General features: G+C 43.1%; 2 protein-coding genes across 2 annotated transcripts in view; both read right to left on the minus strand.

Moving 5' to 3' along the window:
* Positions 1 to 3,611: 3,611 nt before the first annotated feature.
* On the minus strand, positions 3,612 to 30,721 carry PSMB2 (proteasome 20S subunit beta 2). The gene is made up of 6 exons (XM_037498949.2): positions 30,523 to 30,721; positions 26,376 to 26,498; positions 22,835 to 22,905; positions 8,181 to 8,343; positions 6,743 to 6,792; positions 3,612 to 4,286 (listed from the first exon to the last, which is right to left on the minus strand). Exons 1-6 carry the CDS (start codon positions 30,611 to 30,613, stop codon positions 4,179 to 4,181), a joined length of 606 nt encoding a protein of 201 aa, XP_037354846.1. The 5' UTR covers positions 30,614 to 30,721; the 3' UTR covers positions 3,612 to 4,178.
* A 39,391-nt stretch (positions 30,722 to 70,112) lies between these two features.
* Positions 70,113 to 72,089, minus strand: part of CUNH1orf216 (chromosome unknown C1orf216 homolog) — a 5,480-nt gene continuing 3,503 nt past the window's right edge. The window contains exon 2 of the mRNA XM_037498790.2: positions 70,113 to 72,089. This exon is cut by the window's right edge and continues 963 nt beyond it. The gene's annotated coding sequence lies outside the window, so the exon portion shown is untranslated.

The following is a 72,089-nucleotide window of genomic DNA, read 5'->3' on the forward strand; positions in this document are numbered from 1 at the left end:
ATAGCTTTTTTTACAAAGCAAGTACCTGTAAATTAAATTTAGTATTTAGACTAAATGTACAGTATTTAAACTGGCTAATAATCATGATTTTTAGGGTTTATATTCATTTAAAGGCAACTTTCCTGTTTTGTTTTAAAGAATCATATTAGTCCAGGAGGAATAAGGGCAGTCTTTGACAATCTTCCCTCCCTCAAACCACATGAAATAAGGTGAGTCAGGCTGAGTTGCAGGCCTTTCTCTTCTTAAACACATAACTATACACAGGAGCTAAGTGACTTGCACACATGCAGAAAGAATCCCCAGAAAGTACCTCCTTCTGCTTGGACACTGATGCTGCTTCAAAGGGCTACCGCAAGGATACAGACAGTGAAAGAACTCTGGGCTTCTGGCATTAACCAGGATTCAGGCAGAGAAGGCTCAGCCACTTAGCTCAGCTGGTGACACTGAGCTTCTGAAGCTATTTCAGTGCCCTCTTCCATCTCTTAAGAGATTACTTGTCAGTTTTCCCAAACTCTTCACTTCAGGGCCCAGCTTCCTTACCCTGAGGCAAAACAGCTGCTCTCTTCTCCAACCAATCTCCCTCTTACCCCAAAACTGGGAAAGAATAAATTTGTGTGTGTGTATTAACCACCTGAAAGCAGATGGGAACCAAGAGGAGGACCATTCTGAACAGCATCTGGGAATGTGAAAGAATCAGTGAATTTTCAGCATTTTTCAAACTTCAGGATATCAATTTAGGACAAAGCTGGCATTAAAAATAAAATCTAAGAAAACAGACCAGAAAATATCAGAGTGCCCTGGATTATGACTCAATCACTATACCCATATCTGAGTTCTATGCAGCAATGCTACTTTTTTTTACAGTGGAGAGGGATGTGTGTGGTCATAAAAGTATGCTGAGGCCACATACATTTAGTTGAATAGTAGGCTGTAGAAGGCACAGAAGAGGGAAAGGACACAGGGAGTGAAGAAGGGAAAGAAGTAAATGGCTAAAATGTAAAATGAAAAAACTGGGCTTATTCTATAAGTAATGGATAACCATCATAAAAATTTAAGTAAGGAGAGGAATGGACAAATTTGGCTTTTAGAGTACCAAAAATGGGAGAGGGAAAGACTAAACAGAGAGAGAAGTTAGGAGGCTGTTAAAATAGCCTAAATGATAAGGGGATAAATCAGAATAACAAGGAAATTTTCTTTACGAGATTTAGGAAGTAAAAACTCTAGACCTTGTGCCTCTCTGAAGGTAGGAGGGGAGAAAAGGCTTCAGAAAAGATGCCCCCAGCTAAATGCAATCTGGTTGTCCTGGGTTGTAGCCTAGAATGGAAAAGGCACATTACTGGAGAAACTGGCTAAATGTGAATAAAGGTTGGAGTTTTAGTTAATATTATCTCTGCAACTTTTCTGTAAAACCAAATTTATTCCAAAACAAGTTTATTAAAAATAAATGATGCCTAATTTTCTGGCTTGGGCATTTGAGAGCCAGATGGCTCTAATTCTCTAAGATGGAATGCTGCAGAGGTTTGAAAGAGGGCAGGTGGTATAGGTCAGCTGTAGACATGCTAAATTTGATACCAGAGGCTGGAGGGTAAGATGCCTAGGTATAAATTGATGTGGTGCTCAGGAAAGAGATCACGATTGGAGAAGAGTAAGCTGATGGGCTTGCCTGAGACTTCCCTGGGGATACTTAACATACAAAGGCAGAGACAATTCATTCATGATGAGGCATGAATGCAAAGTAGTAAGTTTACCAATGACTACACACTTACTGCATACTTACTATATGCCAGGCCCTGTTCTAAATGCTTTGTTACCTAATGGAATCCCTATATTACAAACCCCATAAAATAGTAAAATTTTGATCATTTTACAGTTGGGACAACCATTAAGCAAGCAACAGAATCACTTTTAGAGCTTTAAAAACAGATGCCTTAGAGACTGAGAAGTCTAAATAATACTAATGGTTGAATCAGTTGTGTTATGTGAATCACTGTCCCCTCCTCCTATTTATTCAATGATAAACTACCTTCTTTTGGTACAAAGCATTTACATTTGGTATATTAAGTATGTGACATTCTTATTAATATTAATATTCTGATCTGTAGGTAGTAATTTAGACAGTATTTCACCATAAGCCAAAAACTTATGTGTTATGAAGAACAGCACAAAACTGAACAAAGCAGGACTTACTTTAAGACCAAACAATGCTTGAAATATGGATTCAAGAGCAACAGTGGCACCAATTAGTAATGTTAAAAATGCAAAATCTCAGGCCACACCCCCCCAAACATGAACAAACTATATAAGTAGGACTCACTCATCTATTTCAATGAGTCCATCAAAGGAATGGTCTGAGGACTAAAGTTTGCAGATTACTGCTCCAAAGAAACGTCAATCCAGTAGTCTTTCCTAGTAATGCAGAATTACTGGAAAGCTATAAAAAAATTCCTATGTCTAGAGTTACAAACCTACTTAAGTGAAATATGGGAGCGCAACTTAATCTACACTAAAAAAGAACTACTGTGGCACTAACAATAATAGTAATAATATCCACTCCCAAAAAGCTAGATTAGGAGGTAAAACATATCTGGTTAACTGCCTATAGTGTAATTATTTTATGGAATATTATGCAACTCTCAACATAAGGTAGCTATATATGTACTGATATGAATAATCTCTAGCAGAGTGTTACTAGAAATAAGCAATAAGCAGAACACTTAAAAATATTTGGGGGGGGCCTCCCCTGGTGGCGCAGAGGTTGAGCGCTGGGCTGCGAAGCTGCCCACAGCCTCTGCAGCACCGGTTCGATCCCCGGCTGCCGGTGGGGGTCCCACATAGAGCTACAGACCTCTCCTGCTGTGCCCGCTGCTCCCCTCAGCAGTGTATTTCACCAGTCTGTCTGTTCTGTTCCCGCTCTGGCTCTGGTGAATTCTCTCACCCTCCTGTGCTTCTGACTGTACCCAGTGCTTGTATAAATAAATAAATCTTAAAAAAATAAACCTTAAATTATTAAAAAAAAAAAATTGGGGGGGGCTGTCTCTGGTGAGTCCTCTCACCCCCACATCTCTGGCTTGTACCCCAGCTCTTGTATGCATAAATAAATCTTTAAAAAAAAATATTTGGGCTGGGGCCTTACTGGTGGCATAGCAGTTAAGTCTCACTGCTATCACCACAATGACAGCCTGAGTTCAATCTAGGGAGTTAACCCACATGGTGCAGCAGACCTCTCCTGTCTCACCCATTGCTCCCCTTAGCAGTATATAAATAAATAAATCTGCTTGTTTTGCTCCCCACTCTGTCTTGGTGAATCCTCTCACCCCCCGCACCTCTGGTCTACACCCCAGTTATTCTATGCATAAATAAATCTTTAAAAAAACTTTTGATTAAATAAGGGACCAGGAAAATGAATAACTATAAGAAAGTGAAAATCAAAATCAACAAAAACTATGAACCAGAGACACTTTTTGGGGGGTGGGGGGCGGGAGGGGAGGGATTGGGGTCAGAATGGGGGGATTGCAATTGTATGGGGAATATAAAAATAAAATTTATTAATTAAAAAAAAAAAAAGCTTTTGAAAAGGGGATGTGTGTGTATTTAGGTGGATGTGCATGCTTTACATAGGAATAGCATATCGCTTAAAGGATAGAGAAGAAATTAGTAGCTGAAGTGTCCTCTGGGAAAGGAAACAGGTGGTCAAATTATAGAGACAGAAGAAACATTTTTTACTATTCATCTGTACTGTTTACATTTTTTCCTAAGTACCTGTCACCTATTCTAATTAATTAAAAATATTTAAGTGTAGAGGCAGTAAGAATCACTGTTTTAGTGTGAATGAAACATTAGTAAGCAAGCCATATGAAGAGCTAAATTGAAAGGATACTGGGCCCTGAAATAGAATGAGAGGCTGCCAGCTGCTAAAGGGCAACTAGGGCATTCATGAAGGGAAGGAGACAGGAGGGAAGGTAGTCCCGGCAAAAAGTCCATTGCAAATAATTCCTTCCTGCATTTCCCCTCTGAGGGGATGTTAGCTAAACTGAGACTCAAACCAGAGAGCTCAATTTAACCATATTCAGATTTATTCTTAATTAACCATCTATGAAGAGTGCACGTCAAAAGAGTAGAAAAAAATAAAGAAGCCCATCAAAAATAGTTCCCTGGCAAGTGGGAGGGAGGGTATGATGTTAGGAGCCTTGTTTAGGGAAGGAAATGTTGTCCAGATCATGGATGCCATTTTTGTCAATGATTCGAACACTGAAGTTTGGCAGATTCAGGATGAAGCGTTTCTGGAGCTGTAGAGAGACAAGAAAAAAATCAGTCAACAAATGCTTACTGAGCACTATGGGCCAGGCACCATTCTAGGAAATTGGGTGTATGAGCAAGTAAAAATCCTTGCTTGTACAAAGACTATATTCTACTGGGGGAAGAGGGAACTATAACACAAAGGAAGCCAAACTACAACTGGAGACTAACTGGAAGGTAATGAGTATGAACTAGGAGATGCAGCTGGGACTTGTCTCTGTACAGTTAGCTGATGAGACAATTTAGTGCTTTATTTTTATTCCCCATAGTCTGTCACCAATCCATCCAGAAAACAGATTTCTCTTTTCATGTATCTCAAGGTAATAAGCCAATAAAGGAGTGATTAACTATTAAGAATAAGTTTTGGATCAAAGCAATGTACCCTTAAAAGTTTGCTCCCATCAACCACTCACATTATAAGGAGTGGACATGTGTGTATTGGTGGAGGGGTGGTGAGAAGGATGTCAGCAGAACTGCTCTTGGAGCCACCCTGCCCCCGTTTCCAATCCAAGCTGCCCTGTCATTAAAGAAACATCTCTGTACTCTCCTAAGACTCTCAGCTTGAGGGCCTCCCCAGTGGCGCAGCAGTTGAGCGCTGGGCTGCAAAGCTACCCACAGCCTCTGCAGCGCCAGTTCGATCCCCGGCCACTGGTGAGGGTCTCACATGGCATGCAGACCTTTCCTGACGCACCCGCTGCTCCCCTCAGCAGTGTCCTCCTTCTGCCTGTTCTGCTCCCCACTCTGGCTCTGGTGAATTCTCTCACCCTCCCGTGTTTCTGACTGTACCCAGTGCTTGTATAAATAAATAAATAAATCTTTAAAAAAAAAAAAAAACAAACAAAAAAAACACTCTCAAGCTTGAGAAGACGTTCCAGAGGTGCCAAAGTCTACATGCACGGAAGCAGAGAAAAGACACAAAGCTCTCCACCTGCTCCCTTAGAATCATATCCCAGAAGTGTCCACCTCCCCAAGTCTTAGTCTTCCTTCTATTGATATTTCCCATTTCCTTTACAGCTAAGGACTGTGCAGCAATACCACATTCTATTTCTAGAGTCCTCTCTGGCTGACGACTCTTATGCCCAGAAACAAGCTTCAGGATCAATAAAACGTGACAATAAAGAAATACAGGTTTCTCAAATGATCATCTTTAGGATTGATAGAGAATAAAGTCTCAAAGTATTTGATATTCCAGTGTCTTCTTCATGGTAGTTCCTTACAAATACCAGACTAAAATAAAATAGTCTTTCAGTTGAGTGATCAAGAAAAACAGGGAATTTAGGGCCTCCCTGGTGGTACAGGGGTTAAAGTCTCAGCGCTATCAAGCTATCGCCAGCCACTGCAGCATGAGCTCCATCCCCAGCCAGGGAGCTGACCCACATGGTGCAGCAGACCTCTCCTGCCTCCCCCGCTGCTTCCCTCAGCAGTGTATTTCAGTAGATCTGCCTGTTCTGCACCCCACTCTGTCTCTGATGAATTCCCTCACCCCCTGCACCTCTGGCCTACACCCCAGTTCTTGTATGCATAAATAAATATATATATATATTAAATGTGAGTTTATTCCCCAGTCTGTGTTTTGGAAAGGGGATTTATAAGCAAGGAGAAGAAAGGGGCACTATGGATTGAAAATGACAGGCTTGTGTAAGAGGCAAACTGCTAATACTTCTGATGCTCCCACTAATCTCATCTTCCCACTCTCTCACTAGATCACAAATTCATCCTATGGCCACAAGAACAGCAAAGGAATGAAAAGCCTAAGTGAGTTACTTTCATTTCCTCTTCGTCCTTCATTCGTAACCCAAAGCCTTACTTGGTCCATGTTCCTGAACTTATAAATTAAAAGCTATTCTCCCCTTCTGCCCAAAGCTTTCTAGTGGCTTTTGAAGACCTCCTGAATTCTCAGAGGAGGCTTTCTCTCCAGGGCTCATGCACTCTTAAAGGAGAAGACAATATGGTAACTCCAGGTGGCCCCAAAACAGAGCAAGTATAAAGTCTAACTCTTAAAGGATAGCCCAAGTTTATCACTTACAGCCGATCACCTGGGACAGTTGATTAAAATGTTCCCAGGCACAATCCCAGTTCAAATGAATCAGATGAGGGATTGGGGAGGGGTGAGGATGCTGGGGGACATGAATCTACTTTTTTTGTGAACAAGTTCCCCAGATGATTCTTATGCACACTAAAATTTGAGAACCACTAGTCTGGACAAATGAAAAAGAAAAGTAATTAAACTGTAAAATTGACATTGATGAGGAGGTGACCCATGAGAGGAAAAAAATAAGCCTGTTACCCACCAAAGTCTATCCCTAGTAGCAACTTCACATCTGGTTAGAGGGTATTTATTACACCTTCTGGCAAGGATCAGAAAAAATGCAACCAAGGAAATGGAACAATATTGGCAAACAGAGAGACAAAACATTCCTTTCAAGATCCCATGGGAGGTACTCACCTCCTCTAGACATTTCCTTAGAAGTTCCACTGCTCTCTCACGTGTGATAGCTGGAAGAGAACAGAGGCCAAGGACTCAAGGTGTTATCAGTAAGTCCCATCCCCACTGAAACTTTTAAGTTTCAAACCTTTTCCGATCATCGTGCCATGAATGGAAAAAGCAAAAAAACAAAAACAAAACAAAACAAAAAAACCCAAAACCACAAAATACAACAACAAACTCCTAGCCTTTTAGCTTGAAACTTATTCCATATGCAGTTGAGGGTGCCCCAGACCCAATGCTCCAGCAGCCATAAGCCATTGCAAATTGATTTGCTACAGAGAAGGGTAAGCATAACGGAATTCTGCCTCCCATGGCCAGGGCCTGCCTCTTTTTTTATAGCCCACCCTCCCACCCCCCTTTAAGACTAGGGCTTAAATCAGTTCCATCTGCCCTAGCCAGCTGCAAATCAGGGAAAAGGAGGACAGGGCCAGAGTTTTAGCTTCACTTTCCCAGCTGGATCTCGATTTAACAATGGAAAAAGAATTCACTGACTGGGACTGAGCTCCATAAAATAGGAGCCAAAAGAACTGTCCATGGGCATGGCAAACTGGGATGACATATAATGCAGTTAGGTTTCAGGGATGGTTGGTGTTTATTTTGGTGGGCAAATCAGCTGTATTACTGACAGATGCCAAATCCAGAAACAGTCACTAGGAGGCCAGGCTAATTCTTTTCAGGATGTGGCCTGGAGCTCTGGCATTGCTGAGGTTGAGGAAGAGGGCAGCACCAAAAAAGGAATGAATAAGTCAGTTTCTCACCATACTGGCAGGGAAAAATGGAATGTAAGGAGAAGAGTTATCTGTGCTGCATCTATAGCCTGTTAAAGTTAAAAATTCCAAGTGCCTATTGCTCCAGTGGCTAAAGTTAAGGTTGACCTTATGTCTGAAGCTTTGCCAAGCTCAGTTTATGGACAAGTAGAAAGCCAGCTTTTGTTTTGCAGAAGGAGCAGCCATTAGGGGATAAGAACCAAAGGAAGAACCCAGACTTGCGACCTTTAAAAGCTTTGATGTTTAAAAGAAATTCCCAGTTGTTATGTTGGGGACACGTTCATCCTTACCAGCTCAAAACAAACACACAAACCACTTAGTTTACTTGCTCATTCTCTACAGATGATATGCCAATAAACATCTAGGCAGAGCAAAATGAGTAAAAACCTGAACTTTTATAACTGAAGAACTATAGTTTACTCACCACTCTAAACATTCCCCACCTTAAAACAAAACGAAGCCCAGCTCTAAAAGAGGGAATTATATCAACTTTTCAATACCCCTATCAATCCACATTCCAGAGGGTAACTGAATGTGCTTCTTAGGATCCACCCAAGGGGTAGTGCAAACTGGAAGCAGCTGAAGATGGGGATCTGCTACTGCTCCCTACTGAAAGCATTGGAACATACTTGGTGTGTAGTATCGGTCCAGGATACTGAGAGTCAGGAAAGCACCATAGCCATGAGCCGCAAAAGGTGCCTTGGCCAAGGCTGCTAGGTAGTCCATATAGTAGAGTGCTGGGCCCTCATGCTCATCGTAGCCAGCCAGGAGGAGGTTGACATGATACGGGGTCTGAAAGGAAAGACACGGCAAAGAGATGGTCAAAGCAGTAACAGCAACATCTCTTCGCATGGCAAATGAGACCATTATAACTTTTGGTTAGTAAAATAGCAGCAGCTGAGTAAACCACAATGAAAGTAAAAAATTTAGAGACATCTAAAGGGCCTAGAGTGTGGTAAGAGGTAAAGGGAGGTAAGCTTGTTTTCTATGAACAGAACATTTGGAGCACTTTTAGGTATATGAAAAATCTGCTTTCTTCTTAAAGCCCATGGACCAGAACCTGACAAAGCATTTGAAAGGCAAATCATGCGTGCTCTTGTATCTTTCCTAATTGCTGAAACCAACAAATAACAATTGTGAGCATGTCAGCCCACAAACTAATAAAAGCAGCCACATTAATCCAAACTACATCACCCAAAATGAATAGGCTCAGTCTGGGCACCTGGACCAAAATCTCAAATGGTAAACTATATGCACCACTATGAAAGAAACAACTTGGCGTGGGGAATATCACATATTTAAGTCAAATCACTGAACTTTTAATGCAGACAGTAATAATGAAGTCTATAAATATGCAAAGAAAGAGAGCTAGGTAACATTAGAAGTATAGATTTAGATGAAATGCTAACATTTTTCTAATATAATAAGGCTCCCCAAGATAACTAGAAGTAATTTTTATCAACGAGATAATAAAAACATAATTATAAATTGGATTTATAGGTGTCCTTTCTTATTGTTATCTGTAAGTATAAAAATGCAGGTTTCTACAGAGAACCTTGACTAAGTCTACCTTGCTCTTCATCTCTAAATGGATTTTTTCCCCCTATAGCTGCTAAGCCATTTACTGTGATAAATTCAGACTTTTCATGCCCCCAGGCATTAGTGGTGAGACTCCCTTTTTCATGGCTTCCTTTTTCTCTGCAAAATGTGTTTTTCCTCTTGCATCACCTCAGTGGGTCATGAGCAGACCCTATCCATGGTTATGGACTAAACTTATGTATTTGATGAAATACACATTAAATGAAATCAAATACATTTATGCACTTTATTATGAAACATACATAAAGTAGTAACAGCTAAGGGTCCTAAGAGTGACATCTTACATTTTTTTGAGCACTGATTAACAAGGGCATTTGGCAGCCTAAAGAAAACAATGTTAGAAGAACAAATGAAAATATTATATACTTAGAATTCCAAGCCAGCTGGGCTTAAGTAGGAAAGGTTCCTAACACCCCCTGAAGATTACAGAATAGCCCTAACCTGAAAACAAGTTTCTGCCTTGAGGATAAGATGTTGGATAGTCTCAGAGTAGTATGAATTGACCAGCAGTAGTCAAGACTTCTGAGAAAATAATTACCTGCCTATCACATTTCCCAGTGGGTAGTGTGCTACACTTTGCCAGGCTCTGGAATTCTCTACTGCATTCTGTCACCATGTTCTTAGTAAGTCTGACCTTAGGCAAGACACTTAACCCCTATGAGCTTCTGTTTCCTTATGTGTAAAACTGGGTTAATTAATCCTTCCCCTTTCTATCTTCTAGGGAGTATGGTGAGAAAAAATAATAGAGATGAGGCATCTCAAACTCCCATTTTTTTCTTCCTTTAAATTCCCAATATATTAGCTAAATTGCAGTCTCCTTTGGTAGCTCACCACTTTAAACAACCAAAAAACCCTTTAAATTAGCCAAAAAGTATCTAATAGCATTTTTTTAAAGTGTGAAAACAGTACTGCAAAATCAGACACACACAGAATAGAATATTTTGTGTTCTTATAAAATTAGAACAGGAACAGAAAAGGAAGAGAAATATAGCAAGGAGATTCTAATCATTTCCCTCACCAATAAATACAATCTCTTACCCGTCATAAAATAATTTCATCTTTCTGGTAAGAGGAAAATTCTCTTCCTCATTCACTGGTCAGAACACCCATTGCATGGTTAGCTAAAACAACTCTGCCAACTTTCAATTGTATACTAAGGATCCACTCAGACACCCAAAGAGACTCTAACCAGCAGAATTCAGATATGCTGTCTCCAATGAGGATCTTGCCCACGGTTTAAAACTGTGTTTTAAACAATGTGATATTAAAAGTCATTATCAAAAGATTTTTTCATGAAACTATGGTAACAACACAAAAGTAAATTGTATTGCTTAATTGGTCTATATAATATCATGTATTTATGCTTAAGCATCTGACACACATGCTCATCAAAGTTGGTATTCAGAAGCTACAACACGTGGTATAGAAGATAACTCACAAATTATTGTGTGACTTTGAATTACCAACTTTTGCATGTGTGAGATGCTTAAGCATAAATAAATGGTGTTATCTAGACTAATTAAATCAATACATCTGTGTAACAACTTGCAGTTTCTGAAATTCTTCTGACAATGCTCCATGAAAGAGCTCTGGCTCACACCAGTTTTTTAAAATTTCAAATAAAGTCTTGTGTATTGTCACTCTCTTGTTCCGCTAAGAATCATGGCATTCAAAGTGACAAAGCCTTGGTTATGGGTTTCTTGATTATTACATTCCTATCATATTCTTGATTCATTTAGTTTTTCTGGAATGAGACAAATTCCAAGCCATTCAATTTTATGCTATTCTTACAGCGTACATGTGTGACTGGTGGTGGTATGTCTAGAGAAATACTTAGTATATGTAAGCCCACTATTCAAACATTATACCAATTATAAGGTCCATAAAGGCAAGATTATGCCTGGCTTCTTCAGTGATATACAAGCACACAGTATATGCTCAGTAAATATTTGCTGAACGAATAATAATCATACCAGAAAGGATTATACATCTTTTTACATATGTGACTAATGTCTGATATTATAAGAAATATCACCAAATAAATATCAGAAAGTCTTAGGTTCTACTTAACTGGGTTAAGTTCAAAAATATTGCCAGCATCTCTCTGAATGTTCATATATCATTACTATTTGCTAGGTTCCTGAGTCCCTCTCTTTCTACCTCTTGAGACATGAGTTGCTAAGTAAGGAAAAATTTAGGATACAAGTCAGGCATTTAGAATTGAATGAAAGGAGAACAATAGCATTCAGGAAAAAATAGCTAGCTGGGTTATACTGCAGTTAGACCTGAGTTTTGAAATCAGGCTCTATCACAACATATGTAGATTTAGGAAAGCTAGTCACTTAATCTGATTTGTAGTATTCTCATTAAAAAAATGAGAATAAGACCTAGTACAAAAGGGCTGCAGTGAAGATTCAGAGACAATACACATAAATGATAAAAGCACAGTGTGTAAAATATATGAAAGGTTCAATAAATGCTAAAATTAACTGGGAAACAACCACCTACAAAGGTCAGTTTCCTCCTCTCTCCTTCCCAGGCCTTTTCAGGGGCCCTATGGTGTTCACTGTCACAAACACTCACAAGCACTGACAGAACATACCTGCTTCACATTCAATCCACTCTAACTTACCTTGAGATTAACAAAGGCCTGGCAATATAGAGATCTATATCCTTTAAGACTGAAAAAACATAACCCAACCCAACATCCAGATTTGGAGAGTAAATTATCATTTAAGCTGTTTAAATATTGTTAAATCCTGCATGCTATTTCCACTCTTACAAATGTTTATCCTAAGAGCCAAGCTTCACTTTCTAAACAGTTCCCTCTTTCCCATAATCAGCATTACATGTGAGAACTTGCCAGTTACTCTGCAGAAATGAATATACTTATCAATTATGACATAATTGCCAGGAATCTTCTTTTATAAATTAATCTTATTCTGTACATGATATAATCTAGTCTGGTTGTCTCCACTATTCTAAGTGTTTAGCTAGGAAGTCTAGGTAATTAAACAATGTTAATGAGGTCCATGGGGAAGAACTGTATCATATATGCCTGGGCATTTTCCAGAGCACAGGGTAGAAATGAATGTTTAATTGTGAACTAGACTAAGTATTCAAATTATATATATATATATATAAAATCCAAACATTTTGCTGAGATATTCTCTGCCCAATGGCCTTGAGGATCACCATAAACAGTTTACTGCATAAATACCAACCAATATGCTTAGTTTTCAGGTTGTATCTAACTGATATACAAAAAAAACTTTAAATGAACCTTTTTGGAAACTCAAAATGAATTTTAGCCTCTGAAAAAAAGGTACAACCAAAAGTTTCAAGTGGGGGAAAAAAAAAGCAAACCAGAAGTGGTACTATTTTTTCTTCCCTTTAACAAATATATGAAATGAGCTTATTTTTAAAATGGGTTGCTTAAAGTCATTTTGATATTTCCTCATCTATACAGGTTTAAATAAATAAATGGAAAGTGCTCAATGCAATGCCTGTACATCATCATTTTTAGGACCTGACTATATTATTATTAAAAGAGCTGACTGAAGAACACAATATAAAAAAGATATGCCACAGGGAGTCATTAAATTATCCACCTTACTTTGGTTGCTAAAAGGGGTAAAATTTAAGCCAGGGTAATTACCCAACAAGGACATCTCTTACATACTTCTCCCTCCTGGAATGAAATGGACTTCCTAAGTACCTCCAAGCCATGAAGAACTGGACTCAGTGCCCTGGGACCTTTGCGAGTGTACATGGTGCACAAACACACTTTCCTCGAGCTAGGTGGAACGTCGCTCTCCCTCCAACTCTTGTGCATATAACTCCTTGTATATTCCCTCTCTCATGAAAAAGAAACACTGTAGTAAGAGTGTGAAATTCCATAAATTTTACAGCTTAAGAGAACAGTTGTGATAAATACACTGAAACAACAAAATCAGCGACAAGAGTCTGGGCGGTGACAAGCAGCGGTGTGACATCTGGCGGAAGCCAAAGTCACAGCAAGGGGGAGAGAGGTGGGCGCGAGGAAGCATCCTGCCGAGCGTGGACACAGAAAAAAAAGAGGAACTGACAGTCTTCCTTTGGAGCCAGGCCAGCCTTTGCCACCTCTAATTGAATAGGACGATGTCGCTATGAGTGAGGGGCCTTGGAGAACGGTGCAATTTCTTTTGCAATGTGCTGCACCTTGGACTGTTAATGGTGTGTGAGCATACTTCCAACACCACTGGTGGGCCACTAACTTGCAAGATGCAGAAACATCACTGTCCAGTGATGACAATGTTTTAGTAGACTTCTAAATGCACTAAACAGAGATTGGGCATTGAAGGGAATGGAGTTGCTATTTCATTTAATCCAGCAGATTGCCAAAGCTGCCTAAAATTTCATCTTTACCTCTGATGGTATTTCACAAAAAAGCAGTTTATGAAATTAGAAAGTATCCAAGAGTTCAATTAGTTTAGTTTATCCAATGTCACTTTTGTAAATGTGAGATAACTCAAAGAGGGGATAATGACTTGTCCTAAACCACACAGCTCCCCAATTACAAGTCTTCTGTGCTTTTCAAGGAAACCATACTGCCTCCACAAAATGGAAATTAGTGTGAAAATATGATTCAATATGTAAATGTCAGTTTCAGCCTCAAATATTTCAGAATGTACTATTTTGCATACTGGCATCTATTGTTCTAGTTCATGTATCATATCTTATATGACCACCAATATATTAAGTTCTAAAGGGAAGGTTTCATGTCAGACCATAAGACTGACTCCTCTAAAGGGTCTAAAATATGTATGCCAAGTAATAGGTATTCAATGAATACTTGTGATGTTAGATGCCAACATCTTAACTGCTCTGCCAATGCTCAATTCAACTTCATAAATAAAATGGATCAATTATTATTTTCGTATATGGTGCTGTGAATTCTAAGTCTGGAGCTATTTTCAAATAACCAACAAAATTTACTATTTATCTTCCTTGGGTGGATCTGGTTGTAAAACTTTAAAATTTATTTTTTTATTAAAGATTTATTTATTTATGCATTAAAGAGCTGGGGTACAGGCCAGAGATGCAGGAGGGGGCAGGAGGGAGGATTCACCAGAGACATAGCGGGGAGCAGATCAGGCAGACGGACTGAAATACACTGCTGAGGGGAGCAGTGGGAGAGACAGGAGAGATCTGCTTCACCATGTGGGTTTCTCTCTGGCCGGCCGGGGATTGAACTCACGCTGCAGAGGCTGCAGATTGCCTCAGTTAAGTGTGGTGCTTAACCCCTTGTGCCACCAGGAAGGCCCAAAACTTTAAAATTTAAATGTTAATTTTGCCATTTTAATTCAAGAAGGACTTTGTACCTATATTGGAATTGCAATGTTCACTATTTCAACCACTTAAAATCTCAAAGATTGCAGAAACTTCCAACTGTCCTCGTCACCTTAGTACCTTTCCAGCTCTTTAAAAAATGGTTTTATGGATAGGGGTAGGGAAGAACTACCTACCTTTAATCCCTAAGCAATACAGAATCATTTGTACTCTGACCTTGTCTTTGACCTAATCCTTTTTAAGAAAAGCCATTGGGGACCTCTCAGGTGGCATAAGGGGTTAAGATGCAACTTACCAAGCTATCTGCAACCTCTGCAGCACGAGTTCCATCCCCACCCAGGAAGCTACCCACATGGTGCAGCAGACCTCTCCTGACTCGCCCGCTGCTCCCCTCAGCAGTATATTTCAGTCAGTCTGCCTGTTCTGCTCCCCACTCTGTCGCTGATGAATCCTCTCACCCCCCCAACCCCATACCTGTGGCCTGTACCCCAGTTCTTGTATGCATATATAAATAAATCTTAAAAAAAAAAAGGAAAATCTATCGATCTCTTTTTCTTAAAACAATGGTAACTATGCCATAAGTATAAATGTACAGAATTTAAAAAGGCTTCAACTAAAACCTGGAAGAGTTCTCTGTAACTCTAATACAGGATAATTATGAAATGGGAGATAGTCCATTCAGATAGTCCCCTATCTGAATGTGGGGGATACTGCTTGCCTAAAAATGTGAATAATGCAAAGTGCTCATCTGTGTTAAAGTTCCTGGAAGAAGACCTAGTAAGTAGTACTTAGCTGATAAAAGTCAACTGAATCTGAATTTTAGGAACAAAAAAAATTAAATATTGAGTATATTTAAATTTTTTAGAAAATGAGATTTTAAAGTTCCTCCCCAATAATTCCAAATTTCTGTGAATTTACTTTTCTAAAGTCATCACTAACCCCAAGTTTGAATAGTTTTCCTAAAAGTTGTAATCTTATCGTAATTAGAAGTTTAGAAATTTAATGAGTTGAAATGCAACATGGCACAGCTGCCTTATTATACCAACTAGTTAACACAGTATTTGTTTTCTACATTAATTTTACTTGCTAATCAAAAATACTGCTTTCTCCCAAATAACATCAAAATAAAATTGCTGATTGTGCAATGGTAAAACCAACAACACCAAGTCTGCAATGAAGCCACTTGAATTATTTTTTTCATGAGTTGGCAGTTACCTGGGAAAATGTAAGCTTCCACATACCTTTAAATCAGTTCTCAAAAAATTCACATGTAGAAATCATGCTTTGCGCACAAGGCATATATTAAGTGGCACATGCCTAACATGCCCATGAATATCTATGAACCTTGAAATCAGAACCAATTCATCTCCCTAAGCCATGTAGGTTACTCCCTGGCCAGCTCAGGATCAAACTCATGCTGCCAAGGCTGCAGATCGCTTCACAGTGCGGTGCTTTAACCCCTTGCGCCACCAGGGAGGCCCTAATCAAAATAGATTTTAAAAATTAGGGATATGGGTCTCCCTGGTGGCACAGAGGTTAAGTCTCAGCACTATCAAGCTATCGCCAGCCACTGAGGTATGAGATTAATCCCAGGCCAGGGAGATAACCCATATGGCACAGCAGAACTCTCCTGTCTCGCCTGCTGCTCCAATCAGCAGTGTATTTCAGTACATCTGCCTGTTCTGCTCCCCACTGTCTCTGGTGAATCCTCTCACCACCCCTTGCACCCGTACCTCTGGCCTACACCCCAGCTCTTGTATGCATAAATAAAATAAACCTTACAAAAAAAAAAAAAAATTAGGGCTAGGAACCTCAGAAAACTATTTGCTACAAACATCACTAGAAAACCAGTAGCCTAACTTAATATACTCTCTCACACAGCTGCTCAGTCTGCACTTCAGTTTTCCCTTTAGTTTCATCTTTGCCTTAATGACAACTGGTCCTTCAAGGCTCAAGTGAGGCTTTGTTCCCAGAGCCTATTTATCTGTATGGCTATTGTAGCACCTGTCACTCTGCAGTGCATCTGACTGTTTACTTCTCTCCTTCTCTACCTGAAGGCACACACTGAAGTTTGTACATTTCCTGGGCCCAAAGGCCAACACAGGATATAGATTTGCTGAATGAATGAACACTAGCACCTGTAGAGCTTCCCAGCTATAGGAAACCATATCTACCAGGAGGCATCAGAAAAGGAAATGTAAATTTTGGCAGGCATTTCAGTTTGTAAAGATTCAAAGATTTTTATTTCTTCTCCTTTCCCTTTTTCTTTCCCATCTATTGTCTACACTCAAAAATAACAGTAAATCTGAACTTTTTTACTTTTTAAAAAACATGTAACACTTTCCTGCCTGTTTATCCTTTTTTATTATCTAAAAGCTTTTTTGTGACATAACACAAACATTAAAAAGTGCACAGAATGTACATGTACAGCTTAATGAGTAAGGTGAATATATATGTAACTTACTTCTCAGGTCAAGAAATAGAATAATCAATTCACCCTTCGAAGACTATCCACGTCCTTCATTTCAGATAACTGTTTTTAGGAAAAAATAACAACCTCAGCAAGTTTTTAGACTAAAGAAAACCTCAAAGAGTTTTCAGGGTCAGTCCCTGAATTCATATACCTGCATGATCCTAGTCCAGGACAGATAAACAGAGGTGCCAAGATGCCAGGATATACATGCATTTTTATCTATGAAGGAACATGCACAGATAACTGGTTTAAAGCAATCTTTTAAAAGGTAGGGTAATGTAAGAATGGGGGGGCTGCAATTGTATAGGGAATATAAAAATAAAATTTATTATTAAAAAAAAAAAAGGTAGGGTAATGTATACTTCTAATGGTAAACATTTTCAAAATAAAAACATGTTTTAGTACTAAGCACACACTGTACTCTGCTGCTCCTAGCTCAAACCAAACCACATAATTTTCAAGATATGTTCCAAATCAATATAAATCTAGACCAATTACCTATAATGCTTCACCCCCATTGAGGATAGGAAAGATGCTTTAAGTGAAAAGTTGCCATGATGGAGTTGCACAATCTGTGCCACCCAACAGGCTCATTCCATTCAACCAGAACAGGGGTTCTCTCTGCTCACAGCAGGCATCCAACAGGGTAGCACATACATGCTCTCCGAGTGAGAAAGCAACACCTTCTCACATACAACCCCCTGGAGAGAGATGGGGAAGGGGATGGGGGGGAGGACTTTACACCTGCAAACTCCTAACTCTATCAGCACTAGGGTTGGGAAAAACAGCACATATTTTTTAAAAAGAAAAAAAAAAAAGTCTTCTGATAAAGCTAGTATCTTTTAAAGAAGGCTCTGAAGTAATTTTTCTCTTGAGAGATTAGTAAAAATAGTGACTCAACATCCAAGTCTTTGTCTTCCTAACAAACTTAGTCCAGCCCTAATGACTGTACAAGCAAACTGCTTAAAAGGGCAGCTGTCAGAATTCTTATTCTTTTTAGTAAAAAAAAAACACTATCAACACAAAATGGTGTCATATTTATGCATCTTAACTTCAAGGCACATCTGTCCCCCAGGCCTTTTAATAATCCACTGACCACTAAAAATAGAACAGTGATTATCTCCAAAGAGGCAGATATGAGCCACCCCTGATTCAGAGAGATTCCCGTGAGATGTGAACTGGGATACCCATTTAGCAGTATCACTGAGTATCCATTTAAGTGTAGCCATATATTTTCAGTTTTTATCTTATGTTCTATTAAGGATAGAAGACAAAAATAATTAAGACATATAACTCTTGGCCCATAGTGAAAATCTATAGTTTACTCACTAGCTAACTGAGGTTAGAAGGGGACGAAAACTACCCTCCAGGTCTAAAAGAACTGCTGCTTGCATTGAAACTCCAGGAGTTTCATGATGAACATCTTAAATTTTTATTTTCTCAATTTTCCTATCACCAAAAGTAAGACAGCTCTGTCTGTCAAGATGCCCAGGCTGTGTGGCAGCGGTGTCAAAGGCTGCCATTTGCTCCAAGGCACTGCCATCTGTGGCAGCACAACATTTTGTCTCCGGAAAATAAACACATCTGCCTTTGCCAGTGTCCTCCCACTGTGTCGCCCATCTGGAGCAGGTGAGCTGTTAAGGCAAGCCTGGGCATGGGTGAGACGGGGCCAAGCAGAGGAGATAAGGCCTCAAGGGAGATGGCACATGGAGGAAGAAGGCAATGCTGTGTCATGTCACATCCTGCTAGCCACATTTGCCAAAAAGCATGTGAAATTACTCTTGTTAGTGATATTTTAATCACATGTAACAAAAGGTTGGTCGTGTTTAGGGGAAAAGACCTGCAAAGTCAAGATTTCACCTGGGCCATCTGTTCTCAAGGTCACATGACCGCACTGATACTTACAAAGACGTGCCAGCCACCAAAGGCATGAGGACAGTAACTCTCGTGGTCAGAACAGAAGGCTCAAAGCAACAAGATTCCCCCAGGACAGGAGCACACTATATCAGCCAACTATTAACTAAACCAAACACACTCAAATTTAGGACAAGATATGGGCACTTCTGAAAGTAACTAATACCTAAAATTCCTTCCTACATGTTTTTTCCCTTTCACTAAAAAAATTAATTCAAGTATAGCTACGGTCTTGACATAGATCTTTAAATCATGCCCTTTAAACCACCCATAAAAATAATCCAATCAAATTCTTTCTCCCAAGGTTTTTCAACTAACAGGAGAGCTAAGCCTCCTGGAGTAGGGCTCTTTCAAGTACATCATTAGTTTTCAAGCTTTGATGAGAAGGGGACAGTGAAGCCACTTTTTCAATAGTCTTACATGGAACTTCAACACATAAAATACATAAAACTGAAGTTGATCCTTAAGTGGATAATACTAATTTTATGTTGTTATAAGTACTAAATAAGGTCATATACATATGTATCTAGAATAGCACTAAGAAAACCTCCTATGATGATGAAAATGTTCTATAACGGCAGTGTCTAATACGGTATACAGTAACCACATGTGCCTACTAAGCACTTAAAATGTGACCATGACTAAGGAACCAAAATTTTTTTTGAAAGAACAAGAGTTTATTTCTCATTCAAAGTCTAAAAGGTTCTCAGCCAGATACCAAATTTCAAATTTTATTTTATTTTAATTATTTAAATTTAAATAGTAACAAATGGCTTGTGGCTGTCATATGGAACTGTATCAGTCTAGAATAAAGCCTAGGAAAGAACAGATATCAACATTAGTTTATATATTCCCTATAAATATCAGTAACTTTTAATGTCCCCTCCCTCTTTACTAGTGGATCACTTCAACTAAAATACCACAACAGGGCCTCCCAAGTGGCACAAGGAGTTAAGACACAACCTATAAAGCTATTTGCAGCCACTGCAGCACAAGTTCGATCCCCAGCCAGGGAGCTACCCACATAGCACAGCAGACCCCTCCTGTCTCACCCACTGCTCCCCTCATCAGTGTATTTCAGTCAGTCTTCCTGTTCTGTTCCCCGCTCTGTCTCTGATGAGTCCTCTCACCCCCCACACCTCTGGCCTGTACCCCAGTTCTTATATGCATAAATAAATAAATCTTTAAAAAAATAAAATAAAATATCACAACAAAGAATCATCCATAAGAAAGAGTTAAAGAATCACACATAGGAAAGAAAACTACTAAATTGCTTCTTCAACCAAATAGCAATACCAACACAAAAACAAAAGTGATTTATTAATTAGTTATATATACCATATACTGTGCTAATAGTTTTACACACTTACATCCTTTAATCTTCATAATAATTCTATGAAATAGGTGAGTATTTTATTAATTAGATAAACTTAGAATGTGTCTAAAAATACAGTGCCAGCAAATCAGAGAGTAAAAGATTTAAACCCATGCAGTCTAATTCCAGAGATTGTGCTTAACAACAATGCTAAAGTACCTGCCTCTTAAGGAACCAGTTTACATAAGAGTCATTAAATATTCTGCAATAAAAAAATGTCCTTCCAACAAATACCACCTACAAACACACACACAGCATACTGGAAATCAAACAATTTGAGCTTAAGACAAAAAATTATGCAAGATAACTAGCCTACCCAAAATAAGTCTTATGTACCAAGTGGTATGTATCTGTATGAATGTACCAAATCTAGTGACTGCACTTATTAGGAAGACTGAAAAACTATCATTTTCTCCCTAGAATTAAATGACTAAAGTATAAATTCATATTTTAGAAATAACAACTTATTTGATAGGAGGATGGGGGAAAAAGAATTGGACCTAGAAGCAAGGCAGAGCAGTCAATATTTACTAGAGCCGCATGTCACTGCCTGCAAGGGATAGTTATCTGTTAAGACATCAAACATTTCTGCTATAAGATTAACCTGATGCTCTGCATCTGAATGGAGCACACTGTCACACTTATCTCAATTCTAAAAGAGGCTTAATTCACTTAATGTCTGCAGCATTTATGACAATGTGTTTATTGTGCACAAAGCTGGAGTTCTTATTGCAGTTCTGCCCGGCAAGTCTGAACAACATTTTACACAGCAAAGCCACAGCATATCCTTTACTAAATACCTCAGGAATAGCTTGTTAGCAGCAAAGGTCATATCTGACATTTTCTCTTTCACAGAGAAGGCCACAAGAAAAGGTCATTGACCTTTCACCCAGATCAAAACAATATATGTAACTCTGTCTCCTCCTTTCAGGCTGTAGTTTTTCTTCAAATTTCATCACCAGTCATGTTGTACAAGTCTTCTTTAGTCAAAGCTAGCAATGAGAAAGACTATTTAGAAGTTTTCAGTGAAGTATTACTAGGAACTAGAAAATAAATTGCTTTAAAGAGCTACAGTAATTTTTAAAAAACGTAATACCTGAACTGGTTTTGTTAGGGGGAAAAGGATGTCCCAAAGCAAATTTCATATAGGCTTTGTAGACTCCACCCCCACCCCAGGTCAAAGCCAAAGACACTGGGAACTCCAAATCCCATCACCACCAAAGGGAAGGTGGCTGGGACCTGAGGGTGGGGTTAAGCAGCCAGGTGGATATAAAAGGCAGACACGTGGGCTTTGGGGAACCCCATTTTGGCTCTCCACCAGCTCGCAGTGTCCGGCCAGCTCTGAGAGTGACTTTGGGTTTCTAGGTCGTCGGATCGGGTAGGACGCATTAAAGACTTTATTTCCCTATTTTCTCCCTGAGTTGTACATTTTCCTTATTTCCTTTCCTCTTGTAAATAAACTTTTTATTAACCTTTTTGTGTGTGTCTGTAGTAGAGTATTCATAAGTCCCTTTAAAGCGCGCGGGTGAGGACCCACAGCCAGGAACCCGTTTAATATCGGGGTTGCTCTATAACAGTTTAGATATCTGTCACAACTCAGCTTAAGCAAATACAATAAAACTACAACCATAATAAAAAATATGAATACCCCTGATGTTCTAGAAACACTACTGGAAAACCAAGGAACTGATGTAGGGCAGAAGAGTCAAGTAATTATAGCACCACTACTGCAGCTTTGACTGACCTGCTGTGTGACCTGGAGCTAGTCCCTTTGCCACTTTATGCCTTTCACTACATATCAGTGATAGAGAATTAACTACTGAAGTTCTCAGTGGAATAGTAAGTAGATTAAATTATGGAGCAAAAATGCTCTGGGCAAAAGTCATATGAATGCTAAACATTATGATTTACAAGCATTCATTTCCCTAGCACTCCTGTGGGGTTAAGAAGTTATCTCGATTTCATAGATGAGTAAATAGGCACAGGGGGTGAGGTCACATGGCAAAGCTCCATTTACTTAGTTCCTGTGGGAAAGAAATAATACATACCTTTAGCAATCACACTGGTACATCCTACATATTCTCTTACACATTCAATCCTTAACTTAATGCTGCACCTTTTACATGCTGTTGATGAACAGAGACAGCTTTAAGATAGCAAACAAGACCAGAATAAGAGGAACAATTCTATGAGCTTTGGCAACAATCACGGAAAGACCCAGAAAATAATCTCAACATGAAACCTGTATTATTATTTTCAAGATTTCACCTACACTCCAATGTAGGGATCTTTAATCACAAGAATTAAGAAACATGGCTTGCTATGAAATCATTTTGAAAAAAATGTTAAAGGTTGTCACAGGCCCCTATGTTGGTATGCCCCATCCAAATTCTCTGGGAATGTGTATCTGCCCCTCTGGGTTTTAATTAGCATCTATGAAGAAAGAGAAAAATCAATATAGAGACCAAAGAATTCATTAAGTAGCAACAGGAAAGTCTCAGGAAGCATAAAAACACTGCACATGTGTAATAGGAAATAAAGGAAGCACAGATTTTGCCGCTCTTATCAAAAACTGCCTGCTGTATGCTTACCCGACTCCGAAGACAGTCAGCCAGATTTCGGCGTGTGAAATTAGCTGCTGCTGTGGGAGACAATTCATAACCTGGTACAAGAGATAAACAGCCATACTTAAAGTGAAGAAAAAGAAACAGTAATACCCCAAATCACCAGACTACTACAGTTCTTAAAGCCCATTTTCCTTTGTACACTGAGAGTGTATAAAGTACACAGAATGAGGGCCTCCCTGGTGGCGCAAGGGGTTAAGCACCGCACTATGAAGCAACCCGCAGCCTCTGCAGCACGAATTTGATCCCCGGCCGGCCAGGAAGCTACCCACATGGCGAGGCAGACCTCTCCTGTCTCGCATGCTGCTCCCCTCAGTGGTGTATTTCAGTCAGTCTGCCTGTTCTGTACCCCACTGTCTCTGGTGGATCCTCTCACCCTCCCCACCCCCGCATCTCTGGCCTGTACACCAACTCTTGTGTGCATAAATAAATGAATCATTAAAAAGTATACAGAATGAAAAATACAATCCCACTTTTTTTTTTTTTTTAAAGATTTATTTATACAAGCACTGGGTACAGTCAGAGAAGCGCGGGAGGGTGAGAGAATTCACCGGAGCCAGAGTGGGAAACAGAACAGGCAGACTGACAATACACTGCTGAGGGGAGCAGCGGGTGGCAGGAGAGATCTGCGCACCATGTGGGACCCCAGCCTGGGGGCTGGGGATCGAACCGGTGCTGCAGAGGTGGGCACCTTTGCAACCCAGCGCTCAACCGCTGCACCACCAGGGAGGCCCCAAACCCACTTCTTGTCCTTCTTCCCATTTAACAGTTGTGGTCATAATTGGTAGGAATTCCTGGCTACAAAACAGAACCAAGGTTACTATTCTAAGTGAGACATGGTTTCTTCTGTAGAAGGAAAAGGGTACAATTACACTGGTGTTGAAAAAAGGAAAGAGGTCCTGAGATGCCATTCTTTTTACTTTATTTAAAAAACAGTATCGGAAGAATAAAGGCTGAATGTTAAGACAGTCTTAGGGCCATACTTTATAAGGTTTTGTTTTTAAATAAGTAACTTTATTAAGAAGTGTAGTATGGGGGGGCCTCCCTGTTGGTGCAGGGGTTAAAGACAGCATTATCAAGCTGTCACCAGTCACTGGAGCTCAAGTTCTATCTCCACCCCCAGCTAGGCCAGCCAAGGAGATAAGCTACATGGCGCATCAGACCTCCCCTGTCTCCCCACTGCTCCCCTCGGCAGTGTATTTCAGTGGATTTGCCTGTTCTGCTCCCCACTCTCTCTGGTGAATCCTCTCACCCCCAGCACCTCTGGCTTACACCCCAGTTCTTGTATGCATAAATAAATGGTTTTTTTAAAAAAGAAGTGTAGTATGATTTTCAAAAGTACAAGTCAGAAAAAGAATGTTTCCATCACTAATCCACAGCATTTAAAAAAATAAAGAGTATCTCCAGAGAACAGACTGGTAGTTGCTAAAGGCAGGGAAGGGTAGGTGGGATGGATAGGCAAAATGAGTGAAAATTATTCAAAAGGTACAAATTCCAGTTATAAAATAAGTAAGTCAGAGGATATAATGTAGAGCATGGTGACTAGATAATAATACTCTATTGCATATGAGAGTTAAAAGAGATTGCCAACAAATTATAGCCCAGAGGAATGGCATCAGGTGCGCCCTTAATAAAGTTCTCACTTTGTAAATGGGAGTAGTGCCAAGACACAAGAATAACCCACAACTCAGCAGCCCCATATAGAAAATGCCAGTTTAGAAAGACAGACAGCATGTGATGAAGTTATTTCCTACAACATTTCAAACACCACTGACACATCAGGTAAGAGTCAGATTAAATTTAACAAATATTTATTGAATAGCTATTATGTTACAGTGTCATTACAAGTCTACTAGCACATATTAAAGCATAAGGAAGCAACTCTGGACAAGCAGGAATACTTTTCAATTCTTCACCTAACCACCACTAACTAATTAGACAATTAACTAATTAACAATTCTCTTAACTCTTGTTTACTCATCTGCTCTCTCCCAGAACAGGACAGTGAAGTAATGCTATACCCACTATACCTCAGAAGCATTACTGAAATCCTTCACCCACCATGTAGGCAAAAAGAAGAACCACTAAAAAAAATAATTCTTGAAATATTCTAAGCTTGCTTAAACCTAAGTACCATGTGCTCTAAGTGCCCGAATGGCAGTAACTTAATCATCTTTGAATTCTTCGTAGTACTAGGCAGAATGCTCAATATAGATGAGGCCCTCAAAATTATTTATGGAATTGAATGTATGTCACTAAATCTCCTATCTAAAAAACTATATAAGTAGATACTAATAATTTTACACGTAAAATTATATTCAAATTAAGTTCCTCCACAGTTTCACATTATACCAGTGCTGTTTAACAGAGTTATTAAACTGTAAAGAAAGTAACTGGAAGTAAGATTTTTCCTGCCAGAGAGTGATCCTAAACTTTCCTGGATCAGCAAGCTGATGCTTAGTATTATATGATGGGGAGGCTTTCCTGATACATCAAGTACTACTTCTAGAAAGAATTCACAAAATACCTCACAAAAATCCTAATTGTCACCCTAGACAAAAACCTACTAGAGGCTAAGAAGTACCCTTCCCCACCTTTTAGAGATTTATTTTTATCTATTTATGCATACAGGAGCTGGGGTATAGGACAGAGGTGGGGGGGGGGTAGGGAGGGTAGTGGAAAGGGGTGGGTGAGAGGATTTACCAGAGACAGGGAAGCAGAACAGGTAGATCTCCTGAAATACACTGCTGAGGGCAGCAGTGGGCGAGACATGAGAGGTCTGCTGCGCTATGTGGGTCAGCTCCCTGGCCCCAGGGTCAAACTCTTGCTCTTGCTTGCCACAGTGGCTACTGATAGCTTGACAGAGATGAGACTTTAAACCCTGCACAACCAGGGAGGACCCTCTACCCCTCATTTTAAAAGGAAAGGTTTATTGGGAAAAAGAGAAAGAAAAAGAGAGGCACCAGCATAGTCACAGGTGGGCAGGAGAGATGCCCAGGCAGAACATTTTTATGACACACTAAATCTCCTATAATTAAAAAGAGCTTTAAGTTTACAAAGCATCTTCATATGTATTATTCATTATTATAATCCCATTTTGGAGATAAGGAAATAAAGCTTCAGAGAGGATAATAAAAGATATTAGAAACAAGTTTAATTTAGGTCTTTGAATTGATATTCAGATATACTTTAGCTCGAATCACAACCTCTGAAATATGTAACTCTTAAAAAATCTGATATGATCATGTTCATCTCTAAGATGCTATCAGTTTTATCCCCCAAGTAGCAATAATGGTTTCTTTTCTGCTTTGGGATTTTTGCAGAAAATCTTTAGGACCAGAAAGGGGTCTATATAGTTTTTTTTTTTTTTAATTATTATTTTTTTTCTATATAAGGTTTTAAAAACAGGAGATTCAGATAAAAATATGACATATAGTGTCAATTATACTCTTTTCGGTTCAAATTGAAACCAATAAAAGCACAAAGCCACAATCTAAGTATTACCCACCATTTCGCATTTTATAAAGTTGCACATTTTTCTGAATATACTCTGCAAACTGTACAGTGTCTCCAGCTTCTCCAACACATAGCAGCAAGATTTTTTCACTCATCTTAAACATCTTGTCGTGATCTGCTCAAAGAAAAAAAATCTTGGTTAGAAATTATCAAAAACTTACTATTTTATATATAGAGGTAATGATACAAAAGTTTGTTAACTACTATATTGAATAATTTTTATTAACTACTGTTCTTATAAGATTTTTTTTTTAAGATTTATTTATGCATACAAGAACTAGGATGCAAGCCAGAGGCGCAGGGGGTGAGAGAAGTCACCAGAGAGAGTAGGGAGCAGAACAGAAAGATCTACTGAAATACACTGCTAGGGGAACAGCAGGTGAGACAGGAGAGGTCTGCTTCACCATGTGGTTTGCAACCGGGCCAGCTCCGGGATCAACTCGGGGACTGAACTTGTGCTGCAGTGGCTGGTGATAGCTTGGTAGCCCTGTCTTAACCCCTGAGCCACCAGGGAGGCCCCTCTTATAAGATTTTAATAAGCAACTGTATTAATTACTTTCATTCTCCATATTCAACTCATCAGCATATTTTATTAGTCAATTTTAGTCGGTGAGTATATATCAAAGTTGACAACTGAGAATACAATTAAAAACATTTAAAAGCAACTGACGGGCAAAGAACCAAGCAATCTGAAAGAATCATGTAAATGACCATTATCTTTAGGCTCATGACTACAGTCCTGAAATGTCTCTACAAATACAAATGTTACTGTGTTTAAACACAAATATAAGCATTTATGGAAAGGACCAATGATACAATTAAAATTAAGATGCCATCTCAAGAAAGAACAACAAAAACAAAAAACTCAAGAATATAAAAAGTAAACAAACCTCATTTCCAAGCAAAACAAAATTTAAATGACTGCCAAAGCAAAAGTTCTAACATTAAGCTATTCAAAAATATCTCAAAAATCCTAATACTCTAAGATAATCTAGCTTAACCAAATTCATTCAGATCAGACAGATAAAATACTGGGATAGCACTTAGTGTCTAAGGAAGAAAACTCCATATTCAGACTGTAGCTTCAGAAAAAGCCTAAATCTATGTCTTACTCTCACTTTCACTTTTCATTTTTCAAATAGTGCTGAATAATCTTCAGTGGGAGACATGTTTCCTGTTTGAAAGCTTCTAAAAAGTCAAAATCCATTAATAGGATTTAAAAAATAAAATGCTCCCATCAGATACTTTACTATACTTTAGTATTTCAGAATTGCAGACACCAGTAATATGGCTTCCTAGACTGAACACACACACAAAAACACATAATGTGCCTGTAGATAATTGTCTTGAAACTCAACCCCCCCACCCCATTTTTACTTGTTATAGGCTACAGAAATTTTAGAAACTATTAATTTTCATACTTGTTAATACAAGAAAATATTTTTCACATAAATATTACCTATGCAAACAAATAGAACCAGAAGCTTATTGTATGCCACTGGCGTCTAACTTTTTTTTTTTAATTTTTATAAACTATTTTATTATTTTTTAAAATTTTATATATTTTTACATCATTTTTCATCAATGTGTGCATTTTCATCTTGGTTATGCACCTAACTTCTTGCTAGTGGCATGAGTATGGGCAATTTTTATTTCCTTCTTTTTGCTTATCAGTTTTTCCTAAAATACCTATATTTAATATGCATCATTTTTATAATACTTTACATGAGTTTGCATTATTTTCAAAATGAGAAAAAAAAGCTGATCTTTTGGGGAAAAATTGTTTATAAAGAATTTGTCACATTTAGAAGAAAAGTTAAAATTCTAGGCATTACACTCTTCAATTTTAAACATGATACGAGGCCAAAGCTATTTTTGAAACATCTATTGCATGTCCAGTGAGCAGTGAACGGGAATATGAAAGCTAAGTTATAGATGCTAATGGCTCCTTGAGCTGCACAGGAAACAGCCTATGTAATTCTAGGAATTTTCCATCATTGACAAAAAACTTACAAGACCCACATACACGGAAAAAAAAATGAACAAAATGAACATCAGCGTGTAATACTGTGGAAAGTCAACTGGACTAGAACACAATAGACCTTGGTTGTAATCTGGGCTTAGCGCTTTGAATCTGGGAAAATTATTTTCCCTCTTTCAATCCCATTTTCAAATGTATAAAATGGTATTAATATCACTTACTCCTACCTAACCCATCGGTAAGGAAAACTATACATATACAGTATTATTATACTCAGTTTTAGATGATACAATTCAGATTATACATGCTATAGAACTTCGGGGGAAAAAGAGTATCCTATATGGACTGGAGTACCCTGAGTAATTTAAAAACAATTTTATACAGGCCAGGAGACAAGAGACATTAAATGTATTATAGAACTAAACTGAAGCGTTAAGCCACTTCATTAAGCATGCAATCTGTGGGAAATACCTTTTCTATAGTACCAAACTGCCTCACGAAGTGAAAAACCAAAAAAACTGATTGGAAACAACGATCTCATTTTATACTTAAAAAAAAAAAAAAAGAATCCAAAAGGTTACTCATTTTCAGCATTTAGTCTACCCAAGTTACTTCATGAAATGAAAGATATATGAAAAAGCTCCTATCATTAAAAAAAATTTTTTTTTAAATGACTAGAATAGAGGGCAAATCAGAGAATTTTGCACAATTATTTCCAACCAATTTTCAAGAACTCCAAATTCATCATTCTTTTCTCTGCATACCCTTAGGGTTTACTCCAGAAATCATTAATTTTAAAACTAACCTAGTATTTATGAGTGAAACTACTTTTATCTTATAGTATTTATTCCCCTGTTTTTATTTAATTTTTTTTAAGAGGCATGTATTTTTATTTATTTATTTGTTTGTTTGTTTGTTTGTTTATACATGCACTGGGTACAGTCAGAAGCACGGGAGGGTGAGAGAATTCACCAGAGCCATAGCAGGGAGCAGAGCAGGCAGAAGGGCATAAGTACACTGCTGAGGGGAGCAGCGGGCGGCAGGAGAGGTCTGCGTGCCATGTGGGACCCTCCTCCAGTGGCCGGGGAGCAGCTGGGGATCGAACTGGCGCAGCAGAGGCTGCGGGCTGCTTCGCAATCCAGCACTCAACCGCTGCGCCACCGGGGAGGCCCAATACTGTTTTTTAACTGCTTTGCATCCTTTCCGCATCTAGCACTACAGTGCCTAAACTAGCATGTTCATGCCTAAAACCAATTTTTCAAGTGAATGTTAAATTCTCTGAGCCAAAGTAACATCTATTTAATCATGACAACACACTCTTAGATTCTGAAGATCAACCATCAAAATCTGGAGTCAAAGATATGGAGTTATACTGCAGAGAGGTCTGAACCTGGGTTCGCTATTTGTGGGCTTAGGCAAGTTTCTTAGACTCCTATGTCTCAGACTCACGTCTGTAAAGCGCCTATCTCAAAAGGTTAAATGAATTAACATAAACGGTTTAAAACAACACCCAATATATAAGTACTTAGCATTATTATTACCAAGTATGTCACTGTGCTACATATTTGCACAAAAAAATTTCACTCAATCTTACCAACAAGCTTATGAGATTGGACTATTACTAACAAGCCTTACAGATGAGGAAATCTGCGAAATAACGACTACGGTCATAAAGCAAATAAGTGACAGCCGCCTGGAAAAGGAAAATCAGCACTGAGACATGGAAGGTACAGGCAGCAGATACAGGTTTCTGGTCCCACAGTCTCACTGTCCCCAGGAAATCCACCTTAGAAGGCCAGCCAACTAATCTCATTAGTAGCGACACCAGGAAACTTTACAGAGATGGGGGGGTCTAGCAAGCCTGGTGGCCGGCACGCGCTTCAACACTTAAAAACTGAAATTTCCTCAGCCATCCCTCCCGTAGCCAGCGTTCAGCCTAGGCCAGAGCTGAGCACTGACCTAGGAGCCCCGAGGACAGCGAACGGCAAGGCCCTAAGCATGTCTGGCTGCCCCCTAAGTCCCAAAATAAGCAAGTACATACCGAGGCAGGCGAGATTCCCCTCCCAGACCTCCCTGGTACTCACCCAAGCCCACCTCGAACTCCCTCCCCGCTGCCCCTACACGCAGGCCCTGCCGGGCCTCCCGGGCTTCCTCTCACCGTCCTTCATCTGGATAATACTGCTAGCGGCCACGCGGTCGGAGGCCACAAGGACATAGTCGGGGCCCTGGATGCCGATGAGGTACTCCATGGCGGCGGGAGGTGGGGGGCTGCAGGTTCGACAGGGTGCGGAACTCGCCGGCTTCTCGGCCTCACCGGTGAGACAGCACCGCGGAGCGAGGTCCGCGCGACGTAAGGCACCGACGCTCTCGGATGACGTACAACTGTCGCGAGAGGTTGAAAGTGGGCGTGGCCTTGGGGGTCAAAAATTCTGTGTGGTGTTCTTCCTGCCCTGCCGGCTGTGGAAGCCGCATCGCTTATGACCTGTTTCTACGTTTATAAATTGAGACTTTAGGGCCTCCCTGGTGGCGCAAGGGGCTAAGCACCACACTGTGAAGCAATCTGCAATCTCTGCAGCATGAGTTCGATCCCCGGCCGGCCAGGGAGCAACCCACGTGGCGCAGCAGACCTCTCCTGTCTCGCCCGCTGCTCCCCTCAGTGTATTTCGGTCAATCCACCTGTTCTGTTCCCCGCTCTGTCTCTGGTGGATCTTTTCATCGCCTGTTCCCCAGCTCTTGTATGCATAAATAAATAAATCTTTAAAAAAAATAAATCGAGACTTTAAAATTCGCTTGAGGATGGAGTCAAGCACTCTCTGAAGTGCGGAGCAAGTGTGGGTGCCAAAAAAGGCGTGTGTCCTTAGGTGACGGTTTCCCCTTGTTGCTCACCAAAAATATCGCCAGAAACCTGTACCTGCAAGCCAGATTGGAGAAAAATAAAGTTTACAGGAGCGGAGCCCTATTTACCTGTTTCACAAAAATAAAATGTGGTTCAATTGAAGATCTAAGAATGAAATTAAAATGCAAGAAAACATGTTACTATAATCTTTGAAAAAATGCATGTGTTTCTAAGCATAAAGGGAATCCAGAAGCAATATATTGTATAGAAGCCCGACAAATTTGGCCACATAGAGTCTCTATATGGTACAAGTCATCATGATTTTCAAAGATAAATATAAATTGAGACTTTCATTATATGAAATAGTTAATATCTGTAACGCAAACGACATGTCTATAAAGCAAAAGACAAGATTTTAAAATAGCCAAAAGTTAAGAAGATGCAATTCACAAAAGAAGCCATGCAAGTAGCCAATAAACATGAAAATCCTCAACCTTGATGGTAATTAGGAAAATGAGAAATTACAAATTGCTGGTAAATGATTATAAATTGTGACATTTTTATAGAGGACAATTTGATAGCTATAAAAATTTAAATGTACACAGCTTTTATAATGTATCCTAAACAAATATATGCAAAGTACCCAAATATGTGTGTGCAGAGATATTTATTACAGCACTGCAACAACAAAAAAGGAGTGGGGAAGGGCCTTCCCGGTGGCGCAGCGGTTGAGCGCTGGGTTGCGAAGCTGCCCGCAGCCTCTGCGGTGCCGGTTCGATCCCCGGCTGCAACCAGGCCACCAGAGGAGGGTCCCACAGGGCGCGCAGACCTCTCCTGCTGCCCGCTGCTCCCCTCAGCAGTGTACTTCGGTCCTTCTGCCTGCTCTGCTACCTGCTCTGGCTCTGGTGAATTCTCTCACCCTCCCGCGCTTCTGACTGTACCCAGTGCTTGTATAAATAAAATAAATAAATAAATAAATAAATAAATAAATCTTTAAAAAAAAAAAAAAAGGAGTGGGGAGGATAAGTGAAATGTCCATAAGTAGAGAATTGTTATATAAACTTTGCGACATTCATGCAGTGGAATACCATGCAGCCTCTAAAAACAGTAAAATGAATCTAAATATACCTATATGTTCCATTTGACCCAGATATATTAAGTGAAAATTAAAATGCATTGCTATATGTGGCATGATACCACTTTGCTGTTCTTCTATGAATATTTGAATATGATCAGAAATATCTATCTCTAGATGTTCAGCCTCAAATTATATGTAGTTGTTATCTCTAGTAATTATAATTTGAGGAGAGGACCTTCACTTTTTATTTTATATGCATTGTTTAAATGCTTTGCAATACTCATGTATTACTCATTTTTGGATAAAATTAAGCATAAACATCTCTTTATATCTAGCAGCCATTTTGAAAAAAAGCAGAAATATTCCATGTTTAGTGTCTGACGTCCACAAATGAGTCTTTAGACTAACTTCCTCAGAAATAGAAAAACAGTTACAATTATATCTCCAAGGACAACTATGCATTTCACTTACTTCTGCAGACATTTTTTGTCCTTACTCTGCTCTGTTTCTTCCAGCTCTCTGCCCATGAAAGAATGTAGAGCCTGGGGAGTATGGGGCAGCCCATCTATCACGGGTAGATGCCAGGGGCAAGTGAGGTCATTAAGTCAACCATCTCACTGTGAACACAGATGAATCCATCATTCTAGAAATATCCTTTTCTTAAACATCACAAGGGAAGAATTCCCTCAAGTCTGTCTTTCATTCGCTCCTTGTCACTGTGTGAGTTTGTGTGTTTTCATTGCAAAAAGTACATAGTTATGCTACACACAGAGAGAGATAATAAAAAAAATAGTAATTACCTCATCGACAGGTTGTAAGGATGAAGATAAAAAAGAGCATTAGTATACACTATGCCTTCAATAAACGGTATTATTAATTGCTCACCATCTCCAAAGGGCAGCTGTTCAAACTCCAGCACAGTATAATATTTATGCAATGCCTAGCAGGGACTGCCCATCAGAAACATTCACTATTGTGGGAAGAGGATGTATCAGGGGTGTACCAGAAGGAAGTTCATTACAAGAAAAGTTAAAGCAGAGGAAGGGCAAGCCAAATGGATTTAGGATGCCAGAGCAGAGTGTAGAATAGGGAAGGCAGCCCATAATACCCTCAACTGGGAGGTTAGGGATGGATAAGGTATGTTTGGGGTAACTGGGGAATGATTAAGGTACACACTGGTGAACTAAGCAGATTAGGAATGACTATCCTGAAATGCAATATCCCTTCTGTCTCAAGGTACCCTGAGGTGATAGAAGCAGAGCCTTGGAGAAAAAGAGCCATGACAAGTAAGAAGACTCTCAAATTTCAAATTCCCTCTCCTGCTTCCCCACTACTAACTTGGAGAAAAGAAATTTAGTTGTCCACTGGAAGACTTTGTAATGGAGCCAGTCGGTGGGGAGAGGTTAAGTTGAAAATCAAGAGACCTAGATATTGGACAAACTCTGACTGTATCTTGTATTCAAGGCTTTAGCTTATTCATGTAGAAAGGAAGACTTCTCCCTGGAAAATTTACCATTTCCTTACCCATTATCCCTCAAGAATGTGACTGGCCTAAAACAAACATCGGAGGTGGCTGGTGTTTTCAGCAACAGGTTCCCCTGAGTACCAGAAGCTGTCAGATAAATGACACCTTCCTCCTCTTTGTATTACCCCAGAGGCCAGGGCAGTCACATCTGCTGATGGCTAAAAACTCAACTTTTCCCGTAGGTCCCACAGGGGCTGAGGCAGCCCCTGTAGAAATGACGTGGTCCAAGATCAGAGATCTGTTGCTGCCTTGTACTATCTGAATCTGACAGCACCAAGCACATCGCTGGCAAACAATTGTTATATACCATTTGTAATTGTTTCTACCTCTTGTCAAAAAGTAGGTGAATGAACCCAATGATTTTTAGAGGATTCCAGTGACCCAAGAAACTGATAATCATTCAACACAGTGATATAAGATCTTTAGGAAAAGTCATTGTCCTATGAGGATTCTGCACAAATATTAAAAGTATCATTTGTGTCATCTGACTTCTGATCTCCAAGGAGATTACACAGAACTAGGAAGCCCCATATGCATCCTCCCAGGACCTGGGACTATAAAAGAATCCAGATCCATGTTAAGCCTGTTTTGCCTACCCTCTATTCATTCTCGTCCCAGATCCACCTCCACCTACCCTACCTATTCCATCACCCACTCAGACTTTGAGCCAATTAAAGTAGAGGCACTCTTGTGTTTATGACTCTCTAATCTTGTCACTCCTGCTCCATAGCATCCCAACTCTATATCCCTGCCACCTGGTATAGCTAAGGTTTTGAACTGTGAAGACAGCAGTAAGAGGCAAATGTGCCCCTATGAGCACCCAGAGCTGACATTTGGATTGCTAAGATTCTGGGCTGGAAGCCCATACTGAGCCTGGTCTTCCTTGTTGCTCATCCTTGGAGAGCATTTGCTTCCCTAATGTTTCTTCTGCCATCAGGATGCGTGGCAGGCCAGCTTGCTGCTGGCACCCGCCACACTGTAGCATAACACCAATACTAATGGCAGAAATAATCACAGTGACATCAACGGCTTGGTCTACATGCAGAAGGTACTTGTCATCTCCCCAGGAGACTCCTGGCCTGGGGCTCAACTGTGATAATGTACCTGGCCCCTGGCCACACTGTCTCAGTCACACACCAGATTCATCTGAATGGTTGACGTTATCATTACTGTCATCACCATTCTTGATAACTATTCATTTATTCCTGAAAAACACATTGACTGAGGACAAACTACATTCCAGGTACTGTGCAACATTCTAGAGTAGTTACAAAGATTAACACTTGCAAGGAGGAATGCACAGGGAAGAGAGAGATCAATTAATAATTCCCATACAAACTATCACAGATAGATACATTCCCAGGCCTAGAAGAATAGGACACAGTGAGAGTTCAATATGTTTTTATGACTTTTGAATGAATGAGTGAATGGATAAATGAACAAATGAATTAACAGGTGGAATACAGAGTACCAGTGGACACGAGAATGGCAAAAAGAATGACTTTGTTGGAAAGCAGTAAAGGAAGATTTCCAGGGATGGTGGCATTTGAACTAAATTCTGAAAACTGAAAAGACAACACATCATAATGCTTAAGAGAATGGACTCTGGATCCAGAATGCTGGGTTTGAATGCTAATTCTGTGTGGCTTGGGGCATGTTACTTAATTCCTCTGTATCCCTGTGCTCCTATCTGTAAAATGGGTTAAAAACAGTAGTTCCCTGGGCCTCCCTGGTGGTGCAAGGGGTTAAGCACCGCACTATGAAGCTGTCCACAGCCACTACAGCACGAGTTCAATCCCCAGCCAGGGAGGTGCCCACATGGCGCAGCAGACCTCTCCTGTCTCACCCACTGCTCCTCTCAGCATTGTATTTCAGTCAGTCTGCCTGTTCTGTTCCCCCCTCTGTCTCTGGTGACTCCTCTCACTCCCCACACCTCTGGCCTGTACCCCAGTTCTTGTATGCATAAATAAATAAATCTTTTAAAAAATAGTAGTTCCTTTATGAAGTCTTTTGCAAAGATTAGGTAAGTTAATATTTGTAAAGCACTTAGAACACAGCCCCAGTACTACCTAGGTAGTAGTACATGGTACTACGTAAGTGTCTGATGAACAAAAATAACTGGCAGAAACTCATTATATTGGCAGGTGGAAAACTAGGGCATGAAGAAGAGCATTCCAAACAATGTCATGGCACTGAGGTTTCCTAGGGATGACATCCTTAAGGAGTAGTGGGAAGGCAGTGGGGAGTAAGGATTTGCCAAGGGATCTTGAATATCAGGTAAGGGGTATGAATCTGTTAGAGGCTGTACCAGAAGGAAATTTTTTTATAATTTTTTTTTTTAGGATTTAGCGTACAAGAACTGAGTACAGGCCAGAGGTGTGGGGAGTTCTAAGACATCCTTCACTCATTTTCCCTAATGAGAACATCTTCAGGGAACCATGGCTTTTAAAGCAAGAATATTGCATAATCAGGCATGTGTTTAAGAAAAGTTGTTGTAGCCAATGTGAGAAGAAAGAACTAGAGGGAGAAAGACCTGGCCCCAGCGGTCCAAAACGGGAATATTTTTTAAAAAGATTTATTTATTTATACAAGAACTGGAGTACAAGCCAGAGGCACGGGAGGGTGAGAGAATTCACCAGAGACAGATCGGGGAGCAGAACAGGCAGACCGAATGAAAACACTGCCAAGGGGAGCAGCGGGCGAGGGAGGAGAGGTATGCTGTGCCATGTGGATATCTCCCTGGCCAGCCAGGAATTGAACCCGTGTTGTAGAGGCTGTGGACAGCTTCACAGCAGTGCACTCAACCTGCTGCACCACCCGGGAGGCCCCAAAGCGGGGATGTTAATATCACTTAGAGGGAAATGGTGTGGACAGGACAGGTGGTAACAAGAAGGGCATGGATGTGAGACAATTTCTGAATCAGAGCAGCTGGCTCTGCATGCTGTGGAAGAGAAAGAGCCAAGAGCACAGTGAGGAGATGCTGGCTCAGGCTAGGTGGCCCTCAGAAGCATTTACCAAGCACCTAGCCATGTGAGTGCCCTAATCCTCGCACCGGGATCCTCTCGCCAGGTATCTCCCTGAAGATCTCAGCAGGCTGGCAAGTCTGTGGACATTCAGATGGCTGTGCAGAGCCTGAAGAGGGACAGGCAGTGTCTGGGGCTCCTTTCTAGTACCCTGGAACCAAGTCCTGTGCACTGTGCTCTCACTCCAGGGGAGATAGACGATGTTCTCCATTCCCAATGACTGCTTAGATCTGCTCCCCCTCCTGGCCCTCATCTGGGGAAAAGATGAGACTAGGGGAATTGATGCAGCTTCATCTCTTAGGGTGTTTTCCATGTGTGCTGAGAGGCAGTATGATGAAATGCTTAAATGCTTGGGTGTTAACACCCAAAGCAGGCTGGGCTCAAATCCCAACTCTACCTCTTTTTTTTATTTTAAGATTTATTTATTCTGGGCCTCCCTGGTGGCACAAGACGCAACCTATGAAGCTATCCGCAGCCACTGCAGCACGAGTTTGATCCCCAGCCAGTGAGCTACCCACATGGTGTGGCAGACCTCTCTTGTCTTGTCCGCTGCTCCCCTCAGCAGTGTATTTTAGTTAGTCTGCCTGTTCTGTTCCCCACTCTGTCTCTGGTGAGTCCTCTCACCCCTCACACCTCTGCCCTATACCCCAGTTCTTGTACACATAAATGAATAAATCTTTTTAAAAAAATTTATTCATTCATCATTCGTTCATTCATTCATTCATTCATTCATATAAGATCTGGGGTATAGGCAAGAGGTGTGGGGGCAAGGGGAGGGGGTGAGAGGATTCACCAGAGACAGAGTAGGGAGCAGAACAGGCAGATCTACTGAAATACACTGCTGAGGGGAGCAGCAGGCGAGACAGGAGTGCATGCAGTATGCAGACAGGGTGCATGCAGTATGCAGACACCAATTCAGAAGTGCTTTGGAAGACCCACTCTATGGCCAGAGCTTTGAATTCAGTGTTTGATAATTGCCCGATTTAACATGTTAACATTAACACTAGGTGGTTAAAACAGTAAGTTCAAACATATGTTGCACACTTGAGCTCAGTTGTAAGGAGGGGGCTTTTTGGCTGGAAGGAATAGCTATGCACCCAAACCAGTCAATGGGGGGTTGTCTGTATTGGAAGGACACCAGGAAATCTCATTGAACCCACTGCAACAAGTACAGTTGGTATGCTCTGGCCCTGGAAAGCCATGGGGCAGCAGCTCCATCCATTGTTCTTTCTTAGAGCCTCTGACCTCCCCATTTTTCTGTGTGTCTGCTCCATCCTACTCTCAGTAAACTGGTTTCCTCTGATTCCACATACTCTGTTATGCTGCCCCAACATATGTGAAGTTAGAAAGAGTACTACTGAGCCAGCTTAGGGCAAATGTTCTGCTTCCATCTGATCATCTATGGCCAGATATTAGAATTGAGGAATACAGAGGACTCCTCTTTCTGAGAGGAGGATATGTAAGAGAAGAAAATGAAGGACATCTCTAGATCCTGGTCCTTTTTCCGGAAAACAAACAAAAAAAACAGAAGAATGGAATATACATAACAGGTCAATATGGGTGAGATTTCATTTTTAAGAGTAGGAGATAAGACCAGAAATTTACTCAACCCTAGAAAAACCCTTGTCCCAGGCACTTCACTTGACTTGGCTGAATCCAGTTCCCTCCTGTCTGGTTTTTGCTACTTTGAAGCTGTTTCTAGAACACAGAGGCCCCCATCAGAAAGTCTGATCATGTCAGGGAAGAAGGGTTCAAGAGCTGTTTTTGGCTACTTAACATAACCTGAAAGAGGAGAAAACTGCCCCTATGTTTATATCAACAGAACTTTCCTTCCAAAATTGTCACCCCTAAGGATAGGGCTTGATGTGAAAGGGGAGGACCAGATTTAGGGAAAGAAACTATTCTCTGGGAAAGCAGCTCAAGCTTTTTATTAGCTGCATTTTGCAGTGTTCTCCAACTTTACATTCACTAGTTGTAATTGGGATCCTCACAGAGACCCGGCAGAGCGAAGATATTCACCCTCATTATGCAGTTTAGAAGAGGTGAAGTGGTGTCTCCAAGGCCACACAGTTAGCTGCTCATCTAGGACTGGACTCCAGGCCTCTTGAGATCCCAACCCAGAGTTTCACTGCACTGCACTGCCTGGCAATAGTTTGGGGAATAAGATTGTATGTGGGGGAGAATGTAGAGAAAGTTAAAGCTTTCAGGTGCTGGAGATGCAGAGAGTTAACCAGCTTCCCAGCCCCTAAAGCATGGATGGCCTGATGAGACTGGTTGGGGACTACAGAGAATGAGGAATCGATCTGCCATGCCATGTGAAAATGGATATAGCCGCAGCCTGCAAGCGTCAATGGAGCTGATTAGCACTTGCGTGAGTCTCCAGCCATCGATTGGCAGGTGAGAATCGGTCCAGGAGCAGCAGGGAGCCAGTCCTCTCCCACTTCATCCCTACCAGCTCCTCCCTCCACAGAGGCTCCTTCTCCCTTCCTCCCCCCTGAAGTCTCCAAACCTCTTCCAGCTCCCAGGACTAATGGGTACCCAGAGCTCCTCCGACTACTTCTGACCAAGAGAGGAAGACGTGGCTGGTACCCACTTCCTTCAGTCATGCTAGATACAGCTAGTGGGAAGACAGACAGCCATTCCACCTACTGTCTGCTTAGAGAGTCTGGTGTGAGTGGGTGAGTTCAAGGTTCAGCTGGGAGTTTAAACCATGCTCTGGAAAAAAGCAAGGGCTCTGCCACATATTTATTGCTTGACATTGGACAAATCTTTTGCCTTTCTGGCCCCCAATTCCCCATGTGTATTTGTGTATCATCTGGACTAAGACATGCCCAGATAGCTGGCATTTGAACATGTCTGTGAAGGTGTTTCTGGAAGAGATTAGCATTTGAATTAGTAGTCTGAATAAAGAATATCTTCCCTCACCAATGTGGGTGGGCATCATCCAATCTGTTTATGGGTCCAAATAGAACAAAGAGACAGAAGAAGAATGAATTCTTTCTCTTCTTGAGCTGGGACATCTATTTTTTCTTGCCCTCAGATAGTGGAACTCCTGGTTCTCAGGCATTCAGACTGTTGCTGAATTATACCACCAGCTTTCCTGGTTCTCCAGCTTGCAGTTTGGGGTATTTCAGGACTTCTCAGCCTCCATAACCACCTGAGCCAAATCCTATAAAAAATCTCCTTTTATATATGTCTAGTTGTATATCCTATTGGTTTTGTTTCTTTAGAGAATCCTGACTAATACAGTATGGGATTAAAAATAATGTTCTCACTGGATTGTTTGGATTAAATAAGGAAGAACACTCTTCCAAGTGTTCTTGAAAGTGTTGGAGCTAATCTCCAAACAAAGTACTTTAATACACTAGAAGTATTAAAGGCCTCCCTGGTGGTGCAAGGGGTTAAGCACCGCACTATGAAGCAATTCACAGACTACGTAGCATGAGTTCGATCCTGGCCAGCCAAGGAGTAACCCACAGGGTGCAACAGACCTCTCCTGCCTTGCCTGCTGCTCCCCTCAGCAGTGTATTTCAGTCAGTCCACCTGTTCTGTTCCCCACTCTGTCTCTGGTGAATCCTCTCACCCGTGTGCATCTCTGGCCTGTACCCAGCTCTTGTATGCATAAATAAATAAATCTTTAAAAAAAAAAAAGTACTTTGTAGCCCCTGGCACACAGTAGGAACTAAATGTGTTAGTTGGAAATTGACTCTACTCTCCGTAAGAGACATCTACTCTGGAAAACCCTCTCTGGTTGGTCCCAGTTCTCTTTTCATCATTGAATATTATGTGCAAGTGACAGCAAATGTCGCAGTGCTGCTTTGATCTGTTCTACCTTTAAGGAAGCTCATCCCATAGCATTGAGTTGCCTTTGGGTGAGTGAACTGTCAACTTCCAGCAAGGGCACCAGACAGCTCAGCTGAATCAGACTCACAAAGTCCATCTAGACTAGTGATTCTTATCCTTGTCACATGGTCTCCAGGAGTGCCCTGAGCATTTTTATGCCTATCAGGCTATGATCTCTTCCATTACCACCAATTTTACCTAGACTACATGGCAGATTCCCTTCAATAGTTTTCTCTCCTGTGCCTCCAAGGCTGGATCTCTACCTAGTTGCTAAAGGTCTTGATTCCCTGCCTTGATCTTGCCAGACTGCTCCCTAGGGATCTGGATTTGTCTGCTGATGGCTGTCCTTCTGCCTCAAGTTGTTTAAGCCTCTGTCACCAGAATTTGGCCATAGCCTTACCTGAGCTAGGCACTGCAGGGCCATTGAATGTCTGTGATGCTACAGGCAAAGAGGAGCATCTTTATGCGTACTCAAATTTGGCAAGTGTAAGAGTCATAAACTCTGATGTTGACACCTAAGACTGCAATGTCAAATGAGGATTGTGGTTAAGACCATGGTCATGAAAATACAAGATCGGAGGAGGATGGAGGTGCTTGGGTTGGGGATGAGTTCCACGGCCCTGACTATGCTGAAGAAGTGTCTATGCTGTGCAGGGGCACACAGTCAGCACCACGGACAGACACCACTGATTATGTTATTTTGGAAATGCAGTCTTTTTTTTTTAAGATTTATTTTTCATTTATTTATGCATACAAGAACTGGGGTGTAGGCCAGAGGTGCAGGGGTGAGAGGACTCACCAGAGACGGAGTGGGCCGCAGAACAGGCAGATACACTGAAATACACTGCTGAGGGGAGCAGCAGGCGAGACCCGAGAGGCCACATGTATCACCTTCCTGGCCAGAGATCTAACTCCAGTTGCAGTACCTGGCAATAGCTTGATAGCCCTGAAAATTTAACCCCTGCACCACCAGGGAGGCCTTTGGAATTGCAGTCTTTAAGATCCTGAATTAGTCAAGATTCTTCTAATTACAGGAAATGGAAACCTATTTCAAATTAGCCTAACTAGTATTTGGATGAGCTGGATGAGTGAAATGGGGCATATGTGCTAAACAAGAATGAGGTTTCAGGGAAGGCAGAGTGTTATATATTTTTGTTGCTAACTTTAGGGGTTAAAGTGATGCCTGCACTCTGAGCTGTGGCTTTGTCCCCTCCAAAGCCTACCTTCTCTTCATACTTCCTCTCCCTTCTCCAGACCTCTCCTCCAGGCAGTGGTGGGGCTGCCCTGACAAGAGTGTGCCACTGGTCCAGAGGCTGCCACTGGTCCAGAGATTAGTTTTACCAGGACTTTCCTGCAGGTTCTGAAAGGTTCAGTTCATATCTGCAGAGAACTTAAGCCAGGGTGGTGGTAAAAAATGAGCTAGTCTCTGCCTAGAAGTAGTTGGTTTTTGCCTCAAAAAAAATCTTGTTCAGCTATTATTTACAATAGCTAAAATATGCAAGCAACCCAGGAGTCTGTTGACAGATGAATGAATAAGCAAAAGATGGTGTATACATACAATGGAATATTTATTATTCAGTCTTTAAAAGGAAGGAAATTCTGGCGCATGCTACAATTCTGGCGCATGCTACATGAATGAACCTTAAGGACGTTATGCTATGTCAGATAAGTCAGTCATAAAAGATGTATACTGTCTGATTCGTCTTAAAAAAAAGTACCTAGCTTAGTCAGGTTCATTGAGACAGAAAATAGAATGGTGGATGTCAGGGGTTGGGGGTGTTGGGGAATGGAAAATTATCATTTAATGAGTAAACAGTTTTTGCAAGATGAGAAAGTTCTGGAGATGGATGATAGTGATAGTTGCACATCAATATAAATGTATTTAAGGGCCTCCCTGATGGCACAGGGGTTAAGTATCAGGGCTACCAAGCTATTGTTAGCCACCGCAGCATGAGTTTGATCCCCCGCCAGGGAGATGACCCACATGGCGCAGCAGACCTCTCCTGCCTCCCCCGCTGCTCCCCTCAGCAGTATATTTCAGTAGACCTGCCTGTTCTGCGTCCCACTCTGTCTCTGGTGAGTCCTCTACTCCTGCACCTCTGGCCTACACCCCAGTTCTTATATGCATATATAAATAAAATAAATCTTTAAAATATATATAAATGTACTTAATCCTACTGAACTGTACATTTAAAAGTGGTTAAGATGGTAAATTTTATGTCATGTGTATTTTACAATAAAAAAATGGAATGAGGGCCTCCCCGGTGGCGCAGCGGTTGAGCGCTGGGTTGCGAAGCTGCGCGCGGCCTCTGCGGCGCCGGTTCGATCCCCGGCTGCTCCCCGGCCACCAGAGGAGGGTCCCACATGGCGCGCAGACCTCTCCTGCCGCCCGCTGCTCCCCTCAGCAGTGTACTTCGGTCCTTCTGCCTGCTCTGCTCCCCGCTCTGGCTCTGGTGAATTCTCTCGCCCTTCCGCGCTTCTGACTGTACCCAGTGCATGTATAAACAAAACAAACAAACAAACCAGCAAACAAATAAATAAAGCATGCCTCTATAAAAAAAAAAAAAAAATGGAATGAGAAAATGTTCTGATAATTTTCCAAGAGACAGATTCCATCTGACAGTCTTTACAGAACATTCCACTAGAATGAATGTGCCATCACTTGTACCTTGACTGATGTGATTACTATAAAGGAAACTGAGCATTTCCTGAGAACTGCAGCTGCAGGAAGCTCTCTGAGGGTCAGCCTCACGTCCTGGGGCACCTCTGACACACACAGGTGCATAGGCACACTGGCAATCCCAGACTTCAGGGCACAAAGTCAAGTGCAGCAGTGGCTCTTCCCTGCTCCATGTGATTGCACCAGAGCAGAAATATAGCTCCTGGATTCCCCTCTGCCCTTCCCAGACCCTTCACAGTGAAGGCCTCTGAGATGAAGCTGCTTTGACTAGAAACAACCATCAGGAGCTGAGAGATGGGACAATGACCAAAAAAAGAAAGACAGACAGTAAGGAGGGCATGTCACGCTGGTCTGCCTCCACCCTACTGCAGATTGTCCCAGAGCTTAGTATGCCAGTTCCCACTTCTTTTATATCTAGAGCTATATCAACCAGTATGGGAGCCACAGACACCTGCGGCTACTGAGCACTGGAAATAATGACTAGTCCGAACTGAGTTGGGTATTAAGTGTAAATACGTACCAGAATTTAAAGACTTGGTACTAAAAAAAAAAAAAAAGAAATAAAATAAAATAGCTCATGAAAAAATGTTTTTATATTAATTATATCCTGAAGTGGTAGTCTTTGGGTGTTTGAGTTAAATAACATATATTGTTAAAATTAATTCCACCTATTTCTTTTTATTTCATTTAATTATATTTGTGGCTCACATATTTCTACTGGACAGCACTGGCCTAGAGTCTGTCCTGATCCCAGACTGCTTGATGAGGCCTTGATCTGCTTGGAGCTTGTCATTCCTTTCCACGGAAACAGGATCCCTGGTACTGAATGGAATGATGCTATACTCCCCATACAGACATCACCACCCGCCTGGACACCTTCCCACTGTTCCTTCTGGCTTGGAGACCAAGCCTCCTCCTTTCTGTCTGTCCATTCTGCTTAAAGTCCTGGCAGATGCTGAGTCTCTGGGCTAGACACAGGCCAGAACTCTCCAGAAAGTCCCTTACAGGCTGGGCCCACACTGTCCGACAGGGTATGGCCAGGTAGACACAAATGCCATGTCTTTTTCTTATTTTTCCTCCTGCCCTTTTATACCCCTCACTACTTCCCCCTCCCTTTTTTAAAATTCTAATTCTGAGCAGCCGGCTCTGTTCAGCCTGACTGGTTTGTTATGGCTTATAATCTGCGCCAGGATTAATTAGCTAATTACTGACAAACGTCCGCTGGCAAGATTCTGCTCCAGCTTGTCAGCTTGAAGTGTTTAATTATTTTAATCATTTACTTTCATCTTCAAAATTTATGCTGCCAAGAGAGTTGCAGGGCATCTTTTAATTATGATTTGGGGTTTTTGCTGGGCTGCGTTCTGTTTCTGGGGATAGCGGACATTTTTTTTTTTTCACTAGTCTTCCACCACAGCCTGAATGCCTTTCTCCCAGGTCCTGGCATCCTGCTCCCTGACTGGAAGGAGAGGTGGGCGCTCACACTACCTCTGGTCACTGCCCCTTCTAAGTTCCCAGAATGTAAGGTGCACAGCAGCTGACACCTTGATCGTAGACTTCCAGCTCCAGGTCTTTTGTACTTTGTTACAGTAGCCCTCGAATGTTCATCTGCCCCCAGTGGGTGCTCTGGTTGGCCTTTCTGAATCTGTATCATGGACCCAACAGCAACCTCAACAGGACCCGCAGTGCTGCAGCCACCAGCAGTTAACTCAGCCTCAAGCTGGGGGTGACTCGGGCGACAGCTCAGAGCTGAAGACTAAGGAAGGAGAAAGATCAACTTAATGAGCTCAACAATGCCAGGCAGCATTCAGGGGGCCTCTGATGCTGTAGGATGCCACTAGCCAGGCCAAGCAAGGTTCTAATGTGATGTGATGCCTTCCACCCGCAGGACCCAGAGGGGTGGGATGGACATAGAGTGCTTGCCCAGACACTGCAGTGACTTGAATTCCCCTGCCCATCTCTGGTCTTGGGCCATGACGCTGCACATGGCATTATTCTTTCTAACATGTAATGCATATCTGAATCCACCCTCAAACACGCCTGTGCCTAACTGTGCCAGTCTCAGTGAAGACACCCTCTAAGTGTTCCCTTCCTCCACTCCCACCCACCTTTGAAGTTCCATCTGGAACAATGTGCTTCACAGGAATGCAACTGAGCATCTTGCTAGCCTGTCTGGTAAACGCATAGGGAACCTCCTGCCCAAATTCTACAAAAGCTTCTTTCCCTGATGGAAACCACCCCTCTTCTCCATGTTAGAAATCCCTCCACCTCTCATCCCATTTCCTTCCAAGGATCCATAAGTTCAGAAACAGGTTTAACTGCCTTCTACCAGAACAAAATATCTTTGCCTCACCAGCCCCCACCTCACAAACAGCCAAGGACTCTCCCTCTTCTGTTCCTGGAGGTCTGAGTGGGGACTGGATCCTTGTCTCAGTCTGTGTCTCCCACAGCTAAGTCTAGCTTATGATGACTTGCATGATAAGGGGGCAGGTATGGGGCAGACGTCCCGCCGGGAGCTATCTGACAACTTCAATCACAGGTGAGCATGAAGTCTGTGCAGGGGGCCTTAGAATGAAGTGAGGAGAAACAGGATGAGACCAGATTCTAGTCCTGGTTTTGCCTTTAGGGCAAACCACTTCCCTTGTAAGTCTCAGTGTCTTTCCCTGAGAAGTGAGAACAGGGCCTCCCCTGGTGGCGCAGGCAGTTGAGCGCAGCGCTGTGAAGCTGTCCATAGCCTCTGCAGCTCCAGTTGGATCCCGGCTTGCCGGCGAGGGTCCCATATGGTGCAGCAGACCTCTCCTGTTGTACCCGCTGCTCCCCTCAGCAGTGTATTTCATCAGTCTGCCTGTTCTGTTCCCTGCTCTGTCTCTGGTGAATCCTCTCATCCTCCCACGCATCTGGCTTGTACCCCAGTTCTTGTATAAATAAATAAATAAATAAATAAATAAATAAATAAATAAATAAATAAATAAATAAATCTTTAAAAAAAAAAGAAGTGAGAACAGTAGCATGCAGAGTAAGTATAGAAAATATAAATTGCATGTAGTATATACACACAATGGGATATTACTCAGTCTTAAAAATGAGGAAATTTTGACACATTACAAAATGAATGAATCTTAAGTACATTATGCTAAGTGAAAAGTCATTCATAAAGGACAAAAACTATATGATTCCATTTATATGAAGTCCCTAGAGAAGTCAAATCCCGAAAGACAGGATGTAGAAAGGAGGTTGCCAAGGGCTGGGAGGAGAGAGGAACGGAAGTTGGTTTATTGAGTACAGGGTTTTTTGAAAGATGTTCTGGAACAGGATGGTGGTGATAGTTAAATGACAATGTGAATGTACTTAACATGAGTGTGAGAAGGGAGGTGTGGGGCAGTAGGATAAAAGTGTCCAGTTTGCAAGTGGGACATCTGTGCTAGACAACAGAGCTTACTGAGTTGGAAGACCATAAATTAGGCATAGATGACATTTATTGATGAGAAGTCGGTCGGAGTCCACCCCAGCATTTAAAGGGTGGGTGAAGGAAAAGGAGCACAGAACCAAGAGAGCATCACAAAGAAAGAAGAGGATGAGCAGAGAGTGCTGTCACAGATGTTAAGGGAGGAGCGGGCCTCAGGAGAAAAGTAGGGGTGTGCATGTCAAATGTTTAGACACGTGGTGAGAGAGGCCAGTGGGATGGTATTTGTGTTTATTGGTAATTAACAGGAGTTTTGGACAGAAGTCAGACCATAGTGTGTTGAGGAGAGACTGAAAGGGAAGGAAATGTACCCACTGAATTATTCTTTCAAGAATTTTGGCAGTGATGGGAAGAAAGGGGTTTAAATGATGTCTTAGAGAGAGAAATTCATCTTGGAATGAAGAAAACCCTCGTATGTTTAAAGGCTAAAGGAGCTGTAATTTGAAGAAAGATAAAGATATAGGTTGAGGGTACAGAAGAGTGAAGGATTGACTGAGGGCGCCATATGTCCAGACTCCCTTGAGCCTCCCCTGTCCTCCCTGTGCGTGCATAGAGCTCAGACCAGCTCAGCTCCTCCTGGACAGATAATAGGGGACCCGCTTGTCCTTTGATACAGACATATGTGGGGGTGTTGAGATGTAAAGGGGTGTGCTTCCATCCATTTCTACACTGTTCACAATGAGATTACCAGATACACCCTCAATCCCACCCCCATACACACTCTTACCCTTTCAGCATACCACGTGTCACATAGACTTCATTAATGCATGCGGAATTTTTAAAAAAGATTTATTTAATAAAAAATAAAAATAAAAAGATTTATTTATTTATGCATACAAGAACTGGGGTACAAGCAAGTTCACCACCACTGGGGGTGGTGGTGAGAGGATTCGCCAGAGACAGAGTGGGAAACAGAACAGGCAGACTGAAATATACTGTTGAGGGGATCAGCAGGTGAGACAGGAGAGGTCTGCTGCACCATGTGGGTCAGCTCCCTGCCAGCTGAGGATAGGTGCTGCAGAGGCCGAGGATAGCTATACAATGCTGTCCTTAGCCCCTGTGCCACCAGGGAGGCCCCATGTGGAATTTTTTATTGAATAACCTTGCTCTTCACAAGGTTGCGAGGACCCAGTGGAAAGCATATCTAAATGCTCTGTAAAAATATGAACAATCCAAATACTGATTATTACTTGCAAACAGGCTCACACACACATAAGCCTGTGAACACACAGAGGCTCTTAAATGTCAACCTCACACACACAGAAATTCACACACAAACTGACACTGTTTGACTAGGGCATATCTCTTCACACAGATCCACACATCCACTTGCACATACACACATACTCCCTTGTCGATCTACACATATATCTATGGGCTAACACACATCATCCACCACCTTCCCGTACATATCCACACAAGTCCAAGCTCATATAAACACTGTTGCAGACAAGCACACTCATGCACTCCCATGTGGCTCACCTATGTGCAGGTGTGTGCACACACACATACTCATAAAGGCCCACATGCTGGCACAAAATGAAGCTGAGTCTTCTCACCCTGGGAGGGCTGAACTGACTCAACATTCAAGAACGGTGTCTCTGATAGCAAATGATTCACCAACCTTCAGCTTTGCTCCAAGACTTTTGTTTCAACAGAGAATCAATCTGACTGGGGCCAAGGCAAGGAGGGGTGGGTGATGGGTTGGAAGAACAGATCTCTTCCCTCTCCCTCTTCATTTGCTTCTCTCCAGATGCCTTGGGGCCTCCACTCTCTCGCTGGCAGGCCCCTGAGAAGGAGCTGGGGGTCTTTGGGCCACAGTTCCAGTCCTTGGAGAGCTCTCATCCCCCAGGCCAATCCCACAGTCATCAAATACATCTCACAGGCTGTTTGCACAAACTCAGCTGCCCCAAACTCCTTTCTGCTCTCCTGTTTCACGGCTGCATCCATAGCAGGTAAGCAGTGCACAGATCAGCCACTTGGGTAATGAAAAATTTTAGCTCAGAGAAAAGAAGAACTTTATCCAGTGAGTGGCCCGTGTTTGTTATTCTTTCATCGGGGCTTCAGCTTTGCACACAGGCCTTTCATCAGCCCCCAATCATTCCTTGTGATTCCCCGTAACAGCTGCTTCAAACCCTCATGAGAAGCCCACATCTCCACCACCCGCTGGCTTCATGCTCAGCACATTATCTCATTTCTTTTTTACTGAGAATACAGATAGATCAGGACTGTCAGGACTTTTAACTTCTGAACTCCCCCCAGTAAGAACCTACTAGAATTTGTTCTCATCCTTACTTCCCCCATCTTGGAAGTGTCCAGAGCAAATTGCTCACTGCTGTTCTGCAACCCATCCCTCCCACCTCCTCCAAAACCTTTCTCCATCAATTATTCCTCCATGTTCTATATCTTCAGCCTCTTGCTTTCTACTAGATCCTTCCCTGCACTTATAAGTAGGGTCAAATCTCTTCCATCTTAAAAAACAGGTTAATTTTCTACAACATGTCCTTCTCTCTGCCACCCTGCCCCTGCTTCCATTCATTGTCAATTTTATTAAAAGTTGCCTCCACTCACTTTCTCCTCCTCTTATCACCCCTTCATTTCCCAAATCACCTCAATGTCTTCTGCACACCACCTCCATGTGCACAACTGCCCCCCAAAGGCTCCAACCATCTCTTCTGAGTTAGAGCAATGTCTATTTCTCAGGTCCTTTTTTTGAGACTTCTTGGCAAAGATTGTAGGGTCCTAAGAAGATTTATTTATTTATGCATACAAGATCTGGGGTACAGGCCAGAGGTGTGTGTGGGGGTGAGAGTTTGATATTAACCATTTCCTCCCTCCTTGCATCTCTCTCCCTGGTTCTCTTCTGTCTTATTAAGTTTTGACTTTCTCGGGTTTTCCTTACCTCTCTAGCCATCCTTTATTGGCCTCTTCCTCCTCTGCCCTATTCTTCGACTTCCCCTGTCCAATCAATATTAATTTGGTAGCTTCTACCTCCTTCCTACGCATCTGTAAAAGAAGAGACGTCTGATTCTCTTCTTTCCTGAAGGAGACACTCAGCTTTAACCTGAATTCAAACTAGACCTCCCTGAGTGGGTTCCCCAGATCCACTCCTGCCTTTTCGAACTATCTACACCTCACTTGAGTAACCCTTCTAAAATACTAATATGACTATTGTTTTGCTACAAAAATCCCTTGTTAGTTTCTCATTGCTTATAGAATTAGTCTGAACTCTGAAAAGAGGGCCTCTGTGTCCAAACCTACCTTCCTAGCTAAACTCCTCTCTCACATACGTCCCCCTGGCTTCTTCCTGCCTTCTCAGTTCAACTCAACCGCTTTCAGCTCCTCTAATAGAGCAAGTTTGACTTTGTGCTTTTGAACATAGTATTATCTCTGCCTAGAATGCTCTCCCCTGCCCTCACTCCCTCCTTTACCTAAATCACTTGACCTTCAGGCTTAACTCAGCTGTGAATCCTCCTTAAAGGCGCTCCACCACATTCATCCATTATTCATGTATTCATTGAGGGCATCTGCTTTTAAACCTTAAGAGCCTCAGGAGAATGCTAAGTCCACACATGCTAGGAAAGAGAGGAAACTGGGGGAAGAAGACTGTAGGGTCTTTATGATTTTTTAAAAAAAGATTTATTTATGCATACAAGAACTGGGGTACAGGCCAGGGGTGTTTGTCTGTGGGGCGGGGGTGGGGGGGTTGAGAAGATTCACCAGAGACAGAGTGGGGAGTGAGAGGAGACACCAGAGACAGAGTGGGGAGCAGAACTGGCAGACTGACTTAAATGCACTGCTGAGGAGAGCAGGGGGAGTCAGGGGAGGTCTGCTGCGCCACGTGGTTAGCTCCCTGGCTGGCCGGGCATGGAACTCGGGGGATGGAACTCGTGCTGCAGAGGCTGCCCACAGCTTCTTAGTGCTATGCCTAACCCCTTGCTCCACTAGGGAGGCCTGGGTCCTAATGGTTCGACAGGGGACAGAGTTACAAGAAAGTTAGGTTTCCCTAAACATAGAATGCCAATGCAGAGAAAAATGGAAAGTCAATACCAAGAACTATGGGATCTCTCCCATGTATATTTTAGTTAAAATTTCCTCCCTGGCCATAATGAACTTACAAATGGCCTATAAGGAAAATGGACTTAATAGCAAGTCCTATTTCTTGGGCATTATAGGCACTGGGTAAAGCACAAAATATACATTAGCTACCACAATCCTTGTGACAAAATAAGTTATTACTTTTCCCATGTAGCAGATGAGAAAACTAGACAGAAAGATTAAGTGATAGGCTCAAATTCTCTCAGCAAATTTTTAGCAGAGTCAAAGTTCAAACCTAAGTCCCTCTGAACCCAAAGCCAAGTTCTTGATCTTGACTCTCTCTGCTCCTTGTAGCTCCTGGGGTAGGTTTAGAGGGAAGTTCACATGCATCAAGGAGATGGGGGCCCATGGGTAGTACCCACACTTAATGTCCCCTTGGCACTCATCCTGTGTGGGCTGACAGTTTGACAACTTACACAGCAGCTGGTTTGCTTGGAGGAAATCTCTGTTAATTAAAATAACATAAAAGGAGAACAGCCCACAAACCATATCAGCAGGTAATTAATACAAGCAGGGCCCAGGCTTGTAGGAATGCTCAGCCTCTACCTGCCAGAGAGCCTAGCTTCACTCACTGCCCCCAGACCAAAGGTGCCACTTTGTCTCTGTGGCCACGAGCAGCCACCTGCCTGCCTAACTGAATGGATGGGGAGGGACAACCAGAACCTCGACTTCTGCTCTTACTGGCTCTGCCCACTCAACCTCTTCTGAACTAGCAATTCTCCCAAGAGATCTGAGCAGACAGAATGAGCAGAGAGAAGCTCTCAGGGCCTCCAGCTTTAGAGCACCATCCCTGAGGAAGCGTAAGCTCTGGCAGACCCTGCTCCGTGAAGTGGTCCACTGCCTCATCTCCCAGGGCAGGAGTCTTGAATCAGCCTGCCTCAGCATTCAATTTGTAGGGGGGTGGGGATGATGAGCTGAGCCCCATCCACCCTGTCTCTGCCCAGGTGCTTATTTCCTGCTGGTCCTACAGGCTGGTCCTGAATCTCACCCTCTGCTGGCATCCTGACCTCTTTCCTGTCCCTTCTCTCATTTTATCATCACTTATGCCCAAAAGACACACTGTAAAAGGACATTTATCTTTTTTTTCAGATGAACAAATTGACATTCAGAGCAGTAAAGCAGTTTGTCCAAGGACAAGGGAAGTTTTCCCTCCTCTGTTCAGAGGCAGGGCTCTCCTGGGATTCCAGCCATCGTTTTTTTTGTTTTCTTTTTTTTTTTATAGAGGCATGTTTTTTATTTGTTTGTTTGTTTGTTTGTTTGTTTGTTTTTGTTTATACATGCACTGGGTACAGTCAGAAGCTCAGGAGGGTGAGAGAATTCACCAGAGCCAGAGCAGGGAGCAGAGCAGGCAGAAGGACTGAAGTACACTGCTGAGGGGAGCAGCGGGCAGCAGGAGAGGTCTGCGCACCATGTGGGACCCTCCTCTGGTGGCCGGGGAGCAGCCGGGGATGGAACAGGCACCGCAGAGGCCGCGGGCAGCCTCGCAACCCAGCGCTCAACCGCTGCGCCACCGGGGAGGCCCTTTTTTTCTATTTTTAATAAACTTTTTATTTACAGAAAAATCAAAAGATAGTACAGAGAGGCCCTATGGATTTATTTTTAAATGTGGAGGTTTTGAGGATCCTCCATACTGCTTTCCATAAAGGCTGGACCTGTCTACATTCCCACCAACAGTGCATGAAGCTCCCTTTTCTCATGCCCTTATTGTTTCTGGTCTTTTTGACATGGGCTATTCTCACTGGTGTGAAGTGGTTTTTTTTTTTTTGTTTGTTTGTTTTAGAGGTATGTTTTTATTTATTTATTTGTTTGTTTGTTTGTCTGTTTGTTTTTGTTTATACATGCACTGGGTACAGTCAGAAGCGCGGGAGGGTGAGAGAATTCACCAGAGCCAGAGCAGGGAGCAGAGCAGGCAGAAGGACCGAAGTACACTGCTGAGGGGAGCAGGGGCGGCAGGAGAGGTCTGCGCGCCATGTGGGACCCTCCTCTGGTGGCCGGGGAGCAGCTGGGGATCGAGCCAGCGCTGCAGAGGCCGCGGGCAGCTTCACAACCCAGCACTCAACCGCTGCGCCACTGGGGAGGCCCTGAAGTGGTTTTGAGTTGCATTTCCCTGATAATAAGTGATGATGAGTATTTCTTCATGTACTTGTTGGCCATCTGTATTTCTTCTTCGGAGAAGTCTATTTAGCTCTTCTGCCCATTTTTTACATTGGATTATTTGTTTTCTTTTGATTGAGTTGCATGAGTTTTTAATAGATTTTCAATATAAGCACCTTGTCAGCTGTATGAGGTGCAATCTTCTTCCTGTATTTGGTAGGGTGTATTTTTGTTTTACTGATAGTTTATTTTGCTATGCAGGAGCCTTTTAATCTGATGTAGTCCCATTTGTTTAGTTTGTTTCTTTTGCCACCGTTTTGAGTTCCTGAAGACATCCTTGAAACCAATGTTTTTGTTCATATATTTTATGATTTCTTGTCTTTTTTGTATCCAAAGGGCAGGATTATCATATAAAAAAGAAAAGGAAAAAAGGTGCTTGCGCAGACACAAGTGGGTGAAATAGATGCCCCTGAAAGGAATAGGATTGTTACACGAGACACCTACATAGACACAGGTAGGCAGTTGTGGGACAAGAGCTACCAGGTTTCTGGTCTTACATGCAAATCTTTGATCCATTTTGAATTGGTTTTTGTGTATGGTATGAGATAGTGATGTAGTTTCATTCTTTTTCACGTGCTGCCCAATGTTCCAACACCATATGTTGACTAGACTTTCCTTTCTTGATTCCTTTGTCATAACTAAACAGTCCATATAAGCAGAGCTTTATTTCTGGGTTCTCAGTTCTGTTTCATTGAGCTATGTGTTTATTCCAACATTATGATTTTTTTTTGGGCATGTTTTTATTTATTTATTTATTTATTTATTTGTCTGTTTGTTTGTTTGTTTGTTTATACAAGCACTGGGTACAGTCAGAAGCACGGGAGGGTGAGAGAATTCACCAGAGCCAGAGCAGGGAGCAGAGCAGGCAGAAGGACCGAAGTACACTGCTGAGGGGAGCAGCGGGCGGCAGGAGAGGTCTGCGCGCCATGCGGGACCCTCCACCGGTGGCCAGGGAGCAGCCGGGGATCGAACCAGCGCCACAGAGGCCGCGGGCAGCTTCGTAACCCAGAGCTCAACCGCTGCGCCACCGGGGAGGCCCCCATTATGATGTTTTGATTGCTATTGCTTTGTAATTAACTTAAAGTCTGGGAGCATAATACCTTCATTCTTTAGTTTCAGAGTTGCTTTGGCTATTCAGGGTCTTCTGTGGTTTCATATAAATTTCAGTAGTATTTCTTCTATTTCCTTAAAGAAAGTTTTTAGAATTTTAATAGGGATCGCATTAAATTTGTATATTTCTTTGGGTAAGATGACTATGTTCACAACGATAATTCTTCTAATCCATGAGCATGGAATAGCCTTTCATTTCCTCCTGTCTTCTTTTATTTATGTTAACAAAGTCTTTGAGTTTTCATTGTACAAATCTTTATCTCATTTGTTAAGCTTACTCAGAGGTACTTAATTCTTTTAGGTTGAATTGTTTTCCTATTTCTTTCTCTTCTAGTTCATTGTTTGCATATAGGAAGACAACAGACTTTTGCTTATTGGTATTGTAGCCCGCCACTTTAATGTTCTTTTTTTTTTTTAAAGATTGATTTATTTGTGCATACAAGAACTGGGGTACAGGCCAGAGGTGCGGGGCGGAGATGGGGGGTGGTAAGAGGAGTCACCAGAGACAGAGTAGGAAACAGAACAGGCAGATCTACTGAAATGAACTGCTGAGGGGAGCAGTGGGCAAATCAGGAGAGGTCTGCTGCGCCATGTGGGTTAGCTCCCTGGCCAGGGATTGAACTCATGCTGCAGTGGATACGGATAGCTTCATAGGTTGCGTCTTAACCCCTTGCACCACCAGGGAGGCCCCACTTTAATGTTCTTATTTATTATTTCTAATAGTTTTTTAGTGGAGTCTTTAGGGTTTTCTAAGTGTAACATCTGCAAATAGTGACTTCTTTTTTCCTACTGCTTTCCTTTTATTCCTTTCTTTTGCATAATTGCTCTAGATAGGACTTCTAGGATTATATTGAATAGTAGGGGCAGACTGTCTGTCATGGTATCTTTTTTTTTTAAAAGATTTATTTATTTATGCATACAAGAACTGGGGTACAAGCCAGAGGTGTGGGGGGTGAGAGGATTCACCAGAGACAGAGCGGAGAACAGAACAGGCAGATCTACTGAAATACACTGCTGAGGGGAGCAGCCGGTGAGTCAGGAGAGGTCTGCTGCACCATGTGGGTCAGCTCCCTGGCAGGCCGGGGAATAGAACTCATGCTGCAGTGGCTGTGGACAGCTTCATAGGTTGTGTCTTAACCCCTTGCGCCACCAGGGAGGCCCTGTCTCTCATGGTATCTTATTTCCTAACTTGTGTTGTAATTTTTATTTGTGTACATATTTTCCGGAAAGTTTTCTTCCATAAGATTCTATCAATGCACATAAGTTGCGTTGATCTTCTGGTTGGTCAAATAAATGTCTCTGATAAATGTGATTCACTGGCTTTGGAACAATTTTTACCTTGGGCTGGGGCTATTTTGTGGTTGGGGTTTCTGTATCAGGGATGTAGTACAGAAGTGTAGACTTCTACTCACATATTTATTGCTCAGGCCAGAGGTAGAGATTTCTTAGAGTTGACACAAATAACTTCCCTACTCTAAACAGAGTGGTTCATTCCTGTTTCTGTTAATAACCCCCAGGCAATGGATAATAGAGAGTTTTATAAGTACAACATAACAGGCAGGATAAGCTTTTTCTTGCCTCCAGCCTTAAGAAGGTTGCCCAGCTCTAACCTGTAATCTTGACTCCTCCCCCAGTCTCTGGTGTTAAAAGCTCACTCCTAAGGCCTAAATCTCAACACTTTCATGGGTTACATGGCTTTGACTGTTACTCATCAATGAAGGAGTCCATAATATTGCTTTAGCAGTTGAAATTTTACTTTTGCTGCTTTCAGGCTCAGCTACGCATTTTAACATTGGAAAGAAAAATCCGAAAACCGTCTATCCTGTATTTCTATGTTTTGGGGAACAAAATGCCAGGTGAATCTGTTGTCTGAAGCAGAAGTGCTAGGAAGAAATGATCACATTAGTATGATAAGAAAAGGAAACGGCCTCCCCTGGTGGTGCAGTGGTGGAGCGCTGGGTTGCAAAGCTATGCGCACAGCCTCAGCAGCACCGGTTGGATCCTCGGCCACTGGGCGAGGGTCCCACATGGCGCGCAGACCTCTCCTGCCTCCCGCTGCTCCCCTCAGCAGTGTACTTCGTCACTCTGCCTGTTCTGCTCTCCGCTCTGGCTCTGGTGAATTCTCTCACCCTCCCGCGTTTCTGACTTTACCCAGTGCTTGTATGAATAAATAAATAAATCTTTAAAAAAAAAAAAAGAAAAAAAGAAAAGGAAACAATGATGTCCCAGAAGACAAGAGAGAAAAAAGTTGCAAGAAAGGGTATTAAGTGTATCATAACAAATGTTGCATGGTGAACAAGAAAATAAAACTGAATGGATGTCATTTTATTTGAAGACATGGAGTCATTTATTTGTGAAAGCTATTTCAAGGCGTGCTGGGGGATAGCAGCCTAATTGGAGTGAACTAAAGTGAAAAGGAGGCCACAGAGAGGGGGATAGGAGCTCCTCCTGAAGTGGGACTTTGCAGAGAAGGAGACTGGTAAGGGGGTGGAGGAAAGGAAAGGAAGCAGAAGAGACAGAAGCTTCAGGAAAGAGAAGATGCCCTACAAAGCCCAGAGTCAGACCCAAGGAGATTGTTGACCTTTCCTCGAAGGAGAAATCAGAATCCAGAGGGAAAGTGCATTTGAGCTGGGGCTGGGGGCTTGAATTGAAGAGATTCACACCCAAGGCTGAGTGGAATCAGTGGGTTGGGCCTGGCTGAGGGGATGAGGAGAGGCAGAGAGCTATAGGGGCTTGTGGAAGGAGAGTGGGGAAGGTCTAAGCAAGGAGGTGATGTGGGGAGGAGAAGGGGGGCTTCACAAGGTGCCCCTCAGGGGCAGAAAGGCACTGGAAACCCTCCTGCAGCCCTCAGGGGACCCACCTAGAGTGGGCCTTAGTGTGGTGCTGCAGGAAGCCAAGGGGCAGGGGATTTGGGTGCTAGTAAGTAGGTTGAATCAGCACAGATGAGACAGTGGAGTAAGGGTTCAAGAAAGAAGGGAGGATACAAACCACTCTTGGACAGAGAATGAAGAAAGAGTGGGAGTATTGGGTAAAAGCCAGTTTCCCAAGGTGGAGTAGGGGGAATTTTTCTTATATGTAAGCTGTTTTGTAGTTTCGAGTGGGACTTGATCAGCAAATGAAAAATGAATGAATGAGTGAGCGAATGACAAATAACAGATCGAAGGAGAACACAGAAGTGGGGTGGACAGGCAGGTGGGCCAGGTGACTGGATGAGTATAAAATAGCTGGACTGACAGACACTCTCTCTTCCCTAAACTTGATCCCTGTAGGCTCAGTCATGTGCCTTCCTCCTCTCTTTCCTCCCTCTCTCTCCTCCTCCTAGTTTCTAGGAGCTCAGTATGAGGTCGGAAAAGGCTAGGGGCTTATTTTTGAAGGGGGTTCTGAGGGCTGGCACTGGGGTTGGGAGCTGGGGTGGGAGGAAGCAGCTTCAGGGATGCTGGGAGGCAGCTGAAGAAAAGAGGAGGAGGGGTGGGGTAGGAGGAGGGAGAGGCAGAGCAGGGTGCCCCAGGCGGGGAAGCTGCAGAGGTGTCAGAGCTGGAGACTTAATGACAAGCCCGGGGTCCACCTGCACAGATGAGCAGGGCTGGGAGGTGGGAGCTGTGGGGAAATTGGAAAAGGGACATGATCATTTTTCAGCACATTTCTCTCTCCTTACACACACACACACACACACACACACACACACACACACACACACACACACTTTAATAAAGAGCTGGAGGCTTGCTTTACTCTGGTTCTCACTCCATTTCTACAAAGGACCCTCTGGGAACAAGGTTGTAAAGAGGGGTAGTAACAGGTCTTGGGGAAAGAATAGGGTTGCTTTTTGCCTCTCAGCTGTCCACTGCCTATTCACTTGCCTGAGGGAGACCAGGCAGCCTTGTCTCTGGGGAACTGGAGGTAAAGTTGGGGAGGGCTAGGGAGCAAAAAACATGGGGGGTAGGCTGGGTGCTCAGCACTGGAGCAGGCACTTCACCAGATCCTTAACTCTCTAGATCCCCTCAGAGAGGCCTGACTGCAGCCTGGGAAAACTCTACAGTGCCCCCAACACACTAAGGTCACTCACTAAGCCCAGAGCCCTTAACTCCTGTGCGGGGTCCTCCTCCCTGGCTATATATATATATATATATATATATATATATATATATATATATATATACATATATATTTAAGATTTATTTATTTATACATACAAGAACTGAGGTACAGGGCAGAGGTGCTGGGGGGTAAGAGGATTCACCAGAGACAGAGTGGGGAACAGAACAGGCAGACTGACTGAAAGACACTGCTGAGGGGAGAAGTAGGCCAGACAGGAAAGGTCTGCTGTGCTTTGTGGGTAGCTCCCTGGCTGGCAGAGGCTGCGGATAGCTTCATAGTGCTGTGCTTAACCCCTTGTGCCACCAGGGAGGCCCTGAGGCTATATATTTAAATAACGAGAGTCCTAGTCCCCATCCTAGAGAACTACAAAAGTCTTTCTTTTCTCCCACTTGTAGTTTGTACTGCAAGGGTTCTGGCAAGTGTTCACATGTTCCTCTAACCCACTACCTGCTACTCAGGGAGCTCAGTATGGTTGTGCAGGTTGTAGACTGTACCAGTCTAGGGTACCTTTCACATAGATCATGATGATAATAAAGCATCTACGCTCTTCCTTCCAGTCACCGCTCGCTGTCAAGTCCTCTGACAGTAATTCAGATTATTCTCTTTTTTCCAAAAAGCACAGAGTATCCAAGTCAAAGTGGTGAGTCCTTCCTAAATCAGAACTTGAGACAGTTAGCAACATCTCATTCAAGCTGTCAGTGTTTGTTATCTGTGAACATTTGTTTTCGCAGTGGGTATAAGCTAATTGTTTTATTAGTTACTGATCTCAAGTCATTCATTTTTCAATGGTGACTTATAAAGCAGCATATCAGGGCCTCCTCGGTGGTGCAAGGGGTTAAGTCTCAGCACTATGAAGCTATCTGCAGCCACTGCAGCACATACACACCAGGGAGGTGACACACATGGCGCAGCAGATCTCTCCTGCCTCACCCGCTCTCCCCTCAGCAGTATATTTCAGTAGATCCGCCTGTTCTGCTCCCCGCTCTGTCTCTGGTAAATCTTCTCACACCCCTGCACCTCTGGCCTACACTCAGCTCTTGTATGCATAAATACATAAATCTTTAAAAAAAAAAAAGTCATTAAGATCCTTAATCCAAGAAATCTAACTTTGAGAATCTACCCCAAACAAATAATTCAAAATATGAGGGGAGGCCTCCCCAGTGGTGCAGCAGGTTGAGCGCAGGCATATGAAGTTGTCTGCAGCCTGTGCAGCACAGGTTCGATTCCTGGCCAGCCAGGGAGATACCCACATGGCGCGGCAGACCTCTCTTGTCACACCTGCTGCTCCCCTCAGCAGTGTCTTTGGTCCTTCCGCCTATTCTGCTCCCCGCTCTGTCCCTGCTGAATCCTCTCACTCTCCCATGCCTTTGTTCTATACTCCAGTTCTTGTATAAATAAAAATAAATCTTAAAAAAATGAGGGGAAATATTTTATACTATGTTCTCTAATGTAATATAATAAATAAGAATGCATTAGTCTTTCATTCCTTTTTATTGCTAAGTAATATTCCATTGCATGGATATACTGTTTTTTAATTCATTCATCAATTGATGAACATTTAGGTTGTTTCCATGTTGGACTGTTATGAACAATGCCGCTGTGAACATTTGTGTACAGTTTTTGTGTGAATATAGGTTTTCAATTCTAGGAGTGAAATTGCTGGTTTGCAGAATTGTGGTAATTCTATGTTTAACTTTTGAAGAGCTGCCTGATTATATTCTACACAGCTCTATCATTTTACATTCTTACCAGTAGGTCCTGACGGTTCCAGTTCTCCACATTTTTACCAACTATGTTATTATCTATAGCTTTCCTCGTGGGTGTGAAGTGGTATTTCATTGCGGTTTGATTTACATTTTTACCATTATTCTTTTGTAACCAAAACAATTTTTTAAACAAAATAAGTTTCAAGTGTTTTCCCATTCTAAAAGTAATCATGCATATTAGTAGATATTTTGGGGAACAATTTTTTTTAATTTAAATCACACCCAAAGAGCACCATCTAGAGGTAGCCAATGTAAATAGTTCAGTGTTTCTTTTGCCTTTTCTCCTCTCTATTCTTTCTAAAATAGACTTAAAATAATATATTTGCAATTTTACTTCTGACTTTTTCACCTAATCTGATAAAATGGAAAATTTTCCAACCTCTTCCTAAATATTACCGGATGTAACAATTTCCTTAGCCACTCTGCTACTGATAGGTGCTTGTTGTTTCCAGCTATATTTAATATTGCAGATAATAAAATAATACAATGTTTTGATACTGCTCTTTTTATTTTTTTTAAGATTTATTTTATTTATACATGCAAGAGCTGCGGTGCAGGCCAGAGGTGTGGGGGTGAGAGAATTCACCGGAGACAGAGTGGGGAGCAGAACATGCAGATCTACTGAAATACACTGCTGAGGGGAGCAGTGGTGAGACAGGAGAGGTCTGCTGCACCATGTGGGATAGCTCCCGGCCTGGGGATCAAACTCATGCTGTAGCAGCTGTGAATTGCTTCATAGTGCTGAGACTTAACCCCTTGCGCCACCAGGTAGGCCCGATACTGCTCTTTTTTAAACTTCTGAATTGAACTCTTATTTTCTTTCTTTTTTTTTAAAAGATTTATTTATTTATACAAGAACTGGCGTACAGACCAGAAGCATAGGAGGGTGAGAGGATTCACCAGAGACAGAGCAGGGAGCAGAACAGGCAGAAGGACCAAAAACACTGCTGAGGGGAGCAGCGGGCATGACAGGAAAGGTCTGCCACACCATGTGGGTACCTCCCTGGCTGGCTGGGAATCGAACCCGTGCTGCAGAGGCTGAGGACAGCTTCACAGCGTTGTGCTCAACCCACTGAGCCACTGGGGAGGCCCCTGAACTCTTATTTTCAACAAATGTGTTTTAAACTAAGTTGACACATTTTCATGCTTTTCTACACTTAAGCAGCCATAACATATGTTATCATACATTGCAATACACACTGTATAAACCTCTTTCAGAAAAACTTTAGCACAACCTTATGATGAGATGGGAGAGCAATAGCTCTAGTCTACAGAGGAAGAAACTGAGAGCTAAGAATTCTGGGTTTCTGACTCCTAGTTAGTGTTTTTTTCCACTATATTATATTCTCATAAAATTTGAAGAGCATGGAAAGGTCCTCCTACACAAATACATTTCTTTGCTAAACCTACCATAACACTTGAAATTATGCCATTGTAGGTTTGTTTATTCCTTTAAGTTTAAGTATTATGTTCCCAAATATAAAACATAAAACCATAATCATCAGAATTACTTCTCGCATAGCTGTCATCTTTGATAGGCTGCAAACAAGAAAACTAACAATGCAGAAATAAGTTGCCTGAGGTCCCAAACTAGATGTTTGTTGATACACTAAGGGGAAAAAAAGCAACAAAAAAGAAACACTCGGGCCTCTCTGGTGGCCCAGCGGTTGAACGCTGGGTTGCCAAGCGGCCTGCAGCCTCTGCATCACTGGTTGGATCTCCAGCTGCTCCCTGGCCACCGGAGGAGGGTCCCACAGGTCTTGCAGACCTCTCCTGCCGCCCTCTGCTCCCCTCAGCAGTGTACTTCGTCAGTCTGCCTGCTCTGCTCCCCGCCCTGGCTCTGGTGAATTCTCTCATCCTCCCGCGCTTCTGACTGTACCCAGTGCTTGTATAAATAAATAAATAAACAAACAAACAAATAAATAAATCTTTTTTTTTTTTTTAAAAAGGAAACACTAATGAAAAAAAGTCTTTGAACAGGAGTGTGTGACGCTAATCTTTATGATAGGTGTTCTGTGTAGTAAAGCTAAATCTTTACTGGTGGCGTAGGAGTTAAGTCTCAGATCTATCACTGCTGTGGCCTGAGTTTGATCCCAGATGGGGAGCTGACCCACATATGGTGCAGCAGATCTCTCCTGTCTTGCCTGCTGCTCCGCTTAACAGTGTATTTCAGTGGATTTGTTCTGCTCCCTGCTCTGTCTCTAGAGAATCCTCTCACCCTCTGCACCTCTGGCCTACACTGAGTTCTTCTATGCATAAATAAATAAATATTTTTTTTAAAAAAAGATAAATCTTTGGGACAAAATATTTGAGGAACCTGTCTTCTCTCCCCTGCATTCTTCCAGCACTTGATATAAGGTACACTTAATTGAGTCCTCATTACAGACCAGGCATTATTCTAAGCATTTGACACATTTAGTATTAAATCTATTTAATCCTCACGACTTCCCTGTAACATAAGTAGTATTATGATCACCCCTATTTTATACATGCAGAAGCTGCGGTAAGAAATTTGTTTAAGGTCATCAGCTAAGTGGCAGAGAAAGAATTTGAATCCAGGCATTCTGGCTCCTGTCTGCACTCTTATCCATCAACCATACTGTTCTCTCTCTTTTTTTTTTAAGATTTATTTATTTTTGCATACAAGAGCTGGGGTACAGAACAGAAGTCTGGGGTGGGGGGGGGGAATGGGAGGATTCACCGGAGACAGAGTGGGGAACAGAACAGGCAGACTGACTGAAATACACTGCTGAGGGAGCAGCGGGTGAGACAGGAGAGGTCTGCTGTGCCATGTGGGTTGCTCCCTGGCTGGTGGGCCAGGGTTTGAACTTGTGTTTCAAAGGCTGCAAACAGCTTCATAGGTTGCTTCATAACCCCTTGCTCCACCAGGGAGACCCCTATAAAAGCTTCTTGCTTCCACCTCATTCTGCAGTTCTGGAGTAAACCATCCACTCCAGTGTTAAGTAAAGTGTGTGTGTATCACCTATGCTGTCTTCTTTAATCATTTAACACTATGATGATATTGATGTTGATTGCTTAAGGTTTCCTATAACTGCTTTTTCAATTTTAAAAGATGGAGAGTTTTTTCCCCGCTAGACTGTGAGCTTCATGAAGGCAGAAGTCACAACTGTTTTCTCCATCTCTGTATCGGCCACGCATGGCAGATCTAAACTGTCAAGGTGCACCGGCCCAGCACCAGCCCCACACTTTTCCCTTCCACTCAGCCTGCAGCAGTCCTGGGAAGAACTAATTGAGATCTCAGGTGAAGAAAATGAGGCTCCATAACAGTGATTTCTTCAACCTTCTACTGGGCAGTTCTCTCCCTTTGCCTAGCACCTGGGAGAAGCCCTCACCTCTCCAAAAAAAATGATTTCAACGGTAACAGACATTCCCCCCGCCCCCCAGAAAGGAAATCATATTAGCTGTCCAGAGCCTAGGGGCTGGGGGAGAGAGGTGGGAGGCCCTATTTGCATTTTTTCCATTAACAAGCTGGAGTTGAGCTAGCTCGCCTGGGGAGATAATTTGAGAGGGAAATCTTTGCATATTTTATTTAAAAGCACGCTGCGTTAGGCGGGTAATAATGCAGAGTGTGGCGATTAGGTGAGGCCTGCAGGGGCCGGGGGTGGGGTCCGACCCTCCACTATTTCTACCAGCACCACCCCCCACCCCCCTTCACAAACCCCACAGTCCTGGGAACCAGCTTCCTTAAAGGAACAGCCTCCTTAGCCCTCCGAGGCAGGCCAAGGGGTGAAGCCTCAGTAAGTAACTTGACAATTTCTGGCTGAGAAAGTCAGGATGTCTCCTGAGACCCCCGCCCACCCAGGAAAGGGGGCGGAACAATAGAAAGGAGTCAGCACCCAATGTGAGACCCTAGCACTGTGCCTGTGAGGGGTGTGCACAAGTGGGTGGGGGGTGGGGGGAGGTAGTGAGAATGGAGTGTAGTAACTTTCCTGCAAGAAATGAAATCCACTGAAGGAAACTTGGGTTTGTTCGCCTGTGAAATGGTACAACAGAAGAATTGCTTCACGGAGTTGTGAAGAATGCGATGGAGCCCTGACATAAATTGGTCATTGTCAGCCCTACCCCTGTCCTGCTCTTCCTGTCTACCTTACTGCCATCTGCTTCTCCACTCTCACTCCCTGTTCCAGTCTCACTATCTCCTTCCATCCTGTCTGAGGGCACCTTCACACACAGCCACTTCATTTTTAAGAATACTAAAGGTGACCTATGGGAATCTAGAATCTCTGTAGATTCCCAACCTTGTTAATACAAGAAACTTTTCCTTTTTCATAAATTATTACTCATCACAAACAGGAGAGATGATAATTTCTGTAGCCTCCATTAAAATTAATTGCAAAACAAATTTTCACTGTTTAGAAAACAAATGGTCAATTGCTGAAATAAAAACATTTGCTTCTAGAAAAATAAGACAAGTGAACTAAAAACAACACATTGGACTGTAAATATTTTGTAATTTCAAAAGCATTTTCAAGAATGTCCAAAAAGCAATTGTAAGAGCATTATTTAATGCTACAACAATCCCATAAAGCGGATGCTACTTACTTTCTTCCTCCCTTTCAACAGACCAGGAAACTAAGGCTCCAAAAGATTAAGTTAATTTATCTCTGGGTCACAAAGCTAGCGAGATTGACAAACCCACTCTACAGCCAGTATTCTAAGAGTTACAAGGAAGAGAAAGGGAACGGGCCATTTGGGAATAGGGATGGGGAAGAGTCAAAGGTTGGATGGGGTGGTGGTGATGACTGGGGATGAAAATGGACATGGTTCATATCCTGGCACACTGGGGCCTTTTTATTTATTTATTTGTTTATTTGTTTATTTATTTATTTTTTAAATATTCAAGTTTTGAACTTTTTTTTAAAGATTTATTTATTTATTTATTTATTTATTTATTTATTTATTTATTTATATAAGCACTGGGTACAGTCAGAAGCGTGGGAGGGTGAGAGAATTCACCAGAGCCAGAGAGGAGAGCAGAACAGGCAGACAGACGAAGTACACTGCTGAGGGGAGCAGCGGGAGGCAGGAGAGGTCTGCAAGCCATGTGGGACCCTCCACCGGTGGCCAGGGAGCAGCTGGGGATCGAACCGGTGCTACAAAGGCTGTGGGCAGCTTCTCAAGCCAGCGCTCAACCACTGCGCCACCGGGGAGGCCCTAGGGGCCTTTTTCAGAGACAGGATAATTTTCAAAGTGAAGAGAGAAACTCCTTCCGGCATCCTGGGTTTATCCAGACCATCATCATCATCATCATCATCATTATCATCATCATCGCATTTGTAACAATTTTATAGTTTAGGAAGTATCTTCACTTTTACATGACATTAAAGACATCCCACACCTTGTTGAATCAGAATTGATGCCTCCAATTTACAGATAGAAAATGAAACTCAGAAACAATCTGCAAATTAACTGTTAAAAAGCTAGATTCAAGTTACACTCAAATAGGTTCTTCATGTTCCGGGTATGGAATTAAACTTATATGAAGGAAGTGGGATGGGGTTCAGGACAAGTTGGTAATGGAAATGCAATTAATGGAGATACGGGTAGGACAAAATGATGATGGTAAGTCGAGGATGGATGTTTGAGTTGGTGAGAGTACTGATTTTGCAGTCAGGCTGCCTGGGTTTGAATCTTGGTTCTGTCACCTGCCAACTATGTGAATTTAAGCAAGTGGTTCAATACATGTGGGCTTTCAATTTCTTCATCGATAAAATGGGGGTGATGATAATACTACCTCCTAGGTTATTATAAGGAATAAACCAGTGAACACATGTAACGCACCACAAATGATACCTGCCCTGGCGTAAAGTAAACTTCCACATGGGCATGCCCATCTTCTGCCCTCTCACTGGCCTCCTTCTCCTTCCTCTCATTGTTATTAGAGAGCTGATTTGGGCTGCAATACAGAAATGAGTTCAAAAACATGACTTTGAGAACAGCATGAGGATGAGGGATAGGAATAACAAACAGATGGATGCAAATAGGAATAAAATGGGGAGAACATGATATTGAAACTCACCAGAGAAAAAAAGCTTTGGGCTTTTTCAAGAGGTCTGGACACACACATATACATTTGTATATACCTGCATGTGCTGGACCAAGCTTAAGTTGACACTAAGCAGAAAGGTCTTTTGAGGAAGTCTGGGTAGCTCCATAATGAAACCTCATGGCCCTGAACAGAACCTCTCTTTTCAGAAGATTGGTTTCTGGGCTTCCCCGTCTGCACCCACTACTCCCTCCATATGCACCCAAACAGTGACGGTCCTAGCTGTACCTGAAGACAGATTTGTCTGGCTCACAGACCAGTGGGATATTTTACTGACTTTATTATACTGCCCACTCCAGGAACGGATGTGATGTCTCGGGCCAAGCTCAGAGCAGGGAAGCAAATGGGTGGAAGGGAGCCAGGCCGAGAGTGGTTCCAGCTGTCCAGGTGAGAGATTACAGTGGCCTGAACCAAGGTGGTAGAAATGGGGAGGAGAGGAAGGCATGCATGGGCTGAAAAGTGCTCGGGAGCTAGAAGGGACAGGACTCGGTGATTGACCGGACACAAGGAATGACAGAGAAGGGCCAACAGTCCCTGGGTTAATACTCACCTCACTAGTGGCGTGAGCCCCGTTAAGGGTGGAGCTGTCCAGTGGGCAATTGCTGGGGGTATGGGTGGGGAGAGGGGATTGAGAGGAGGCAGACGACCTGCTGGAGACAGCAGTTTGGGAGTCCCAGGAATAGGGTGGGCTGAAGGCAGAGTGGAGACCCCAGGCGTGTGTGGAGAGAAGAGGTCCCCGGACAGCTCAAGGTCTGAGAGAGTAAGTACTGAACTCTGGGGACTGCCTGGAGGAGTCCAAGAAGCATGCGAAACAACCCGAGTCCCCTGCAGGCGACTCCCTTGCACCCACTCACACGTGCGCACCCACAGATCAGCCCCGCATCTGCTCGCGCGCAGGGTCACATCACCCTCGCGGTGGAGGGCGCACGCCGCAGCCCGCCCCGGCTCTTTCCAGCGCCGTAACCCCACCCCTCCCTGCGGACCCTGGGGTTAATCCTCTCCCTCTCCCAGATTAGGGGTGCTGTCCCCCTTTGTGCACCCAAGTGTCGGAGGCGAAAGCCCTGGGAGACGCGCGGCCTCCCAGAGCCGGCAGGGCTGGGGGAGACAGGGCGGGGCGCCGGGGGGGAGACGCAAAGGGGAGGGATCCCGACTGCAGCTGCCCCGCGAGGGCCGGGGACAAAGGGTCCTCCGGCGGGCGGGCCGAGCCGTTTTCATGCTTGTGGGGATTAGGCGCAGGAGCGTCGCTCGCCAGGGTGGGGCTCACCCGTCCGGTGGGCGCCGGCGCGTGGGGCGGGCTCGGCCCCGCCCGCTCCCGGCTTTGCGCGGAGGCCGAGAGCGGGTGCGGCTCCCGGCTGCGCGAGGTCGGGGAGACCGCCCCTTTGTCAGCGCCTTGTGGGAGACGAGCCCCGCCCGGGGACCTCCGAGCACCGGCTGAACGCCCGTCTCGGGCAAGGTCAAGCCGTCTCACCTCCCCGCCCCCGCGCCGGCCCCCGCCCCCCAGCTCTGCACTGCTGCACCCCAAGACCCGACCCGAGTCCTCCTTCATCCCGACGCGGGGCGGCAGACCCTCGGGGACCTGGCCCCTCCCCGCTCTGACCTGAGAACCCTAGTCCTCTTTCTCTCGCACCACTTCCCAAGCCTCTCCTCCCACGCCCAGCCTCCCCTCCCCGCAGCCACCAGCCCCCCAAGAGCCACTTCTCAAACCTGCTGGTGATAAATGAAAATTGAGCGATTAAGGATCCACCGGTGGTGAGCCTAGAGGTTTACGGGGCTCAGCGCGGCAAGGGTGAGGTTTGACTAGAGAAGCCCCAAGACCTGCAGCGCAGAAGCAGACGCATTTTTCTGTCCCTTGGGGCCTGTGGGGATATCCTCAGGCTGGGAGCCCTCTAATTTCAATGAGGGGTGGGGCAGGCCAAGGGAGCAAATATATGGGCCTGTCCAGGAAGGACACTGTGAACGTGAGCTTGCACAGGCAGGGTCTGGGATCCCTGTGTCTGTGGGTGCTTGCTGGGTGAGGACATGTGTGGAAGTATAGGTCTGGCTCAGCTTGCCAGAACATCCCCAATCTCATGCCCTCGTCTCACCACCAGCATCCATTAAACTTGTGGTTCTGGGAGTCCAGGCCCTTGTAGTAAGGCCTTTCAAGAGGCAGCACTTTCCCCAGGTCCATCTCATCTTCTCTTAGTCAGATAACAATAGCTAACATTTGTGGACTACTTCCTGTGTACCAGGGCCAAGTCCTTCACCCTTGTAAACCAGTTTAACTCCCACATAATCCTGAGAGAAATACTGCCCCCACTTCATGGTTGAGAAAAATGAGGCACAGCTCTTAAGTATGGGATCCAAAACATCTAGGTCCATTGTACCGTAGAAATAAGTATCCTCTGCTGTCTCAACTTCTACCCGTTTTCTAAGCTGCTCTTCCTCCAGGAAGCCTTCCTTGACCTGGTCCTCACAGATTGCACTCCTTTCCTGTTCCTGTCATCTCTCCATGCCCTAATTAGGAGGTTCTGGATTGGAAATAAAAACTGATAGGCTGCCAGAAGGCATTTAATCTCCTTAGAAATAGACCTACAGAGTTCCTGATATGCGAGGTACAGGGGTGGGGAGTCCACCGAGCACATCTTGAAGGCTCCTTATCCCTGTAACTATTTATATTATTCCTCAGTTAACTGTTCACCCCCTTTTCCCTGTACCCTTAACTTTAACCCCAGCTGCCTTGACCATACTTGATGGGGCTGACTTACTCCGTGTTCCTGGAGAGAAAGTTTTCCATGGATTCAATTCCTTCTTCTCTCCCCAGAGGACTAAGTCCTGTGTTATCTCTCCAACAACCCCTTCCATGCTTCGGTTCAGCCTTGGGATCTGCTCAGGCTTCTCTGTTACTTGCACTGCCCCTATTGGTCTCTGGGTCTCAGCCCAAATCACATGCCTCATTCTTCCTACTAAGCAAGGCTCCTCCACACCAGAAACCCAAGTTAGACGTCCTGTTCCGGGTCATGGATCATTCTGGCAGGAAGAGGAAGTTGGTGAACTGGCCAAATCCCTCCTTGAACCCTTTTCCGGGTGCGTGAATCCTATTTACCTCACTGTCCCAGGGACTGAGGAATTCCCACCCCAGTGACATCCCAGGTATACCAGTCTCGGACTGAGACCTACACAGTGGAACAGCCCTGGCATTCCCTCTCCTAAGCTGAGAGTGGCTTGTGTTTTAGTCTTTTGGATGCAATTCTCATTTAACAATGCAGGCATGCAAGCAAGAGCTGCTAGAGGCAGGGCAGGACTGCCAAGGCCTTGTGCAGCAATGTTCAATGTTTTAATACATACAAAGTATCTTTAGATTCATTTTCTCATTTAAGCCATACAATAAATTTTTTTTAAATTTTTTTTTTTTTTTTTTTATAGAGGCATGTTTATTTATTTATTTATTTGTTTGTTTTTGTTTATACATGCACTGGGTACAGTCAGAAGTGCGGGAGGGTGAGAGAATTCACCAGAGCCAGAGCGGGAAGCAGAGCAGGCAGAAGGACCGAAGTACACTGCTGAGGGGAGCAGCGGGCGGCAGGAGAGGTCTGCGCGCCATGTGGGACCCTCGCTGGTGGCCGGGGAGCAGCCGGGGATCGAACCGGCGCCGCCGAGGCCGCGGGCAGCTTCGCAACCCAGTGCTCAACCGCTGCGCCACCGGGGAGGCCCTAAGCCATACAATAAACACAGGTAAAGAAACAGAGGGAGTCTAGATGTCTCTGGGTCAGCCCCAGAGGGAATGAGTGCTCCCAAGAAATGAGACCAAAGTTCCTGGGCTGACACCTTGACTGCAGCCTTGAGAGATTCCTGACCTACAGAAATGGTGCGGTAACAATGGATATTGTTTCAAGTCACTAAATTTTAGGGTAATTTGTTAGGTAAATAAATAGGTATCAAAGTCATGATTTTTTTTGAATGTAAAATAAATCTAATTTAGATTGGTATCAGCGAATAACTGAGACCATGGACACCTATTATAACTACATCTGTGTCAAGTCACCTAAGGACCCTTAGGACAAGGTCAGTCCCATATGAGGCCGTCAGTGTCTCAGGCAGAGGTCAAGCCTGAGGAAAGACTCCTCTTCAAGCAGTTCTTGCAGACAAGAACTGAATTCCTCCTCTCTAGTGTCTCCTCTACAATGACCCCCCAGCTTCCAGTAGAGGATGCAAAGGGAAACTCAGACTGTGTGAGGGAAAGGCCACCAGACTACAGGTAGAATAGAAACACAAATTCAAGAAATGCAGTTCTCTACCTGTTTATTCATCCTAGGTTGGGCCATAGGCCGGATTCATACTCAACATGCATGGACTAAACACAATGTCCCCAGGGCCGTTGCTTCCCCCTCTCTCCCATCCCCTTCACCCACCCGCCCATCGAGGATAGTCTAGAGATAGTCCGTAGAGATAGTCTAGAAGAGCCCCCACTTCTGCAGGTAGGGAGACTGGAGGCTAAAGGCAGTGCCAGTCACTTCCACGCCACTGCTCACCCAAGAGGATCTGGCTTCCTTTTGGCTCCCAAAAGCAAAGTAGAGAGCTCGGCCACTTGCGTCGTCATTGGTTTCCTCCAAGAGCTGCTGGAGCCTATCGACTCCCATTTAAAGGACGGAGCGGTGATGAAGGGGGTATGGCCCAGCGTCCTACGAGCTTCCAGAAGCTGTGCTGACACTGTCTCCTACCTACCCTGGAAAGCCAAACTGTGGTTCCTTCTGGCTCAGACCATCTGATTTCAGGAAAATGGACCAAACTCAGTGTTGCTAAAGTCACAGGCACAGCAAGGAGAGGCACAGAGAGGAAGTGAGATGTTTCCCAACAGCTTTGGAACATCCTGTCCATCTCTTTCAAGTTTGTAAGCACACATTCCTTTTCTTTTTTCTTTTACATTTTTTTAAGATTTATTTATTTATGCATACAAGAACTGGGGTATAGGCCAGAGGTGTGGGGGATGAAAGGATTCACCAGAGACAGAGTGGGGAGCAGACAGGTGGATCCACTGAAATACACTGCTGAGGGGAGCAGCGGCCACACCATATGGGTTAGCTCCCAGGGTGGAGATTAAACTCATGTTGCAGTGGCTGGCGGCTTGATAGCGCTGTGTCTTTGACCACTGAACCACCCGGGAGGCCCTCTTTTTTCTTTTAATTGAGGTATAATTGACATATAATATATTAGTACATACAACTTTTCATCAGAAGCTTAAGTCAAATGGTTTGCAATATAGCTCCTTTGCATGGAGACATGTGGTTTGTTGGGAATTGATATTTTAGAATTTCCATTCTCCTATTCTTCACAGGTTTCTGCCATAATCACCAACTCCACCCCCTTATCCCATGTGCCCAAAGGCAGAGCTCTAGAGGGACAGTCTCCTGTCTCCTCTGACCTGCCCATGGTCCCCAACCCTGCCATGGTCTCTATCGGTATCCCTAGCTCCTTTCCCTGATACTAATTCTCTACCAATTGCCCTGGCAAATTGTGGCCAAAAAGCCATGGCAGGCCAGAGCAGCCACAAAACTTCCCACAACAAATCTTTATTGGGGACAACCACCTTAGTAGAGCAAGGTCTGGGAGGTGTGAGGGGAAGGGAAGAGAAGTAGCGGGAAATCCCAGGAGAAGGATGAGTCTCAACCCTCAGATAAATGACAGCAGGTTCCCCTTCCCTCTCCAGGGAGCAGTGGACCCATGAAGAGAAAAAAGGTGGAGTGGCCATGGGTATGCCACAGTGTGTATGGATGCTCATGGGATTTGAATATATATTTGCACACATCTGCTTGTGAGTCTGCCTGAAAATACTCCAAATATACACTTCCCATGCCTGTGCTGCACACATGCCTCCCCCCAATAAATAGGCCTGGACACACAAGGGCTCACTTACATACACCCATAAGCTTGCACATTCAAACTCACTCATATACACACATTGATCCTCATTCATTCACAGTATGCATACTATTAAGTATCTGTTCGTG

Source organism: Talpa occidentalis, unplaced genomic scaffold (genome assembly GCF_014898055.3).
Source record: "Talpa occidentalis isolate TD23 unplaced genomic scaffold, MPIMG_talOcc4v2.1 talOcc4.9, whole genome shotgun sequence".
NCBI classification, from domain to species: Eukaryota; Metazoa; Chordata; class Mammalia; order Eulipotyphla; family Talpidae; genus Talpa; species Talpa occidentalis.

Excerpts from the sequence above, each read along its gene's own strand:
- PSMB2 (XM_037498949.2), bottom strand. The coding sequence starts at position 30,613 with ATGGAGTACCTCATCGGCATCCAGGGCCCCGACTATGTCCTTGTGGCC. Across the intron at positions 8,344-22,834 it reads CTGACTGTCTTCGGAGTCGG|ACCCCGTATCATGTCAACCT; the intron begins GTAAGCATACAG and ends CTTTCCTTTCAG. Across the intron at positions 4,287-6,742 it reads TAAGGAAATGTCTAGAGGAG|CTCCAGAAACGCTTCATCCT; the intron begins GTGAGTACCTCC and ends GTCTCTCTACAG.